Genomic DNA, 72,089 nt, shown 5'->3' on the forward strand with positions numbered 1-72,089 from the left:
TCTGTATGTAAAAAGACCTTTACACGTCCATATCACCTTAAAACACATTTATTAACACATAGTGGTGAAAAACCTTTCTTATGTTCAACATGTGGCAAGTCCTTTTCACAGTTAGCTAATCTAAAAATGCACTTAGTACTTCATTCTGGTGAAAAGCCTTTCTCTTGTCGACAATGTGGCAAGGCGTATGCATGGTTATATAGTTTAAAAGTACATTTACTAATTCATGAAAAAGAGTAGTTTATTAATATGCATGACAAGAATGTTCATTATCTCAAAAATAGTATACAGAAAATTTCAAGTGAGTTTTGTTTAAACAAAACTTGTTTTCAAAACACATAGTTTCAAAATTATATCTTTGCGTTTAGAATTTTTATGTAGACACCATTTTTTGCTTTCACAGTGTAATAAAAAAATTTGTCCACAGTCATCCAAATTACCTGAACAGGAATTCCAAAGACATTTCTATTTGATGAAAATTATCCCAGCAGGCTCTTTGTAACAAAAATATATTCTGCTTAAGATGATATAAAGGTACTTATGAAGTTATCATTGATAGAATTTATTATGTTTTTGAGAAGTCAACTCTGTTATTTTAAATGCTATTCACTAAACTAAGTGACTTGAAATTTATAAAGAAAAGCAGATAGTTTTTTGCTAAGAATTTCTATCTTGTTGATTTAAATGGCATAAAAATGATGAATAAAACAATTGCTCTCTTAAAAATTCAGGGTTTTGAGTGACAATAATTTTTTCAGAGATGCTTTCTTTGTATTTCACATTAAATAATGGTATAATTTTCACGGCTGTTCTACATTGAATTGATTGCATCTTTTTTTTAGAAGCACATACATTTACCTGAAATACTTCTTACTTGCTTTGACGAAAGTTCATTGTATGCTATACAACCAAAAAACATGTGACATGTGTAGATTTAAATGAAATGTCTTTATTGAAGAAAATAATTTACTTGCATTTGTATCTAAATACTGTATGCCCATAGATGCGAGACTCGACACTTCTGCACATGTCAGAAAAAGAATCTCCATTCTGATATTAGGGTAATCAGTTCGTCTTGTGGGATGAGTTGTTTATTATTACATGTCAGAAAATTAACTGTTTTTTTTTTAATGGACATTGTAGTTTTAAAAGTGGTAACTATTTTGCTTGTATAATAGTTGGAAAATTTTATGTATAAAGCAAGTGATTTTGCTTATTGGTTATCAATTCGTACATCATTTATTTCCTTCTCCCCTTCAGCATGAATTGACTATTCTTGGCAATTTGCTAGATCTGGTTCTATGAACTATGGGCATACAATAGCCTAAGTGCCACTCGAAATGTTGATTTCAAGTAGAAAGTTGATGAAATTGTTTCAACTCTCCTTTATATTATAATAAATTTAGTTTAATCCTTTATCCAAGTGTGAGCAAACAAAGTTTGCACCTGAAGGTATCTTCAGGACTGGGGTAAGGTGGTACAACACCAGGGAAACTCATTGCAAAGGTGGAGCAAACTACCAATACTCCTGTCTCAGTATCTCCTATAATGCAAAACACATCTTGCGGATATGTCTAACGTTATGCATTAAGGGAAGGGCCACTACCCAGACTAGTTTCATCCTTTATTGAGGTCTCTTCAGTGGGAGCCAGGCCCAAGTTGAGATACCAGGCAAAAGCATTCGCAGGTCATCTCTACTTATAGGAGTTGCCAAATGGTGTGCCACCCTTTTTTAATAAATTACTCTGGATTTAGAGAAAGATGTTGAAAGTTTACTTTTCACTTGGTTAGAGTATAATAAATTTAGTTTAATCCTTTATCCAAGTGTGAGCAAACAAAGTTTGCACCTGAAAGTATCTTCAGGACTGGGGTAAGGTGGTACAACACGAGGGCAACTCATTGCAAAGGTGGAGCAAGCTACCAACACTCCTGTCTCAGTATCTCCTATAATGCAAACACATCATCGAAGAAAATAATAATACTTTTGTATCTAAATACTGTATGCCCACAGATGCGAGACTTGACTCTTCTGCACATGTCAGAAAAAGAATCCATTCTGATATTAGGGTAATCAGTTCGTCTTGTGGGATGAGTTTATTATTACATGTCAGAAAATTAACTGTTTTTTTTTTAATGGACATTGTAGTTTTAAAAGTGGTAACTATTTTGCTTGTATAATAGTTGGAAAATTTTTATGTATAAAGCAAGTGATTTTGCTTCTTGGTTATCAATTCGTACATCATTTATTTCCTTCTCCCCTTCAGCATGAATTGACTATTCTTGGCAATTTGCTAGATCTGGTTCTATGAAACTATGGGCATATAATAGCCTAAGTGCCACTCAAAATGTTGATTTCAAGTAGAAAGTTGATGAAATTGTTTCAACTCTCCTTTACATTATATTAGTTTATGTTATAATTTTACCAATCAATAAGACTGTGTCTGCTGTATTTAATATGGTGTTCTATTAAACTCCACAAATATTCCATAGGGATCAGGTGAGAACCTGTAGGTCAAATTATCATTCTGGTATTCTTTCCATGCGAATATAGTAACATGACAATATATAATAATAATATATTATTATTATTATTACGGGCAACTCCAGTGAGTCCTTAGACTCATCGAGGGAGGCCCCAAATTATGTTCATAACTATACGACATTCATACAGTATCTATCATGTGTCACCTTAAATTCATTCACCATCACAGCATCCACCACGGACTCTGGCAGCCCATTCCACTCATTCACCACTCTAAAAGTAAAGAACCCAGCTCTAACACCCTTACTAATCACACTTTTGCCCAACTTCCATGGATGTCCCCTAGTACTCCCACAACTAGCCCTGTTCTCAAAAATATCTTCTGAATTAATTTTATAGAAACCCTTCAGTAATTTGAATGTCTCAATCATATCTCCTCTCCTCCGCCTATCAACCAATTTTTGCAACTCACAAATTCTCGGCCTGTTCTCATAAGGTTCATTCCACAGACCTGCTATCATCTTGGTCACTCGCCTCTGGATCCTCTCAACCTCCTCTCGATCAAGAAGAAACCTAGGTGACCAAATCTGGGCACAGTAGTCGAGATGGGGTCTTATCAAGGATTGATATAGAGGAACAATAACCTGCTTGTCTATGTTTGTCAACATATTCTTCAGCAACCAAGTGATATATAAATAATGTGTCCCCCTTTCTTAAACTGTATTAATATATGTACTATACACGGTACTTCCTAATGAGTCACATGATACTTCTAAAACACAAAGGAATTGCCTCACGCTGGAATTGGTCGAGCCAAAATCAGTGTGGCAAAGTCTTTGAAATCTCATTTCTCTTAAAGCATTAGGAATATTTATATTTGTTTGCTGCACCACCTAAGCTATTAGATTAAGTTAAACATGTCTTAATCAAGAAGTGATCTCAAAGGTGTACTGTAATTATTATTCATGATACCTCCAAGGAGTTCGAAGACTCATCATGGGAGGACACCTACAACTGTCTCAACCACTACACTGAACCTCTACTACGAATCATCTCCATCAATGCCATGTACTGCCCATCACCACCGACTACTATTTTTTGTCAGTAAATTGCATGTGTTCTGAAATGACGATTTGTCTGTATGTGGGATGAAAAACCCGAGTTGCCGGGAGGAAAAACCCTGCTACCTCCATATGTGATCAGCTAACCCACTTTCGATTGAAATCATCCAGATGAAGACTCCTCCCATCGTGACGAGAATCGAACTTAGGCCTATTCCAATTGAAAGGCATGATATGCCGTCGTTCTTCCAATTGCACCACTAATGACTACTGATTTGCAGTCGTGACCTATAACATAATCTATTTTTTCCCTATACAGTTTGCAATACAAAGAAACTCAATCCAAAACTTCAGTGTTAATCAGAGAAAATTATAGGTATCCTTATTAAGGACATTGAAGCAACATCAATATATTATTTCACAAACTGACAAAACTTGACTGCAATATTCACATTAATCTTCATATCATATCACATTTCTCCGACTAGACTTCAATACTTTCAAAAACATACACATTAGTTTAGCTTTATATAGGAGTTACCTCTCTATGCGTTGTAATATGAAGTTGCTACAGTCCTGTCTTAATTATAAGAAAGTCCTCAAATTCCCTTAACCACATTTATAACATCTTAATTTTCTTATACACGTTATATAGACAAAGAATTTTTAACGTTGCCGTACACACTGGTTCTTCATACTCGTTCAACTTCTGACTGCCGTTCTCTGATCGATCTCCCTTCCGATTCATTTAATCGGTGCTATGGCATGGATTTCTTTGGTCAAAGACAAGTCCACACATTCCCAGCATAACTAGTCCACTCCAGATATAACGATGGCATAAGGCGATTCTGCTTCTGTGAGGTCTTGCCTAGGTGCTGAGCCCTTTCCATGGATTGCCCGTAAGTCAGGCAGAGATGGGCTTTATTTTCCTCTTCTCTCTTGACTCCCAGCCAAGAGAGAAGAGGAAAATAAAGCCCTCTGGATTAACGATTAACATTTCTGACTAAGGGTGAAGCAAAGTGCTTTTCATGTTCCCTGCTGTCTGACATGGAAACAGTGAGTGGAAATGTTTGTGAGCTAATTGCTCTTGCTGGGCAGGCTTGGAGGTTAAATATCAGGGGGGGGGGATTAGTATGGCTTTGGGTCTTGTATTTGAAGCAGTCTATGGCATTGTAATTTGTAGCTAGTTGAACCAGTTCATTGGAGTGCAGATGCTTTTTTGAAGAACTTTGTTGCTGTATGTATAATAAATTTAGTTTAATCTTTTATCCAAGTGTGAGCAAACAAAGTTTTGCACCTGAAAGTATCTTCAGGACTGGGGGTAAGGTGGTACAACACCTGGAAAATCATTGCAAAGGTGGAGCAAGCTAACATCACTCCTATCTCAGTATCTCCCATAATGCAAAACACATCTCCTTGCAGATATGTATAATGTTATGCATTAAGGGAAGGGCCACTACCCAGACTAGTTTTGACCTTTATTGAGGTCTCTTCAGTGGGAAGGCTCAAGTGGAGATACCAGGCAGAAGCATTAGCAAGGTCATCTCTACCTACAGGAGTTGCCAAGAGACCTCAATAAAGGTCGAAACTAGTCTGGGTAGTGGCCCTTCCCTTAATGCATAACATTATACGTATCCACAAGGAGATGTGTTTTGCATTATGGGAGAAACTGAGATAGGAGTGATGTTAACTTGCTCCACCTTTGCAACAAGTTTTCCTGGTGTTGTACCACCTTACCCCAGTCCTGAAGAAGTCCTGAAGATACTTTCAGGTGTAAACTTTGTTTGCTCACACTTGGATAAAGGATTAAACTAAATTTATTATAGTCTAGCCAAGTGAAAAATAAACTTTCAACATCTTTGTTGCTATAGTTTGCAGAAAAGTGTATATGCAGGGGACATCTGTTTCTCGATGGAGCTGCACAGTTCTAATGAACCAATGGGCACTTAGGATCATACGAAGCAATTTATTCTGTACTCGTAATTTGAGAATGTTAGTATCAGCGATACGACTCCAGGCTGGAGAAGCATAAGTGAGTATTGGGTGGACCATTAGTTTGTAGATAAGCAGTTTGATTCTGGTGTTTGGTTTACTATTCCTGTTGAATTGAGTATAGAGTTGAGCGATGGCTTTTAATGCCTTTGCACAGAGACCCTTGATATGATAATTGAAATTTAATCATCTGTCTAGTAGTATGCCAAGGTATTTCACTTCTGGTTTCCAGAGGAAAAACAAGTTGAATTTGATTTTTGTGTTGAATAGGAGGATGTCCTCTTTGGGAAGCATCGGTCTTCTGGTGAATAGTATGGCTATGCTCTTCTGGAGGTTTACTAGTAGTCTCGATTTAGAGAACCACTTCTCAATCTGAAGTATATTTTCTTGTAGTTTTTTTATGGCTGTGTGTGGTTTTGCAGATCTGGTTAATACTGCTGTATCATCTGCTTAGAGGGCCAGGATGGATGACAATGGATTGTGTGGGATATCAGCCATGTATATGGAAAACAGAATCGAAGCTTGTAATGATCCTTGTGGGACTCCAGCCATCAGACGTTTCTGGGCCGATACTGTGCCTTTGATCTTGATTTGCATATGCCTGTCGGAAAGGTACGATTTGATTAGTTGTACCATTTGCAGTGGTATTCCAGCTGAGATCATTTTATGTAGCAGTCCAAAATGCCAGATTTTATCAAATGCACTGGCTATGTCAAGGAAGACAGCCCCTGTGCATTGGTGCCAGTTATCTTCAGTGGAGATATATTCTATTAATCTGTGTATCTGTTGGGTGGTGCTGTGGTAATGCCAGAATCCAAACTGTTCTTTAGGGAGAATGTTTAGGTTGTGTACAAAGGTTTGGAGTCTGGTGAGTGTTTCTGTGATCTTACCCAAGTTTGAGATGAGGCTGATGGGCCGATAATTTTGAGGTAAGCGTGGGCCTTTTCCTGGCTTATGGATTGGGATTATATCTGCCGCTTTCCAGCTTAAAGGGAAATGTTTGAAACGGAGGATGGAATTGATTATGTTGGTTAGATGTATAATGGCTATTTGAGGCAGCAACTTGATTACTTTGTTGGTGATGGCATCTGGACCAGGAGCCTTCTTGTTCTTTAATTTCTTGATTATGTCATCTATTTCTACTGGGGAAGTGGATGTAATTTATTTAGAGCAACTTTCAGAGGGTTTTAATGAACATCTGATGTGTCGATGGATCTTGTAGATGTTGAAGTCTAGATGTTCATATGAGGATTTGTACTGCTTGTCTAAGTTTTTGGCAATTGCTTCTGCTTTATCTGCATCAGAGTGGATAAGACCCAGATCTGACTGGAGGGAGTGGGATTTTGCTTTTGTTTTTGATGTTTCTTATCAGTTTCCATATGGAGTGATTGTCAGGAGTGAATAGAGGTCAATATTTTTTCCCACAGAGTTGACTTCTATGTGCTTTAAGGGCATCTCTCATCTCAGCGTTTAGTCTGTTCAGGATTCGTTTGTCTTGTGGTACACGGGTATTATGAAACCTTTTTCTTGCTTTCTTTTTCTCCTTGATTAAGTTCATGATGTCGTCTGGTAGGTGGTTGGGCATGACTCATGAGGGCTGTATTAATTTGTTGGGTAAGATCTTTAACGGCTGTTTTAATTTCTTTAGATTTTACAAGTTATACAGGATATATATCTTTTGGAAGTACTTTGGACAATTTATCCTATGATATGAATGTGTGTAGGGTATGGGGAAGTTTTTCTTGGTTTCCCAGCTGTAGCAGTGTAGGATCATGGTCAGATGAAAGGTCATTAATGTCATCAAACTCTGCTGGAGTCTCACATTTTGCAGTATGACTATGTCTAAGACATCAACAGTACCATTTGTGTTGTGATGGGTAGGTTTAGTGGGACCTTCCATGACTGCGTAGCTTGATTCTGTATAGTTGGGAACTACCAATAGAAACGGCCATTTCTATTGGTAGTTCGACTGTTCCAGGCAGGGTGTTTGGCATTCAAGTCCCCAGCAATGATGATAGGCTCTCCGATGCCCAGGATGGCATCCAAATCCGAACGCAATAAAGATTTTAATGGAGGATTTTATGCTGCATAGCTTTTTATTCTACCAGCCGAGCTTGTGAGAACCTCCACGCCTGTAACCTCAAGATTGGTGGTAGTTGGGATTTTTACAGTGTGGTGACTAATGTAGTTCTTTATAAAAATGGCCGTGCCTCCACCTCTGTAGCCTAACCTGTCAATTCTATATATGTCATATCCTCTGATTCTGGGGAAGTCAGCTGGTCTCACTTATCAAGATGATGTCTGGGTGATGTCTTTCGGTGAATTCCTGGATTTCCAACATTTTGTGTCTCAGGCATTTGCATTCCATGCGACTATCTTTATGGAATATGGGGTGATTTTGTGTCTATTCATTAGAGAGTACAGCTAAGATGGACTGGGATTCATGTAGATATCTTTTTGTGGAGTTTAATGAAGGATTTGCCTTTACAAAATCCTGTAGCATAATTGTAAGAGAAGCATTGATGGTAGCTGCTAGATTTGGGGTTGATGTTGGGTGGATCTGACCTTACATTGTGTTTGACGAGTGGGCCACATCAGTAGGATCTTGTCTGTTGTTGATGACAGGATGTTTTAAGGGTCTCAGGCTGCGATGATAGAACCCCTGTCACTCTTTTTGAAACATCGTGAGACTGTGAAGTTGTAGTTGATGATCGCGGACTGGTAGAGGAGATATTCTGGTTATTAAATTCTGTCTGTCTGTTTTTTGGATGTTTAATACATCCTCTGTAGTTGGCTGGGTGGCGGCCACCACCGTTGGCACACTTTGCAGGGGGTGGATTTTGGCTTGGTGCAGGTGTTTGTGGGGTGGCTCTGCCCACATTTTAGACATTTGAAATCCGCTCTACACAGTTTCTGAGCATGGCCCACTTGACAGCGGTGGCATTGTCCTGATGATGGCATTTTTCTTAAGGGCTCTAGGCTAATCATTAGGCCACAGACTGTTGTCAGGTTGTAAATATTTTTGAAGGCCTGGTGAATTTCTACCAAGACCAGTGGCATCGGAGTTTTATCTGCTCTGACTATTCTGCTACCTTTAACAGGTGGCTAGTCTTGGGAGCTGAGATCTTCAGCTATTTCGTCTGTGGATGTGTCCTCGGAAATACCTCTAAGAACCATCTTCAGGTTTTTCTCGGAGCACAGGGAGAAAGTATGGTATTTTCACCTTTTGAGTCCATTTCATTGGTTAGCCTTCTGTAGTCCATTACCGTGGTCGGGTGGATTTTAACGATGTCATCTGTGTTTTGGCCATTTTGTAGGATATCTGCTGTTCCTACATGGTCGTCCTAATAGTTGCCCACCTGTGCTTTTCACGAAGAATGATTGGGGCACCTTCTCTTTGGTAGAGGCAGTGGAGTCTGAATCGGGACCGTCTTCTTCCATTTCGTTATCTTTGGGTGGGTCTATGGTTGTTCTGGGCTTCTTGTGCGTGCGAACCTCCTCGAATTCCGAGGGAGTAGAGTTCGCGAGTGCAACTGCTCCTCCATTTTAGCGGTGTCATCCCCTGTGACGACTGCGGGGGGGGACGCATCATAAAGTTTTATTTTTCCTGGTCAGTTGTAGCTGAGTACTTCACCTAATCTGATGAATTAGTGATACACTTCCTTAAGTATCGTGTCATCTATTTGATTTTCCATGTTTATATGCATATGTTAACTTCAAATATCAGTGAGAGAGAGAGAGAGAGAGAGAGAGAGAGAAACACTCTTACTGTGCAGTTGCTTGTAAAATCCAGTTCAAATTCAGTCACTCTATCTTGACCACTATCACCTTCTTTCCGTAATCTAAATTCACTCGTCGGAATCAGACTCTCTGCGTAATGATCGCGATCTAGTGTAAGAATGTATATAATGTACCTGAGCCAGTAAGGACAAGCAATCCTAATGGGATAGCTGGAATAACGCATCAAGATAGGGGTGGGACAAAGGGACCTCTGCATTTCATGTATACTAATGCCAGGAGTATTTGGAACAAGAAGGAAGAATTTTTGGCCTTGATTGGCTCTTCCTGGCCACAGGTTATTGGCATTAGTGAAACATGGCTGATGGAAGATGATATAGTTAGTGGGATAGGATGTGTAGATTACAGTGTGTTTAGGAGACACAGAGAGAATAAAATGGGGGGGGGGAGTGTTATGGATAATAGCTGATAAACTGCAGCCAAGGAGAATTGAATTTGTATTGCAGGATAGTGAAAAGAGCTCATTTGAAGCTATTTGGTGTGAGATTGAGACTGACAGAACAAAATATACAGTTGGGTGCTGCTATAGACCAGGTGATGGAATAGATGGTGGAGATAGTATGCATAGGGAAATTGATGAAATGAGTGGAAGGAGGGTAATTATTATGGGGATTTCAACTATGGTAACATTGATTGGAAGGAGGAGAGGACACATGTGAAGAAAGAAATGGAATTTAGTCAATTATTAAGGGATAACTATCTGAGACAGCATGTAGTTGAAAACACTAGGGGTGTGAGAGTGCTTGACCTGGTAATAGCATCTGAGAATTTGACTGTAATGAATATGAATATGTTGCCACCTATTGGTGAGAGTGACTTGGGAGGTGGCTAAAGGTGTGGAATTCTCGATTAAGACAGGGCATATGTGGAATTATCGTGCTGGCATGTATGACAAGCTTAGGAGATTGCTTGGATCAGTGCCATGGCATGTAAAACTACAGGGGCATGGGAAGAGGTCAAGGAGCATTTACAGGAGGTTATGGCTGATTATATACCTAGGGTCCGAAGAGAAAAACAAGTAGGGGTTAAATGGATGAATAACACCATTAAGCTTGAGCTGCAAAAAAAAAACAAACAACTGTGGAGGGAATTTAAAGAAAGCGGTGACCTGCAGGTACACGAACGATATAAAGTGAAGGCCAGAAGGGTAACGAGTGTGGTAAAAAAAGCAAAAGCGGATTATGAAAGGAAACTAGCTATGCAAGCTATAGAGAATCCCAAACAGTTCTTTCAATATGCTGCAAGCAAAAAAATAACTGTACACAGCAAAATGATTTTAAGGAATGACAATGGTAAGGAGGTCACTGAATCAGTCGATATAGTGGAGTCACTGAGTGAGCACTTTGCAAAAGTATATCATCCAGGTGGTGACATTGAAAAAATGAAGGAACCATTAGTTTATACGGGAATTGTGATGTATGAAGTGGAGGTGAATAGTCTATTACAGAACCTTAATGTTAATCCATCTGTGGGATTGGATGATATACCGGCACGGGTCTTACATGTAGTGGCTAAAGAATTATCAGTGCCCTTGACCATGTTGTTTAATCTGAGTCTCGGGTCTGGTTTAGTCCCAAAGGTGTGGAAAGAGGGGAAACTAGTTCCACTGCATAAAGGAGGATCCAAGACTATTGTTGCAAATTACCGACGATCAGCATATCAGGAGTTATTGTGAAGGTCTTGTAGAAAGTAGTCAAGGGAAAAATACAGGAATGGATTGATGAAAATGAGATACTGTAAGAGGGACAGCATGGCTCTGTGAAGGGTAGATCATGCCTCAGTAACTCGGTCAAGTTTTATAACCCAGTGACTGCTGAACTGGGTAAGGGTAATGGGTGTACAGTGATACTGCTGGACTTGGCTAAGGCATTTGACAGGATACCACATGGAATTCTAATCCGTAAACTACAACATTCAGGAGTACAGTCCAAAAGACGGTCTATGACTAGTGGTATGCTGCAGGATTCTGTTCTTGGCCCATTGCTATTTAATTTGCTCATTAACGATGTAGGGAAGGATCTAAGAGGAACTGTTCATTTTTGCTGATGATGCAAAGTTGGGTAGGGCAATAGTGAATGTAGAAGATGTCAAAATCTTGCGGGACGACTTGGATAGATTGTATTTCTGGGCTAATGAGAATGGATGTGAATTTAATGTGACAAAATGTAAGGTTATACATTTTGGGGTGAAACGATTACCTGCAGTACACCACATTGGTGGAACTGTGCTCCAGGAGATTGATGAGGCGAGGGACTTGGGAGTGTTGGTGGATATGAAGATGAAGTTTAGGGAGCACATTGCAAAAGTAACTAAATCAGCTCATCAACTCACTTGGTTGTTGAAAAATACTTTGACGAGCAGAGACATGCAAATTATTGTACCTCTGTAACGAGCCTTGATAAGACCTCATCTCGACTACTGTGCCCAGATTTGGTCATCTAGGTTTCTTGTTGATGGGGAGGACATGGAGAGGATTCAGGGGCGAGTGACCAAGATGATAGCAGGTCTATGGAATGAACCTTATGAGAACAGATTGAAGAACCGTGGGTTGCAGAAATTAGTTGATAAGCAGAAAAGGGGGATATGATTGAGATATTCAAATTGCTAAAGGGTTTCTATAGGATTAATTCAGAGGATATTTCTGAGATCAGGACTGGTGGTAGGAGAACTGGTGGACACCTATTGAAGCTGGGCAAGAGTGTAGTTAGCAAGGGTGTTGGAGCTGGATTCTTTACTTTTAGAGTGGTAAACGAGTGGAATTAGCTGCCAGAGTCTGTTGTGGGTGATATGATGGTGAGTGAGTTCAAGGCAAGGTATGATAGATACTGTGAGAATGTCGTATAGTTGTGTGGACATGATGTTTAGGGTCTCCCTGGATGAGTCTAAGGACTCCCTGGAGTCGCCCGCAATAATAATAATAATAATAATAATAATAATAATAATAATAATAATAATAATAATGATATAATCACACTCTAATCAAAGCCCTCTTGGGGGGGGGGGGGGGGTTCTAACCCTTTTATATCATCTCTCCTATCGGCAATCACCGTATCTCACCCATTGTGTATAATTTTTCCCACGAGGGTCTCGTTTCGTATCGTTTGTTTTTTATCACCAGTCGCTTCTGCACGTGTGTTGTGGTCAACCTTTTTTTCCCTCGGCGTGCGCGCGCACTTTGAACATTTGTTCACAGCAGCTTAATGCAAGTCATACTACAACACATTGTATAGTATTATCAATTCTAACAAAATATTATTAATTTATATCACTGGCAATATAAAATCAAGTAAGTATTCCTTCCTTGAAATATTCACAATCTTTTTTCATTATAATAATGTAATCTATATTTTACCAGTTGCATACAGCACACACCTAGAAGCAAGCATGTTCCTTACAAGGTTTTCCCTGTTAATCAATGATAAAATTAGAATTCTTAGGAATCTCAAATTATCAAAGTTTAACAATAATAATATAATAACATGCGAATTTTCCCAGAAACAATACCAATTTGACACTATGCTGTTGCTTTTCAAGTGTATATTAGCATAAAGTAAGATGTGCACAATTGCCTTCACTTAACTATGTGCATTTATTGTTCAGCATACAAGATTTAAATTAGTTTGTATGATGATCTCCTTTACAAGTTGTGTATATTTCTGCTACTGATGTATACTTTTGGTTAATGTATATCCGTTGTGTTGTAGGCTCAAAACATTGTTCAGATGATATAATTTGAAAATATTACATTATTTTTAGTAACTAAGAAATCCACTTAAAGCCAGTAGTACACTCGGAGTTGAGTAGACGATTTGAGAATGCACACTGAGCATTATACAACCAATGAATGAGCATCTGCAATAATAGCTAATTCATAAGTAGCATAGAAATACAAGATATGACACAACATAAATTTAAAAAATGAATTTTATTAATTAGGAAAAGATTTTTGGAAAATTTTCTAGTTTTTTTCCCCGTTTTCTTTGGGGGGAAGGGCCCCTTGCCCCCCATCTGGGTGCACAACTGCTTAAAGCAAAAACATTTTGAACTTTGCATTTCACATTTTTAGTAGATTTCAGTGCCCGATGCACTGATAAGTACACCTTTAGTACTAAAGTAGAGAAAATATTTTAATATCAATTTTGCTTACATTGTCATTTCTTTGTTTTATTAACTGCTGCTGTAAAAACTGCAACTTAAATATGGTTTGTTTTCTGTTTTATAATGTGATGATTCACCATTATTGAAAATTTCAAAATTATGAAGAATTAATCAGGAATTTGGCATATTAATTCCAGATTATTAATTGAAGTCTGATAATTACATTTAGAATGTGTTATGTAGAAATGAATATCTGTGATCAAAAATTCATGTCCATAAATTATGAAATCAGAAATTTCTTCTTAGTCATTGAAATTATTATATTGATCACACCTATTTAGTTTCTCAATAAAATCATTTTTGTGATGTATATAACTAAATAGAAATGTTTATTAATTTATCATTAATTATTAACACTGTACAACACTTACTACAGAATCATCATCATCAAATTCCTGCCATATACCCTCAAGGATGGGTACAGGATATGATGGTACTACATGAAATATTTATATCATTACTAACTTCCGATCTACAATTTTCCTCCAAATCAGTCTGTTACTTGTAAAGACTTCAACATTATCAGATCGTATATTTCAATCATCTAAGGCACTTTGTACAGTATCAATCCACCTATGTCTTGGTCTTCCTCTGGGTCGTTTTCCTACCAACCTGGTAGAGAACACTTGTTTTGCTAATCTTTCATTGCCCATTCTATTTAAATGACCATATCATCTGATATTAGCTCTGCTAACACATTCCTGGATGCTGACAATGGCAAGTTCTTTTCTAATATCCTCGTTTTTAATATGATATTGCCATCTATACCATCTGTTCAGGACTTATATCTACGGTCTCTAGTCTTTGGTCAAGTGTTTTACTTCGGACCCAGCTCTCAGATCCATAAGTTAAACTGGTTTGAACACTGTGTTGTATATAGCTAATTTAGTGTTCTGACTAATTTCTCTCTTATTAATTATAAATTTATTTAATTGACTTCCTACCATGCCAGCTTTGTTGATTCTGTTGTCTTTTTCCATATTTAATTTAACAGCTTCACTAAAAATTGTGCCAAAGTGGCTGAAATGTTTTACTTGTTTCACAGGTTCTCTGTTCACAACACAGTTGACATTTTCACTGATTCTGCCTATTTTCATTGTCTTTGTTGGAGATGTTATTGTCAGCAAAGAGCTGACAATAACATCTCCAATTTTGATATCAGGTTTAATACCACTTTCCTTCATAATGTGATCCATATAGATAATGAATAACAGAGGGTATAATGTACATCCTTGTCTCACACCAGATTTAACATTAAACCATCTTCCTGTACTTCCTTCAATTCTAACTGCTGACTCACAACTCAAATAAAGACTAAGTATTGCTTGATATAATTCCCCATTGACACCATATAACTGTAGCATATTGAATAGCTTTTATCTCAGCACCTTGTCATATGCCTCTTAAAAATTGACAAAACTTAAATATAGATTTGTTATATTCCCATGCTTTCTCAACTATTTGTAGTAAAGTGAAGATCTGATCCTGAAAGCCTCTATTTGGCTTGAATCCAGCTTGTTCTTCACCAAGCTTTTCTTTCACAATTCTTCTCAACTGTTTCTCAAATATACTTGCATAAATCTTGCCAGGAACACTCAGTAAGGAAATACTTCTATAATTCTCACATTCAGTTTTATTTCCCTTTTTATATATGGGTACTATGAGAACTTGACTCTAATCATTGGGAATTCATCCCTTTGTCCAGGCTTTCTGAACTATGCTGTGCAGCCACTGTAGGACATTTATACCACCATACTTCAGCATTTCTGGTCACATATTATCTACTCCTGCTGCCTTTCCACATTTCAAGCTTTTGATGACTTTTTCTACTTACTGTATGGATATGTATTCCTGACTGTATGCCTGTTGAGTGTTTTTTACCAATATGCTATCACTGCTTGTTTCATTTAGCAATTTTTTGAAGTAATTACTCCATACTTCAAGGATATCTTTTTCTCCCATATTCATATGACCTTTATCATCTCTGACTCTTTTTACAACACTCTTACCTCCATTTCTATGCTTCTTCAACAATCTCCAGAATATCTTACCACCTTCTTGGTATTTATTTTCTACGTTCTTGCCAAAGTCCTCCCATGACATTAGATTTGCTATAGTGTTTAGCCTTTCTTGCATTTGTTTCTGTATTCTCTAAGAGCAGAAGCTGATTTATTTGCCCGGAACGTTTGATATGCTTTCTTCTTTTCCATTGCTGCCTCTTTAACTTCCTGTGTCCGCCATGGAGTTCTGATTTTTCTATCCTTGCAGACAACCTCGCCACATGCCTCTCTGGTCGAATGTTTTTTTTCAAGGCTTGTCACTGAATCTTCAAGGTTTGGTTGCTGTTCTCAAACTCTTTCATTTTTTCCTCAAATTTTTATTTTAGTCTACAGTTCACATCTGAGAGCTGCTCAACTTTTATTCGCTTTAAAACTTTCTTACATATTATTCTTTTTAATATGAAATTCAATTTTATCCTGCTCAAGACTAAACAGTGTTCACTTTCAAATTCTGTGTACACTCTGGTGTCCTGAACCATGGAGAAAATATCACTATCAACAATAACATAGTCAATGAGACTTTTCTTATTCCTTGCCTCTTCTTTCCATGTGAATTTGTGCACATTTGTATATTGGAATATGGTGTTAGTAATAACCAGTCCATGTCCTGAGCAGAAATCCAACAGGTATTTGCCATTATTATTAGCTTTGCTCTTTTCTCCAAATTTTCCCAAAATATTTTTGTATATCTGACAATCATTTCCTACTCTGCTATTTAGATCCCTAACAAGGACCAACATTTCCTTTTTCATTGTGTCAGATACTTTCTCTAAAGCATCAAAAAATTCCTCCACTTCTACCTTAGTAGAACCTTCTGTGGGACCATAGGCACAAATTGGTCTCCTTGTCCAGTTCCCCATTCTCATATTTGTCCACATCACTCTACTTGAGACTGCCTGCCATTCAAGAAGATTTGCCTTGTATTTAGTGTTGAATACTGTGGTTGATTTATTGCCTGAATATAGCATTTTGTATTTATTGCTCAGAAAGATCTCACCACTTTTTCTCTTTTTTGTTTCAGTCTCCCGTATTATGTCGATCTGGTAGTTATCTAATACCTTAGCTAACTCAATTTCTTTGCCATTCAGGCTTCTTATGTTGATAATACTGATCTTTATCTCTGGTGATGTTGAGTTGGGGCGTGTTTTCATATTTTTTCTGGTAGCCGACCTTTTGCTGTTCTCCCTGGTTCTCTGGCAAAAACACCGCAGGCCTTGTTTAACAGGGCGACACCCCAGCTGGAATGAAATTTTGTCATGTTGTACCATAATTTTATATTTTGGTTTAAGCCAATAAAAATACAATTTGGTCGGCATAATTCCGAATTGCCAGCCCATCCTCGTTCGTTCAGTATCCAGAATAAATATCCAACAGGGTGCACCACGAGATAGGTCAGGATTGGACGTTAGGTCAGAAGCCCTGGTTGGTGTCTGCATTACTTTAAAGGCTATGTGGAGATCTCCTCTCACTTATATATATAGCTTTGGCCCTTAAGCACCCTTTACTATAGAACACTGCACATAATTTCATTTCTTAAACTATACTAGACAGTACAATGACAACTCTCATTCTAACGATAAAAGTCCTGCGTTGAGTATAATTAATGTAGGTTGAGTGAAATGTATTGCAAATGACACAAGGTGAAACAAATGTACCATAGAGTATCTGTTTGTGGTACATTTGTTTAAAAAATGAGGGCAGTATTTAATGTCATTGCTAATGTCTTAATATTTTGAAGATGGAATTTTCTAAATTTGTCTTGAAAGATATTGGTTTTTCATAAGAAGGTAAAATGTTGGGTTAATAATATATGGGATGATTTTTAGTTTCTGTTGGTTAGTGGCTTCTATGGAGGTAGGAAATAATGGCAAAAAAGCAAATTAATCAGTTTGTCATATTATTATGGTGTGATAAATACTGACAAAAACTGTATTGCAGATGATAACCAGAGTTCTTTCACCATGTCAATTAAGTTGGTAAAACAGTTTCACTTCTTTTAAGGTACAAAATAGACAGCATTTTTTTTTTTTTTTTTTTGTCTGTCTGTCCGTTGGTTCTTTTGATGTTTTAATTCATGAATTTTATTGAAATCTTCTATGCAGAATCCTTACTAAAATATATTATCTGATTAGAAAAATCCAGACAACTCTTTATTGAGTGGATATATGGCTATGTATATCAAAACTATGGTTCATACAGGTATAAAAGGAAGCATGCAATTTTCATTGACAGATGTTAACAGTAAAATGGGCCATATTGAAGAGTTCATTGAACTTTCAGTGTGCTACACACTATCATAGGCCATATATATTCACAGTCCTGGACAGCCAAGCACTGATGTGCATGGTGCAAAGAAATCACCTGTCCTTAGTTGAAACACTTGATACCAAGTTCTGAAATGGCTTTGCAAGTAACGGAAGCACCCTGGCTGTTTGTTTAGAATTGAAGAATATTGCTCTCCATGTTCGCACAAGGGCAATGTCATGTTGAGTGGAGTGGGATAAATCTTTTTACCATTGGACTCTGGATGGAAACATTCTCTGGAGTGATGAATCATGGTTCAATATCTAGCATTCCGATGAATAAGTTTGATTTGGCAGATACCACCTGCCCAGATGTATTGTGCCTGCTGTGAAGTTCAGTGAGGGGTGGACATCATGGACTGGAGCTATTTTTCATGGTTTGGGGTGGACACTATTTCTATTATTGGGGAATATTAATGCTGTGACCTATAATTGGCATTCTAGACAATTCTGTGCTTTCAACTTTATGGCAACAGTTTGGTGAAGGCCTTTTCTTGTATCTAGATAACAATGTGCCATCCTTAAAGCAAGGTCTGTGGAAGAATGGTTTGATGAGGTGAGTATTTTGATACTTAACCTGCCTTCTAACACCAATGGGATAATTGAATTGCCACTTGCAACTAAGGAACAATTGCAAGGTTATCTTCCCACAGCCAGACAAAGTTGTTAAGACTGACCAAGGCAGAAGTTATTGTGGATCTATATAATCAGTTTGGTAAGGCAAGGTAAGTCTGAAAGTGTAAATCTTTCAAGTAAACTTGATGTGAATAAAGTAGTTGAAGCTTCAGATAGGTTGCTTGAAATAGAGAAATAGGTAAACGAGGAAATATTCTGCATAGAGGGCAATTATGGAATTGTTAAAAGTCTTGTTTCAGTAATCTATTACATTTCAAGTTATAATAAGATAAATAGAGTGGTGGATAAGGGTGATGTTTCTGAATTTTGTGCAGAATACAGATAGACTACAGTATGTAGTTTTAGTCTAACCAAGTGAAAAATAAACTTTCAACATCAGTATGTAGTTTGGTTTGTAAGCGTTATGGCAAATGTGGATAATAGGTAGGATTAGGTGGCTGGTTTCAAAGATTGCTGTGTAACAGATATCAAAGGGTGCAGAAGAATTCTCTCAGGAGAATTAGTAGTGGAGTTCTACAGGATTTTGTCCTGGGACTATGTTCATTTTTCAAGAGGATATTCAAATTTTGCAGTATGTCTTCGAACTTCAACTCTGCCACGAATGTGCCATGATTCTTAACTTCCTCCACCACCTGTGATATGAGTGCTTCAGTATGATTTGAATAGACTGGCTATGTGAGGGTAGAGAATGCAAAGTTGGGTCAAACTATTCAAAATGATGCTGATGCACTGGTACTTCAGAATAATTTGAATAGACTGGCAATGTGGGCAGTTAGGAAGTCCAAATTGTATTATAGAAGATGGAGGGAATGGAGAATCATGGAATATTGATAGAGTTGAAGTTCATATCATATACTGCAAACGCGATAGCCAAAAAGAAATATGCATTCTGCTCTCGTTGCAAGAAAAATAAAAGCAATGCCTCACTCTTATGCACAACACTTATACAGTTTCCAATAATTATTTCTTGTCCATATCCTTTTCCCTCCCTGAGCTTAGTAAAAAAATATCAGGATATAAGATGAGCATTGACAAGTGAAAGTGAGGTTGTCATTCCACTACAGCAATTTTTGATTAGACCCTTGGGCGAATGCTGGTCTTGAAATTCACGCTTGCTCTTGTTATCATTGAGGGAGTGAGAGGTGTGATTGAAGTCTGATTAGCAGAATCATGAATTACTGACCATTTAAAACTATATATTTAGAAATTTATGTACATTTAATCATACAAATACAATATTATTTGTAAAATAAATGTTTTATCTTTTTTCAATTTAGCTACTTGAATACAAATTCTACCCTGCAGTTATTCTTTATGAACTAGTGAGTAACATCGTCATAAAAAGTTGGTTGTAACTTAATTTTCCCAAGCAACATGCACACTTGTCAAGGCTGGCTGAAGCTCACTGGCTAGAGCTATGTTGACTGCATATGGCCTGTGTTTTGCAGTGCTGCTGCAAGGATCTTGAAGTTCCTACAACCAAGCAAGCTAAGGCTTTGGCTAGACGAACAAGCATCTGCCTTCGATACACAGCACAAAGCTCAATTATTGCTGCACAAGCTTAAGACGTCTTCTGTCTACAAAAATAAAAGCCTAAATGGAATGCTTATAGATGCATGCATTTATTAACAAATAAATATTACTTTTTTCTCAGTTGATGAGCTTGCATATCAAGCATGGAGAATTTGCCCCTGATTAGACTACAATTTCTGCCCTTGTTCCTTTGGGAGTGAGGGCAGAGAGTCCGCAGGTTGCTTAAAAAAAGTATCCGTTTCTGAATACTTGCTAGAGATAACAGATTGTGGGGTAACAAAAGTTTTGATTTCTTTACTCATTTACATCTGTTGGCAATCGGAATGTAAAATATTGAACTGCTACTCCTGTGGGATTATTATAAAAAAAAAAAGTAATATGACATTAAAGTGTCTGTATACCCTTGCAATTTTCATGATTAGATCAACAAAGCAGACGTTTAAAATTGGTTATTTCAGATACTCACTAGAACTTTTCTGCCTTCTTCGAACCCCCAAACCAGTTACTGAATTCAGTCATTGTCACAAACAGCTAAAGTCATTTCTGTTAAGAAACTCGAGCTATTAATTCTTGCAACTTGAATAGATATCATGAACTCCCAAGAGTATAAAATAAACAGTAGTTATGATTGGGAACATGAGATGGCCGCAGTGGTCTGTTATATTATCTATTTCTTCTCGTCTAGCATGCCACAGAAATGAAATCAACCAGGATAAGTAAGTAGTACCAGTGCTTTTTTCTGATGATACGCAGTACCGGCACCTTTTTTAAGTTTTTAAAAATTTGCGACTTATTGACAGCAAAATGTATTATAAATATTTCGGTAGATGGTACTGTGTCCACGAATTGAATTTTCAGTTTTGTTTACTCATAAGTTGATGCCCTGCTTTCCTGTTTCATAGGTTGGTACACAAACGGAAACAGGAAGTTGTGTTCATTTCCGATTGCTTCCGATATCAGTTTATCAGTTCTATATTCACTCTGCAACAGGCAGGTGTTCATATGAGTTTTGAATTAATCTTAAGTTAAATCAGTGCAATCATTGTTCAAAATGAGTAAAATAAGTAGTCACTTTATGCCAATGAATAAAAAACGGAAGGCTGAAGAAGCACAAATTGTTGAATCTACTTGTGATCCTGTAAAACAGAGAGCTAGCAATCTTCTGGATTCCATAAAAGTCTGAAAGAAGCTGTTGGATAGCATCTGCTGGAAGGAGATGATGCTGATTTATCTGAATGTGCTAAGATTTTAAATTCCAAGTATTGGCCAGAAAATCTTGGGAAGCATCTGTCATTTGGTGAAGCTGAAATTAAAAAGTTAGCATACACATTTCGCTTAAATAAAAGAGAAGCAGTTCGTGGTTTCTGTGAATATCTTCAAGAAAATAAAGTCCCAGACATACTATCTCTAAATCACATTTTGGGCACATATTCAATATCTTCCAGTGAACGTGAAAGGGGTTTCTGTTAGATGAATCTTATAGTAACTTCATCTAGGTCATCTCTGCTTGTACAGACAACTTTTGCACTGATGGTCATCAAGATAGTAGGACCTCTTCTCACTCATTTCAATCCTAGCAAATATGTGGACTCATGGTCGCTCCGAGGTCATCATTCTGCAGTTGATACCAAAAGCAAGAAGTGGTCCAGAGTCGACAAGGATACAGCGGCAGATATGTTAAAAGTGTGGAAGTTGCTGTAATAACATCTTTGTGGTGAGTATTGTCACCTTTTTTTCCAGAAAAAAAGCACTGAGTAGAGCTGCCGAATTATGGAAGTAAAAAACAACAACAAAAAAAAGTTAGGATCAAATGAATGTTTGTTATTAGGGTAGGGAAAAGATCAAATTAATTAAATACACATCAAATTAAACTATAAATGTAATTTCATTGCTCGAGACCATGAGTGTTCTGCATGTTTACGCTTCAAAGCTGAAGTTCGTGAAACATAAACCGACCCCAATCTGGCATAGGTATTAAGTCATCAATGATGGCATGTTTAGCTCTAGAATTCTAACCAAAAATTAATTCATATTTTAGAAATAAGCGTGAGGATTTTTGTAGCACGGTCATAAAACAAAGTGAAATAAAAGTGAAAGAAAGTTCCTATCTGGAATTGTAATTTGTTCATCTTTGCAGAATGTTGCCATTTAAACAGAACTGAATGATTTTTTTTTTTTTTTTGTAGAATAATGCTTCATTTTTAATCAGTTTTTGCAAGCGCCATCTAATTTAAGAATAACCTGGGTTAGCGAAACTATTAATAATTTGATTCGTAAGTTGAGTGAATTGGGTGAATTTATCTATTTTTGGAACCAAGAATGTCTCTTCTTTCTTATTTTAAATACGAAGCACTTAAAGAATGGATACAAAGTGACCTGATTAATTTAAACCAGTACAGTTAGCAAACGAATACACAAAAAATGATGTTTAGAGCATGATGATGCGGTGATTAAGAATATATAGTAAAAAGTGATTGATGAGTAAAAAATGTAAATTTCTACTGTTTCTCAATTTTGTTAATAAAAATGGGAGAAACAGATCGTGTTTTTACTTACTGAAAATATGATATGCAAATAAACTGTGAGCAGGTTCTATTTTTGTAATGTATACCTCAATCGTTATTCTAGATTTCTTGATAAAATCTCAAACCAGCTCATTCAGTTCCAGTTATAAAGTGAGCCTCTTTTACTGTTAATCATAATGGTGTGGCTAACAGGTTGAAGAATTAATTTTATGGTAATCGTTATCAGGTATCCCAACTTTATTAAAAATCTAATATCAGGGAGTTTTTACTTTCAGCTAATAACCCAATTTGAGGATATAATCACGGCTGAATTATTCATTTCGTGTTATTTCTTCAAAAGCAATGGGAAATAGTAATTTTTCCATTCGCCAAGTCATGGATGCCACAAAAGAAAGAAGATATTTTGTCTTTTAATATTTTATAAAAATGAAAATTATGTCCCTCATCCGAAGAAATACATGGTTTTAACCTCAAAACTCAGAAAGAATCGACCAATAAACACACACTTTTCGCACAAAATACTGGCTATGTCATTATGAAGACTTGGTTCCAATCAATTTCCAAGAAATTGAAAATAAGGACTACATGACAGAGCCGTGGTAAAAGGTTGGAATAAAATAGGAATGAATGAATGAACAAGAATAAGAGTGGACTAATAGTGTTGTCTTTTTTTCTATATCATTCTTTTGACTTTTGTGGTTTTTATATTTTTGTTTAATTATTATGTTTTGCTTATTATCTTTTCCGATTCAGTACTCTAGCTCAAATCAGATTTTTCCTCCTTTGAAATGCACGTATTTCTAGGAGTGTGTTTATAAAACTGTGAATGTTGATGTTCTCCAAATAATTTTTACGTTTAAACATTGTAACAGATCTATTTTGATAACAAAGAATAAAATATGTAAGCTAACAATGACATAAAAATTGCAAAATTCAGGGCTGTGGTTTGAAAAATTAGACTTTAATTTGTTCAATTTTGTTTTATTTTCAAATAGTTTAGGAGTTTTGTCCAGAGGCGTGAGATATCCGTTATTGTTCATCCTTCAAGGAGCTAAAACAAAGGTCAGCTCCAGACAACTGCAATTTTGCCATCATATTTCACACAAGAGCTTAACGCACTCAGAATATAAAGAACTTCCAAGGTATCCGCCACATAGAACATTTGGCCAGTAGCTTAGATAGGCTACTGAACGCCATTGGCAAATTCTTAGCTAATCCCCTTTTTTCATCAGGATTTCATCAATTTTTAGAACCTTGAAAATATCATCGAGGTGCCCTTTGGATGTCAGTGCCCTTGCCAAATGCTTCAATCCATTAGAATTACTATGCCTCTTCATTTGACGATTTGACATCTTGACTTGTACAGACAAGTAAGTCAAGTTTGAGCCTGAACATAGTTCAGGTCTGAGGCAACTCGTGGTAAAGAGACCTGAACTATGTTCAGGTGCAAACTTGACTTACTTGTCTGTTTGCTTACTTGGGAAAAAGGATTAAAACCAAGTTTAAAAAATTACTTGGTATCTTTAACATATAGTAACCCAAGGTACAAAACTTTCTACATCTTTCTCTCATCCTGAGATTTTCATTTAATAAGGTCAAAGCACTTTGTGTCAACTTGTTTTGGTAAAATTTATAAGCTCTGCATTACTTCATTACCTTGGCGTTTTTGGGTCTGGTTCCCACTGACGAGATCTCAATTAAGGTCGAAACCAGTCTGGGTAGTGGCCTTGCTTTTAATGCATTGCATCATACATCTCTGCAAGGGGATGTGCTTTGCATTAGGGGAAATACTAAGGAAAGTGATCAGAGCTTACTTCACCTTTAGGATGAGTTGCCTCAGACCTGAACTATGTTCAGGTGCAAACTTGACTTGTCTGTTTGCTTACTTGGGAAAAAGGATTAAAACCAAGTTTATAAAAATACTTGGTATCTTTAACACACACACACACACACACACACATATATATATCTATCTTTAACACACACACATATATATATATCTATCTTTAACACACACACATATATATATATATATATATCTTTAACACACACACACACACACACATATATATATATCTTTAACACACCCACATACACACACACACACACACACATATATATTTCAAAAATAATAATATACTGACTAAAAATACCGAGAAAGGAAGGAAAAAAACTTTAAGTTTTTTTCCTTCCTTTCTCGAAGGAAACGAAGTCTGAACGTCGACTTCTTCAGGTGTGTAAATAATTATAAAAATCTGGAACAAATAATAAGTTACTAAATTTAACATGTGAACCACAGTAGTAGGTTTTTTATTACGTAAATATTTCGTGCTAGGTATCTTAAGACATCATCAGTACAGTATGGCAATACTAGGAATGACAAAAGAAAGGGCGCATACATACAAAGGAATCCAAATTGCGTGCAGTGGTGCGATGCAGCCTAAACTTAAATTGAAGTGAATTAAATTACAATTAATGACAGTTAAGTTATTATATTACACAATTTTGTATGACTATTTCCCATACTTTAGGGATGGCAAGAACATCATTGCGGTTTAGATTTGGTCTGTGGAGTAGGGCTTCAGCACTTTCTTTATATAAATATTCATATTTATATGAAGATTTGTGTAGAAGTTTTGTCTTTTTCTGGATCTTATGGTTTGGGTTTTTAACTCCGTGTTGAGCGAGGCCTGATTTATGCGGTTTGATGAGGCGGATATGGTCTTGATGTTCCGAAATGCATTTAAAAACTGATCTGCCTGACTGTCCAAAATAAGAGAGTTTACAGGAGCATGGACCCTCGTGTACACTAGGTAGTAGCATAGGTAAAAGTTTTTTTGTCTTTAGGCGAGGGTAACAAGTTTTGGATCTGGTTGATGGGTTTGTAGGTGGCAGTAAGATTGTATTTCTTCATAATTTTTGAGAGCCGTTCGGAGATGCCTTTGATATAAGGTATGGGAATTCTGTGGGGCTGTTCTTGTCTAGGTTGAAGTGCAGAAAAATTGCTGATGATTTTTTGAGTTGTTTTGAGATTAGAACCATTTAGAGTGGCTGTGTTTTTGATTATTTCCAATTCTTGTTTTAGAGAATCCTCAGAGGAGCATAATCTGTGTGCTCTGGTTACTAATGATTTAATGATGCCAAATTTTTGAGAGGGACGATGAGCTGAAGTATTGTGAATGTAGCTCCTGAAAATGTCGGTTTGCGATAGACAGAGGTGGAGATGGAACAGTCTTCTTTTCTTTGGATGTGCAAATCCAGAAAGTGGATGCCTTGTGGGGATTCTCTTTCTAATGTAAATCTGATGTGAGGATGAAGGAGGTTGATTTTTTCTAAAAACTCAAGTAGCTCTTGTTAAGAATGACTCCAGACTGTGAAGATATCATCGACATATCGAAGCCAGAGTTTTGGTTTGGGTTTGAATGCAAGGATTTTTTCTTTCCATGTGAAGTAACCAGAAGTGATAACAAATTTGAAAAGTTCAACAATGTCTGATGGAAATTTTTGATTTAATAGGTGTACAGTTTCTTTATGGGGGATATTGGTGAAGAGAGAGATGATGTCGAAGCTAATTAGCATGTCTGTTGTCAGCAGTTGAATGTCTTTTATTTTGGTGTGAAAATCTATGGAGTTTTTTGATTAAAGAGGTTGAATGGCCTATGTGGGGACGGAGAATGTTTGATAAAAATTTTGATAACTTGTAAGCCGGGCTGCTAATTGAATCAACGACGGGTCTGAATGGGACGTTTTTGTGCAGCTTGGGTAAACCATATATTCTCGGAGGTCTAGCATGGTATGTTTTGAGTTTTTTTGAAGTTTCTTCATCTAACAACGTTGTTTCATTGAGTAACTTGTTCAGATTCTTCAGCTGTCTTTTTAGTGGGATCATAGTCCATTTTTGCATAAGTATTTCAGTCTCGGAGTAGTAGATTCATTTTTCGGTCATATGAAACAGTATCAAGAACCGCTGTAGTATTTCCTTTGTTGGCTCTGGTGATGATTATGTTTTAAGGAGGTAAGAGCGTTCAATTCTGATGGTGGAATGTTTAAAACTGAAGGTTTGACATTAAAAATTATTTTTGCTATTTCAAAACGAAGTGTTTGTTGACTTTAATACTGGGGAGGTGCTTGCTGTTTCTTTCAATGTTGTGTGTGAAATCTAGATATGGGAGATATTTAGGTGGAATGGCAAACTTATGGCCTCATGCTAGAACATTTAATTCGTCTTGTGTTAGTGGGAGGTTAGATAAGTTTACCACCCATTTTTCAGTCAGTAATTTATTGATATTTTTCTTAGATCGATTTAACAGGTTCATGTGTTTTTTCTGTAGGTTAATATTACTTTTATCAAAAGCTTTGATTCCTGAGTTTTTTGAGACACTAATAATCACTTGTAGCAATTCTTGATTTAGCGTGTTTGACAAATCTGCTTCTAGTTATATAATTTTTAAATTATTTGTTGTCAATTTATGTTTGGAATCTCGTAACTGATTCAGAAGTAGTGAATGGCTTGCTTTTTGATAGATTTTATGGGCGCTTGGTGATTTAATAACTTCCTTTAGCTTAGTGAACATTGAATAAGTTTATCGCATCTGCACATTTTTAAAAAAGAGATACAGGCATGTTGCTTATCCTGTTTCAGTTGAAGTTTGCCTAGTAAGTCCATCTTCTGTGCTGTCATTTTCCCGTGTATGAATAAGACTTGATTATATAGAGAAACCTGTGTTAAATCATGTTCACGTGTGTTAAATTTAGTCGTGAATTCTCTACAGGTTTCTCTATATAATCAAATAATAAGTTAAATAACATGGACTTCTTATATAAACAAATTGGAAATAGCAAAAGTCAAATTTGAAACTGGCATCTGCGTAGTAGGTCTAGCGTGAGGCAAAAGTGAGTCACTGACTCGAGAGCGCCAGAATTGAATCTCTGAGCTGTGATAGTCTGGCAGGTTGTAGCTTAAATTGTTGTTCATGTGACATTGATCCAGGACTATTTCTTTTGATTCGAGGATGCGTCTCTCAAGTTCGTCACTGCAGTTACGGATAGTAGACGTAAGATTCCAGTCTATCTGATGTCGGTGTTCTTCTAGATTGGAGTTAGTGGAGAAAGGAACATGACTGGAAAGGGTGCTTGTATGGGTTCTCTTATAAGAGATATTGTGTTTATGTTCTTCCTGGCATAGTGAAACAGACTTATCGGTTTGTCCATAATAAGGTTTACGACACTCGCAGACGATTTTGTACTCCAAGAATTGTTGGTTGTGTTTTTGTTTGGGTTGACTCAGGAAAAAAAAATGAAGTTTTGGTAGGGAGGTAAAGTGAGTTTTGATGTTAATAAATTTTGCCAGTTTTGGTGATAGAGAGCTAATAAACAGCAATTGAATATGAGTTATAGGATTGGAGTTATCTTCTGGCCGAGGTTGAAGACGTGAATGTGGACGTTTAGTTATGCTTCTAGATGAATAGCCGTTGTTCAAAAAAGTGCTTTTGTGGTAGTTGAGTTCAATTTGAAGATCTTCTTCTGAAGTAAGAAAGAGATCTTGCTCGATGGGCTAGAGTAGAAATAATACCAAGCTTCTGTGGAGGGAAATGATGAGAAGAGGCATGTAAGTATCTGTCTGTGTGAGTAGATTTATGAAAAATCAAAAAATTTGAGACAGTCAGGAAACCTAGTGATCTTTCGATCCAAAAAGGCAAGTACGCCGTTTATCTCGATTTCTGATGTGAATTTGATATCCTGATGACAATTATTCAAATGATCTAGGAAGATTTGAAACTCCTCTAGACCAGCACTTCCCAAACTGTGGGCCGCGGCCCCCTTGGGGGCCGTAGGTTTTGTTGAGGGGGGGCTGTGAAATAATGAAAACAAATTTAAAATGTTTTAAGACTAAGTAGATTTTTTTTATTTTAAAAGAAACGTATTTAACTTTTATTATTTCTTTTTTGTTATTTTTTATATTTTAATGGAAAAATTCACACGTTGTTGGTTCACAAACTTTGCTTCCTGCGTATTTCAGCGCTTAATGAATATTAGTAAATATTGCTTATTCATATGTTTCATTTCAAAGCAGTGGTTAATTGTATTTACTTCGAGTGCTCTCCAGGGAAGCTCCAAATCTTCCTGTCCCTTTCATCACGCGTTCACGTTCATAAGTATAGTTCGCCCACCGTTTCCAGGTCCCTGCTTCGCGTCTTTCCAAGAATAGTCGATTCATGCTGAAGGGGAGAAAAAAATGAAGGACGTCCAAATTGGTCGCCAACACGCGAAATCACGTGCTTTATAGGTAAAATTTTCCAACTGTTATACAAGCAACATAGTTAACTACAATAATCATAAAAGAGAAGTTAATTTTCCGGCCGGTAATAATAAACAACTCATCCCACTATACTGAGTGATTACCCTATTATCGGAATGGATTCTTCTTTTTCTGAGATGCGCAGAAGTGTCGAGGGACCTCAAATCGGTGGGCGAACTATATCAGTCATCCGAGCTAGTTTTCTGTTACCAATAAAAGTTTCGCATATACTTCACACATGAAAAAAAGCTTAAACAAGTTCATGTGGGTAGATAGTAACTCACTTGCAGTGGTAAACAACAGGCCCTCCCTAACAGCTACTATACTGCAGAGGCAATAAAAACAAGTATTTTTATTATGCCAGTGAATAAGGTATGAGGAGTCTGTGTAATATATTTCTCAACAAATAGTGCAATTGAAGACAATTGGGATAAAAACACACTAATTAATGAATCACATGTCCCCCTCATACAGAAACTATGCTGTATAGACTGAAACAAAACCATATGTTGCATGGCACAGTATCTAACTAAAAACTATTGTTATTAATTAGATGTGTGTGTGTGAGTTCGATTTCCCAAGGCAGCAATAAAATTCAACCGAACGTGTTAAAATTCGTAAAAGTGTTAAAACTAAGTAATATATATGTATAACGAATGTTATGGCAGTTTCCCATATGGAATTCGGTTGAAGAGAGTTAGCATTTCAACTCAATTGTCAGCTATGCTTTTATCTTTCGGTTGCGTGATCTTTTGTTAATACCACACCAATCATATGCACGTTTTAATAACCTGCCATTGCTGTTTGTTTCACGTTAGGCTTAATTACCGTAAAGGGAGAAAAGTCACAAAAGATAAAAATGTTTCTGGTCCGGGGATTCCCTTATTCAGGTAATATTCGCTAATTTCATGTTATCAGTCTGTGGTGTGCCAGTATCGGTAAGTGGTGATATTATTTGATCTATTCTACGTTAAAAACTTTAACCCTGAGATGGATAAGTGGCTGATAAAAAAAATAAAAAATCCCGCGAACAATCAGAAGCAGAAACAAATTCAAAAAAAAAAAAAAAAAAGACAGTATTTCATATTTTACCAGAACAGCCCGCATCGTCTTCAGAACCAAACCGTAAGAGGCAAAAAATGTAATATATGCATTTGATTTTTGCAATATTCGCTGTGTATGTTTTGTATTGAATATAAATGCAATAAATACTATAATAATATATCTCTCTATTCCGATTTTTTTAGGGGGGGGTGTGAAATAGTTTAATTTTTGCAAAGGGGACCCTGACATCCTGAAGTTTGGGAAGCACTGCTCTAGACCATGTTCCAGATGAGGAAGATATCATGCTCATATATATATATATATATAGAAAGTTTTTTTTTACCTTGGGTATATGTTATGTTAAAGATACCAAGCAATTTTATAAGCTAGATTTTTAATCCTTTTTTCCAAGTAAGCAAACAGACAAGTAAGTCAAGTTTGCAGCTGCACGTAGTGCAACACTAGGCAATTCAATATAAAGGTGGAGTAAGTTCTGATCACTTTTCTTAGAATTTTCCCTAATGCAAAGCATATTTCCTTGTCGAGAAGTATGATGCTATGCATTAAGGTGATGGTCATTACCAGACCAATATATATATAACACACACACATTATATATATATGTAATATATTTATTTATTTATTTATCGTATGGTTTGTACACATGGTTAAAAGACTATAAGATATAATACAGATGAGTATAGATAAGATACACATGATTAAAAAAAAAAAAAAAGTCTACATTCATGCAAATACAAATAAAGAAATTTATGACAAGCATCAAACAGAAGAATAGTCATATTTTAACATTTAGGTTTTTGATCCAGTTGATCGCCTCTGGGGATAGGTCAAAGATATTCTTAAAGTCACCTGGATATGCTGTCAGCTCGCATTCCTGTACAATATGGTAAATGGTTTGGGTCTTAGCTCCACAGGGACAGTGGGGATTTGGTATCTTACCTCACTTTGAAAGTAAGTCCCCACATACACCATGGCCTGTATGAATCCTGTTAACCGTCGTCCATATATTCCTGGGCAGGTCAAATCCAGATGGTTTTTGGAAGATGTTTATGTGATTGCGAACTTCAGGTGATACTGCTTGGGACCACAGTCCACCTACTCACCATACTGTCATTCTGGCTAAGAAGATTACGGGCGATTTTTATTGCAGGTCTTCTGGATTTTAGTCTATTGGATAAAGCATCTCGAATAAATTCATGTATTGGAAGATTTTGGTTATTTAAAATTCTTTTATATTCACGAAGCAAGGCTTCCTGTTGTCGCAGTTCCGGAGGAGCAATATGGCTCAAAGTGGGGAACCATTGTAAGGGTGTACTCCTAATGCAACCTGTTATTAAACGCAGAGTAGAGTTAAGTTGAGTATCTAGTTTATTGACATGGTAACTATTGAACCAGATAGGAGCACCATACTCTGCTGCACTGTAAACTAGACCCATTGCAGTGCACCACAAAGTTGTGGCACTTGAGCCCCATATAGTACCACAAAGCTTCTGAACTATGTTATTTCTAGTGCGAACTTTAGCAGCGATATTAATCATATGCTGTTTATATGTTAGAGTTCTATCTGGAGTTATTCCCAGATATTTAGGTGTCGGATTAAACAAAATTAATGTTCCATCAGCATATATCTCTGTTTTTTTTTTGTTTAATTTACAAGACTTGTTCAGGTGAAAGCAAGAACATTCGGTGTTACCAGAATTTGGTGTTAATCTCCATTTTTTATAGAACTGCCATAAAGCCGACAGATCATTTGTCAATATTTCTTCGGTTCTTTTGATAGACTTGTCACTGATTGCCAAAGCTAGATCATCTGCATAAGCAAACTTCCTGCTGGCCTGTTTCAGGAATATCTGCGATGTAAAGGCTAAAAAGCAGTGGCGCGAGCACTGAACCCTAAGGTAATCCATTCTTAAGCACTCTGTTTATTTACCGATGCTTCCTCCGGTGACTACCCTGAAATATCGATCACACAGTAAGTTGTTTAGGAGATGACCCAATATTTTACATGGGATGACCTTAAGAAATTTATATATGAGTCCCTCCCTCCAAACAGTATAATAAACTGCTGTTAAGTCAATAAAGACTGCTGTAGTCTTCAGGCATCTTTGAAATCCCACTTCAATGTAGGTTGTTAAGCTGAGAACTTAATCTGTGCAGCTGCGATCTCTTCTGAATCCTGCTTGTTCGAAAACGTTCCAAAATTTTATCACTGATCCTGTTCAATATTAGTCTCTCTAACAATTTGTAGATTGCACTTAAAAGGTCTATTGGGTGATAGTTTTTAGTTCTGTCTGCTGGCGTACCTGGTTTTAACACAGCACTGATTTTTGTCCTTTTAAATTCTTTAGGAATGCGGCCACTTTCAAGTATATCATTAAAGAACTTAGCCAGCGACGATCTTGCGTAAGGTCCACAGTGCATCAGGAATTCATTATGAACACTGTCAAATCCAGGAGCCTTTCCCATTTTGATATTTTGAAGTGCCGAGGATATTTCCTCATGGAAAAAAGGCAAAGAGAATTGTTGATTCTTTTGAGTTACAGACTTCATAGCCTTTAGTTTGTGTTTTACCTCTTTATTATGTTCTTTATCTATCGGAGCTCTAGAAAGTGAAACAATATGAGCAGCTATCTGATTCGGATCGACAAGGAGATTTCTTTGGTACAGAGGGGCTTGGACCAAGCTTTTTAAGTAGTGACCTGGCTTTTCTACTAGAGTGTTTGAAATCTATGTTTTCAGTTTATTTATTATTATTATTATTGTTCCGGGAAACTCCAAGGAGTCGACAGACTCATCGAGGGAGGCCCTAACATCATGTCAAGAACAACTATTCAACATTCACACAGTATCTATCATACCTTGCCTTGAACTCATTCACGGTCGTAGCACCCACAACAGACTCTGGAAGCTTATTCCACTCATTTACCACTCTCCAAGTAAAGAACCTAGCTTTAACACCCTTGTCCACCATGCTCTTGCCCAGCTTCCATGCATGGCCCATAGTCCTCCCACCACCAGTCATATTTTCAAAAATATCTTCTGGATCAATCTTATAAAAACCCTTCAGTAATTTGAATGTCTCAATCATATCACCCCTCCTTCGCCTATCATCCAATTTCTGCAACCCACAAATCTTCAACCTATTCTCATAAGGTTCATTCCACAGACCTGCTATCATCTTGGTCACTCGTCTCTGGACCTTCTCCACTTCCTCCCCATCACGAAGAAACCCTGGTGCCCATAGCTGGGCACAGAAGTCCAGATGGGGTCTTATCAAGGCTCGATACAGAGGAACAACAACTTGTTCATCTCTGCATGTTAAAGTATTTTTCAGAAGCCAAGTGATTTGGTGAGCTGTTTTAGCTACTTTTGCAATGTGCCCCCTAAACTTCAACTCCCTATCCACCAACACTCCCAAATCCCTGGCCTCATCAATCTCCTGGAGTATGATTCCACCAATGCGATATACTGCTGCTATTCTTTTCTCCCCAAAGTGCATAACCTTACATTTTGCCACATTAAATTGACATCCATTTTTCCTAGCCCAGTCCTCCAAACTATCTAAATCATCCTGTAAAATTTTGACATCTTGTGCACTCACAATTGCTCTACCCAACTTTTCATCATCAGCAAACAAGTGAACACTTCCTCTCAGATCCTTTCCAATATCATTGATGAACAAATTGAAAAGCAGTGGTCCAAGAACAGAGCCCTGTGGCTCTCCACTAGTCACAAGACGTCTTTTAGACTCCACTCCTGAATAAACCACTCTTTGATATCTCTCCTTCAACCACCCTCTTATCCATCTTACCAATCCTATATCTATACCCATCTGCTCCAGTTTACTGATTAGGGTTCCATGTGGTATCCTATCAAAGGCCTTGGCAAGGTCCAGTAGTATCACTGTAAACCCATTACTCCTATCCAGTTCAGCCGTCACTGTGTTATAAAACGTGAGCAAGTTACTGAGGCATGATCTACCCTTCACAAAACCATGTTGTCCCCCATACAATATCATATTTTCATCTATCCAATCCTGTATTCTTTTCTTGACTAATTTCTCTAAGATCTTGACAATGATTTCTGATATGCTAATCGGTCGGTAATTTACAACAGCAGTCTTGGAACCACCTTTATGCAGTGGAACTATTTTCCCCTCTTTCCACCCGCTCGGGACTAACCCAGACCCGAGACTCAAATTAAACAAAATGGTCAAGGGTACTGACAATTCTTTAGCTGCTTCTCGTACAACACGAGCTGGTATACCATCCAATCCCACAGATGTATTGACATTGAGGTTATGCAATAGACTACTCACCTCCACTTCATTAACCACAATTCCCGTATAATCTACTGGTTTATTCGTTTCTGCAATGTTACCACCTGGATGATATACTTTTGCAAAGTGCTCACTCAGTAACTCAACTATCTCAACTGATTCAGTTGCCTCCCTACCATCGGCATTCTTTAAAATCAATCTGCCATGTACATTTTTCCTTTTACTTGCTACATATCTAAAAAACTGTTTAGGATTCTCTTTAGCCTGCATGGCCAATGTTCTTTCGTAATCCTTTTTTGCTTTTCTTACCACACTCGTTACCCTTCTGGCCTGCGCTTTATACCGTTCATGTGCCTGCCGGTCACCCTTCTATTCCCTCTCTAATTGTTTCTTTTTTTGCAACTCAAGCTTAATGGTGTTATTCATCCATTTAACCCCTACTTGATTTATTATTCGGACTCTAGGTATACAGTCAGCCATTGCTTCATGCAAGCACTTCTTAACTACCTCCCATGCACTATCAACTTCTAGTCCTTGCAGTTGTACATGCCATGGCACTGAACCAATCAAACTCCTAAGCTTGTCATACTTTCCAGCCCGATAATTCCACATGTACCCTGTCTTAATTGAAAATTCTACACCTTTAGCCACCTCCCAAGTTAAGACCCTATGATCACTCTCACCGATTGGTGGCAATGTGGTCATTTGTTACAGCCAAATCCTCAGATGTAATTACTAGGTCAAGCACTCTCTGACCCCTAGTATTTTCCATTACATGCTGTCTCAGATAGTTATCCCTTAATAACTGCATAAAATCCAGTTCCTTCCTTCTGTGTGTCCTCTCATCACTCCAATCAATGCGACCATAGTTGAAATCTCCCATAATAATCACCCTCCTTCCACCCATTTCTTCTATTTGCTTGTGCGCATACTGTCACCACCATCTTTTCCATCACCTGGTCTATAGCAGCACCCAATTGTATATTTAGTTCTGCTAGCCACAATCTCACACCAAATGACCTCAAATGTGCTATTTTCTCTATCCTGCAATTCAACTTCTATTCTCCTTGGCTGGAGCTCATCAGCTATCATCAACAATACTCCTCCCCTGATTTTATTCTCTCTGTCATTCCTGAACATACTATACCCATCACATTCAATCCCACTAGTTATATCATCTACAGTCAGTCATGTTTCACTAATACCTATAACCTGTGGTCTGGAAGCGCCAACCATGGCCAAAAACTCTTCCTTCTTGTTCCTAATACTCCTAGTATTAGTGTACATGAATTTAAGACCCCCATTAGCCCCAACCCTACCTTGATGCCTTATATTAACTATCCCACTCAGATTTGTTGTCCTAATTTGCTCTGGCATATTATATTCATTCTTACATTCAACTGCCTCCATAAGGACTGTATCTCTACTCCCCCGCCCCTAACAAATCTAGTTTCCCTGAATTTGCACATCCACTACATTCAGCAACACTTTCTCAAGTCTTCTTACACCGTAACCATTCAAATGCAAGCCATCCATCTTATATAGATCCTTTCGCCCATCAAACTCACTCCACACATCCACAAATTCCACACCGCTCGTCATACATAACCCACACATAAAGTCATTCGCAATTATAGCCCTCCTTTTAAACATTTCACTGTCATACCGTGGCAAAAGACTAATCATTCTAACACTCTCACTCTTTTCTTTTGCTACCTCAAACAATTCATTCAAGTCTTCTATCATTTCCATTTTATCTCCTTTCAAATCATTCGTACCTGCCACAACAATCATTTCTTTCACCCTTTCCTTTTGCTCTCTAATAGACGCAGTTACGTCCTTTATGGTCGCACCAGGTTGGTACGATTTTGTCAAATCCTCTACTAACACACCTCGTACTAACGAGTCTCCATACAGCACTCTATCCTTCATTTTGTTCATGTTCACATTCATACGTCTATTTTTCCTGTCATACCTTTTATTATTGGTTGGTTCATTCAGTCTACTTTTGTTCATGCACTCTAGCTGCTGTTTTGCTCTTTCTATCGCACTATTCAACAACGCGATCTCATTCAATGCATCTATCTCATCTTTTTTGTTCTCTGAGAAACCATTTATACTATCATTCACACTCTACATTCACACTCTCACAATTTTCATGTACAACCTTGCCGTTTCTTGTCATATCTTTATTTCCTTCATTCTGAAGGTTGACAAAAATATCACACTCACGATCCGAAATACACTTCAATTCCTCATTCTCCCTACATTTTCTACACACATTCAGTCCTTTATTATCATCTAACCACACTCCGATCGCACTCCGCAAAGCGTACATTTCACAGCTAGTACACTGACTCATTTCTTTTATGCTACCGTTCTTTGATAACGATGGCGAACCTTCATTACTGGCCGCCATTTTCTTTCGCACAGGTGCCATACTTATTTACAACGTGTTTTGTTATAACAGACCAAAAATAGACGCACTAAAATACGCAAGGCAAACAAAACAAAACTACACAATATTAAGTAATTTGTATCGATAACTGAAAATGATACTTATCTTATCTGGAGCTTGCACGAACACTACACATTACGAATTCATCTAGCGGCGACTTCCCGACATAGATTTTGTTATAAATCACTTTAGTACACTAACCACGCTAATAAAGCTCCAATAATATACCAAATTTACACACTTAAGTCCATTAAATTGAATCCAAAACACCAATAAATCAACAAAAAACACAAATCTCTCAGGAGCTCTCCGAATCCACTTTTCCCTATGAGCAGCGTTGAGACTATGGAGCAGTTCTCCTATCTCAGAATCCTTACTTTCAAGGAATTCCCGATACAGGGATTCGCTTTCATTTGTCTATCCAGGCACATATTCTTTTCGGTAGCCTCGAGGAATGTGTATTTTTGCCAACGCTATAACTACTCCAGTGAACCGTGTATGGTTTTTGTAAGGTGGGGGAATTCTTCTAAGGCATTCATCTAGATCTGCAGTGAAGTTTTCCCAGTCGGCTTTTTGGAAATTCCATCTTGGTCTAGGAAATGATGTTATCACTGGAATTTGGGCTCCTAATTCCATAAAGATGGGACGGTGCTGGCTATTTGGTAAAACCTCAAGAATATGTCTGAAGGTCTGTAGAGGCTGATTTTCACTATCAGTGGAGACGAATGTCAAATCTGGGTTGTATTCCTTATTCCAGGCTCTTGATTTAAAGGTGCCTTTTTCCTAGACATCAAAAACCAAGTGAAGATGGTATTTATCTGCCCATTCAGCTACTATTTCCCCGTTTTGATCATTCCGATCGTAAGAAGTATGATGACTGTTGAATCCCCAGAGTACACCGTTGGGTGGGAGTATGTCAACAGAACATCATTTGGCCAAACAGTTGCAGGTGGTTTATATACATCCACAATCGTAATGTCCACTATTTTAACAGTGATCTTATGGATTTCATCATCAGTCGAAGAAGATATCAGCACAGCATTCTCAGTACCATTTCAGACATATGTTATGTTGCCGTGGCTATGACTGAGTAATCCCGAGAATGTCGTAGCCAGGGATTATTGCTCTAGGCTTAACTTGTCTTCAATTTCGATATGTGATTCTTGAATGAGAAGTAGATCGATGTTTTTTACTCATAGAAGTTTAGAAAGACATTGACATTTTGATGAGCTAATACCCTCAACATTTAACTGGAAGATACGGATATTATGTCCAATATTCCTTATCAGCTGGTTCGAAGAAGAACCATTGTGAAAGTTTTGAGTTTCCATGTGTCAGTATGGTCAGGAGATTGCACAATGGTCTGGTCGCCAGTCGCTCTAGCTCTTTAGCATGACCCAGGGTGCACCACAAGGAGGCGAGCTAGAATTGCACCCCTATGCAATATTTATATATATATAACACATAAAATTTTTCTTGGTATCCTTAACATACATATATAAATATATATAACGCTAACACATTATATTGAGTATAACTGTTTTTGAGAAGACACTGCTGAAAGATTTTCGCGAGCTCTGTTGTGTATTTGTTTTTTTCTGATTGTAAGTATTTCATAATTTGTAGTTTTATTTTGCTTGTTAGTAGCTTCTCATTCCATGTTATTAAATAATGAATACGCAGATCTGATAGGAAGTCCATTCGCGTTATGAAATGCTTTGTGCACTTACTATATATATATATTACCCATTATTGTAGGAAGGATCCCATAACCCATTATTGTGCGAAGCGAATCTGTTCTGGATCTAGTTTCCATTTCCTCCAAAAAAAGTAACAATGACGTAATTTAGATACATAGCATACCGACTATTTTTCCTGCTGTTATCCTGTCTTGCCTATTATTTCAGGAATAGGCAATTGCACGTATCCCGTTGATAGAGTACAGAGCTGTATTTTTTTTCTTTTCTTTCTTTAATTGTGTGGGTAGAGAAATGGAAGGGGAGAATGTATGGTTTTAACTTTTGGAGCAATGTACATACAATTTCAAACCCCTGCAGCTAACGTTTGTGGTCTGATTATATTGAACTGCTGCTTCATGCCATTTAAGCTCTCTATTAAGGTCTTATTTGATATTGTCTGTCCATTTCATTTTGGACCTAGCCCTTTTTCCTCACACATTCTGAATCATTTATTATAATCTTGTTGACCACGTGACTGTGCCTCTGACAATGTGGTGGAACCATCTTATCATTTCCCTTAGCACAGAACAGTGCTGAGAGGTGATTTGACCACCTCTCCAAACATATCAAACAATGAAAAGACAGTTTATAACACCTGGCATAAGACACATGCACACATTGCAAATGTGTGCTATTGTCATAAACTGTCTTTTCATTGTTTGTGCATGTGCAAGTGGCTTAGTACTTAGAATGGTTCAGCAGCCAAGAAATATTCAGTAAACAATAGTCTTTTGGATAAAGTTAGCTTGTCAGTGAAGCCAATGTTCAACAAAAATTGGAAGGTTAGAAGAACTGTGCTTCAGATGGGCTACTACCGGTCAGTCAGCAACATAATAGAGTAGCAGTCTGCAAAAGGTTTTTTACAGAATTCCACTTCATTGAAAGTAAAAACAAACAGTTTTCACAGAAAACTGGCATGGCATACTTAGGAAAAAAAGATTGCCCTCTGTAGAAGTCCTGTTCTAATTGTTTAGTGCTGATGATTTATATGAACAGGAAATATCAGTAGCAGTTCATAGCTCACTCAAAGATGGATTTTTGAATGTGTGTGACCTTGCCATACTTCCTTGGGCTGTTCAGTTACTAAATTTAAACCTAATAGATCCACTTGTAACCTAGTTCATGTATGTGAAAATGCCATCATCATCCATTGGATAATGAAACTTTTTGGAAACCATTAGTCCTTTCCTGAGGTTTGATTTAAACAATAAGTAAAAAGTACTGTTGGTTATTCTAAAATGAGGTTCCCAGGTTACTTAATGTTTATCCTGTCTTTAATGTCTGTATGCTGTAGGTTTACAATCACAATTTTAGAATATTATTTGTAGTTTCCATTTTAAAAGAAGACTACATTCATTCATTCAGCTACCTAATTGTGTTGGTAGCTCTGCTAATTCAGAGTGAAATTATTGTGTGAAATAACTGTTTCTTGAATAGTATCTCTGATGCAAAAATGATATTCAGAGTGTAGAAAAATGCCTATTTCTATTTACTATTATTATTTTACTATTTTACACCTCCAAGGAGTTGACTCATCACAGGAGGACATTCTACTCCAATCATGTAACCATATCCCCCCACTACACACACAACTATCAATGCCATCTATTGCTCACTATAAGTAGTGTGTTCTGAATGCCGAGTTGTCTGTTTGTAGAAAAAAAAAACCTGCTAACTCCATATTGGCTAACTCACCTTCAAATGAAAAAGCCCATATAAAAATTCCTCTTCTAATGACAAGAATCGAACTTAGGCGTTTACCATTTGAAGGGCAGTATACCATCATTCTTCCTGTTGTACTTTGGAGGCTTAATTTATGCCATTTTCTAGACACAGATGGGAACATTTAATAATAATTAAGAGGCATCAAACACGTTTGTTACAGTAATAAATTATGCCTAATACCATATCTCACTTTTGGAGCCCAATGCCTGATATCTATAGGCATGATTATAATTTTACTTTTATATATTATTATAAAAATTAGTTCATCACATCCCATAAATAATTTTTGAAACAATAAACATATATATATATATATATATATTTACAAAACGAAATCCAAAATTTTTCTCCCTGGTGTTTAGTTGGGAATTTATTATTTCCTAAAATTATTAAAGTTTTTATATTTAATTAAAATAAAAAAATCAGAGAAGGTCAAATACTCATTAGTTAAGTATTCGACCTTCTCTGAGTTAGGTCACTTATGATAATTGACGTATATTCCTTCTTATTATGGGTTAAGAGTACGATTTATTTAAATCACTATAGTACATTTGCTGCATTTCCACGGTTTCCTACATTTTTTTCTCTGTGTGTTCTCTAAATGCAGATTGGCTAGCTACACATGTAACTCTGTGGTTATATGTCTTGCCTTTTTTTTTTTTTTTGTCCACCACATAATTTCTTTTTTTGTCTTTGTAGTTGTTACCTTCGACAGACACTTTCCTTGATCATTCAGTTTTATTTTTCTTTATATTTTGGATTGTGACTAGGATTGGTTAGTGTTTGGAAGCTATCACTTTTCTCCATTAATATTTGTATATCTAAAAGTTATTGATTCCCAGAATTTTATTACATTACTCTTTTCATTGTAATATTATCAGTGGCATATTTAGATATTTCCTGTCCATAGTCCTGCAGAAAGTGCTGCCCCTCATGTTTAATGAACATGTTGATTTACATGCATAACCTATTTATACCATAAATTCGTAATATAAATATATATAATAAATATATATATAAATATATATTTAGGGGACATATTGCAAAGGTGGTGAAGGTAACACAGAGGATTGCTGCTATTATGAGAAGGACACTGACCTGCAGAGATAAGAGGGTTATCATTCCATTGTATAAGTCTCTGATCAGACCACACTTGGACTATTGTTCTCAGATTTGGTCCCCAGGATTTGAAGGGGATAAATTAACTGTGGAAAGGATACAAAGATGGATGACAAAGATGGTTTCAGGACTGTACAAGGATAGTTATGAGGATCGGCTGAGAGAATGTGGACTGCAGAGTTTGGTGGATAGAAGAAGGAGAGGTGATATGATTGAGACTTTTAAACTGTTGAGAGGTGGTTACAGGGTTGTCACTGGGGAGGTCTTTCGCTTGGTTGAACAGCGGGAAGGAGTGATGACAAGAGGCCATCCCTGGAAGTTACGAAAGGAAACTGTGAGCAAGAGGGTAAGGAGTGGTTTCTTTGTGTGGAGGGTGGTTGAGCCGTGGAATGCATTGCCTGATGGAGGGGTGGGAGCGAGAACGGTCAGTGAGTTTAAAGAGTGGTATGATAGACTTTGTGTTTCTCAGGGGGGGGACCTCCCCTCGATGAGTCTTTTGACTCCTTGGAGGCCTGAATAATAATAATACATATTATATATATATATTGTGACTCACCCAAAATTATCCTATAATATTTTACATCTTGCTGAAGGTATTTATCATGTCCTCGTAGTCCAGTGCCCTTGTAATATCGCTCTCAATTTGTAGAACTGACAAGTTGTTGAGCCTTTCTTCTGAACATGGAACCTTGCATGTTTAAACATATGTCAAGATGGTTGCAAGATTATGATGTTCTGTTGATGGAGTGGTATGCTCATTCGTGATTTAAACCTAGTACAACATTCATAGACTTGAGTTGGAGAATCATGTTTTCTCTGGCTAAGCACATAGTATATCTGTTATCTAACTAATAGACTGAGTTCAAATCCCACTGTGAGCATGTGTTGAGTCGTCCTACTTTGCTAACTGTTCCATTTATGTGGTTTGTTAGTCTTATCTCTTAAATTTCTGGTTTTTAAGTGGTTATATTATACTGCGCCACCCTATATTCAGATTAGTCTAAATAATATAGAGGAATCAATCATCAACTATACTTATATTATCACTTTATCTTCTGGCCGAGGTTATTACTAGTATTTAAGGCTTCCACAAAGGTCCGATTAATTTTATGAGCAGTGCAATGAAAAAAAATCAGGCAAACACCAAGTTTAACTCAACAAAGAAAAGATTTAATGTGGAAAAGTACAGTATATACAGTTAAGTATAACTATCTGAAAAAGTTTATCTAATTAAAATATTATAAGAATTCATATTCAGACATTAATATCTTCTCAATTAGGTTTGAGGATCTTGATTAATGTTAACAATTGTTAATTCATAAAAGCACTAGTATTTCTCTGACATATTTCTCTCTATCCAACTGGATGAATCATATCATAAATATATTAGCTCAGTTTAAAGTATTCAGAATAATCACAATCTATAAATTATCAAACATTCATTTATCAGTTCTTTATGTTCAGTCAATCAAGTTGAAAACAGTTCTTAAAAGTTCGACCTTCCAAATGTTACAATAATTAATCTTATGACAGGCTACACTATAATTTTTCTTAGTCAGCTAACACTCAATAGAACAACATGAAACTTATTATTTCGAGGGGAATGTACTTTAGTACATCTAACATCCGGCCATTAATCGACATAACACCACAGCTAAGGTCCAAATATATCCGGCGGAGTTAACAGTTATAGCTTCACAGGTTACAGAAAGGACAACTCTTACCGGGTTACTGCTTCTACACATCAAATTCGCAAAGGCACATTTGAAATTCTTGTTGACTTTTACTTTGTCAACACAATTCTAAAGAAATCTTCCACTATAATAACTGAATTATAGACACAGAAATATACAACTCTTGATGCACTTGTTTTTAGTTATCTCCTAATTCCTTATTTTTTTCTGTGTATTAACTTCGGTTCTGCACTATTCTTCCACTAAACATTTGGAAAATATTGTAATATCAGAACTCCCATAGAAGTAATTCGAAATGCCTATTAATTCCCGGTCCTTTCGTAGTCGATTTACGGCATATATCAACTCCCCCTTCTGTTACAACCGGTCTCTATGCTGTCTCTAAAGCTTCTCCTCTCTCTACTTTCGTTTTCCAATCAAATCTATTCCTTCTTCCTGCCAAAATCCGGTCCTAACCAGTTCAGCTTATATCCACTGGCTTCTCTGTTTATACACAGTAGCTCACGTTCTCAGCACGAGCTAACTAAAATAAACTCCGTTTCTCCTTCAGCAGCCAATCAAATCCAATCAGAAGAAATACATAAAATCACTCTTACCTACAGAAATAAAAAAGATATATCAGAATTCATATAATATGCATTTAAATTTACATACACACAGTTTCTTATAATAAATTTTACAGAATAAACTAAATAAATGAATGACATATTTATATAGTCTTTTCATTATTATTACATATTCTAAGATTAAATAATTAATTAATAACAAACAAAACTCAGCATTTATATGAATAATATATTCATATAAATGCTGTGGTGGAGGTGGGTGGTAGATGGCATTGATGGGGATGATTTGTAGTAGAGGTTTGTTGTAGTGGTTGAGACAGTTGTATCAGTTGAGACAGCTGTGGTGTCCTCCCGCGATGACTCTTCGGACTCCTTGGAGGTGTCAGGAATAATAATAATAATATTGCAAGCAAGAGACCAACAACAAATAATATTTACAAGACTTGCTTATGACATGGTGGATTATGTTAAATGTGAATGAAGTATTAAAACATATAAAATATCTTCATTCACAATTTAACACATGGGTATTTATAACTTTCTTTAGGTGATAGATGGCCACTGCTTACTGGAAGTCTGAAATTGCTAAAAATGTTTTTTTTTTTTTTTTGTCTCTAAAACAGTATTCAAATTATCTTTTATTATACCCCAAAACAAAAGGTCACAAGATCCATAGCATCATCACTGCTGAGTATGGGTAACAAACTTACTACTTGTACAGAGGAAACCCAGTTTCCTGTCTAGCCTCAGTATTTCCTCCCTGTCGCACTGCCAGGCAAATGACATTAGGATTTTCCACTATATGATTGGTAATCCTCCAGCTTCATTATTACCAGGTTTAATCTTGTGAACTATCTAGAAGTTACCTACAAAACCATTTTACTGTAGAACTCTTAAATGGGGGATGTTTTTGGTTCCTACTGTGTATTTGGTATGCTCTCGAAGGTTGTTGCCCATACTGCATTGTGAGGAAGAGATAGAAACTGAGCCTTTGCACTGAAGATGAAACTTGTCAGTAAGCCACTTCAAGCCTTAAATAAAAGGTGGTGGTAGTGTATTACTGGGTGATGAGACATCTTCCGGCTAGAGGTCTATGTGGCATTTCCTTCAACTAGGGAAGGTAGTTCATATATAGTAGTAGTACTCATTTGCAGCTTTACTATCTTTTGTATTGGGATTTACATAAAGTAAGAAATTACCCACGAAAGCAGTTGGATGAGTTAGTTTTTATGGATTAAAATTTGCGTAGTTTCACAAGTTTTACATTTTTTTTATAATACCTCGATAGCACAATTGGAAGAACAAAAGACCATTTTGTGCACTTCAATCAGAAAAGATCTGAGTTCGATTCTTATGATGAGAGGAATCTTTATGACTTTTTCAGCCATGAAAGCACAATTTCCAGATTAAAAATACTTTAGTGAAGATGAGTGGTACATGGTGTTCATGGTAGTAGTTTCGTGTGTAGTTGGAGAATTAATTGGTGGTGGAGATAGCAAGATGTAGTGAATTAGAGATAGAGAGCTCTCATAATGAGTCATTGGAGTTGTCACATTGTAGTAATAATAATAAAATATAAACTGGTAATCTGTACTCTATTGTAGGTTAAAGAAAAACCTATGTCATACTAATGTAATCATTTGGGGATCATCTTTAAATGATGTCACAATCCACAAAACAGAATCAACAATTTGCTTAATCCGACAAGGGTGTAAATGATTTCAATTTCTTTTAAGACTCAGGACTTCTATCACCAAAGGTCAGTTCTGCATGTCAGAAAAAAGATACACTCACTTTAATAATTAGAAAGGATATTTTGAAGTGCAAGAAATAAATCGGCTATGTTTGTATCACATAAAAAAAAATATAAAAAAAAAAAATCAGCTAACGCCTTTTTATTCCCATATACGGGAGTAGGCGAGGCCATTTAGCCCTATCTAACTTTTGGAGATTGAGTGGGCAGTTCAATCTCCACTGGTACCCAATCAGAGACAGATGGCCCAAGGCTATCACTAATTAAGCGGTACGCAGTGAAGAGAGACGGCTCAAATGTGCCGCCATCTCTTGGTCCCTAACCCTAACACAATATATTTAATGTCTGAAATAATGTGGGTTCTACAGTCGATTTTCTTGAATTTAAGGACGAAAAACCCGAGTTTCCGGGAGGAAAAACCTGATTGCCCGTGCCAGAGATCGACTAACTCGGGAACCGGTCGAAAAAAAGGCTTAGAAAAATTTCCTCTAGTCGCTGACTAGACACGAAACCAAGTCTTCCTTTGTGCAGCCAAGCGCGGTGGTGTGCAGATGCCACATCCACTGAGCTACACAGACTCCCGAAAAAATATATTTAGAGGAGCTATTTGTAATATATACTGTATTATAGTAAAATTCTAAGGAAATTGGTCTGTTTATCATTGCATTGCTTTTTTTTTAGTCCACTCAGTCCAAAGTGGATCATCATTTGAGAATTGCAACTTTTCTTAATTTCTGTTCTCAGTACTATTTGAAATGTATGTGTGTATAAAATTGTAGCTTTTCTTTAATTTTTCAGGTAAGAAGAGGAGAAAATGCAACATTGTCATTGTGAAGAATAGCAAATTAAGATATATAGTAATAGCAGGGTAGTATAAAGTAATTTGCTTTTGTAATATATGTTGTAAACATGGTGAAGAAAATATCAAGCAAAGTAAATATAGGTATTAACTCACAAACCACTGAAATTTCTATTGGTAGCGCTTCCCAGGAACTTAATTTGCAGAAAGAAGAAGGAAAAAAACATTCTCATGAAGTAAAAAAGGTGAGAGAGGACGAAGAGAAACATTTTGCATCATCTCTTGGAAATAATCAGACTTCTGCTTTTTTCAAAGAATCCATGAAAGAAAATTTTAAAAAACCATTATCTGAAGATAAGCCAAAGGAAAGCAAATTTCATAAAGAAAAGCTTTTTCAATGTAAACTATGTGATAGAACAATTTCTGGATTGGCTAATCTAAAAAGACATAAAGAAGCTCATACCCGTGAGCGACCTGTTTGTTGTGAAATATGTGGCAAAAATTTCAATGCAAAAGGTTTAAAACGGCATAAATTAGTTCATACTGGTGAGAAACCCTTTATTTGTCCAGTTTGTGGTAAGCCCTTTTCACAATCTAGTCATCTTAAATCACATTTATCAGTTCATAGTCAAGCAAAATCTTTTTCTTGCTCAGAGTGTGGCAAGACTTTTTCAGATAAAAGGTATCTAAAAAGACATAGTGCAGTTCATAATAATGAGAAATCCTATCATTGTTCAATATGTGGTAGTTCCTACACACGATCATATGATCTTAAAGCACATTTATTAATTCATAATGGGGAGCAACCTTTCTCTTGCTCTGTATGTAAAAAGACCTTTACACGTCGATATGACCTTAAAACACATTTATTAACACATAGTGGTGAAAAACCTTTCTCTTGTTTAACATGTGGCAAGTCCTTTTCAAAGTCAGCTGCTCTAAAAATGCACTCAGTACTTCATTCTGGGGAAAAGCCTTTCTCTTGTCCACAATGTAACAAGGCCTATGCATGGCCAAGTAGTTTAAAAGTACATTTACTAGTTCATGATAAAGAGTAGTTTATGAAAGTTTATGAATATGCCTAACAAGAATGTGTATTATCTCAAAAATAGTATACAGGAAAATTTCAAGCAAGTTTTGTTTAAACAAAACTTGTTTTCTAAACTTTTCACAGTAGTGTCAAATGAACTTCATTGCATTTAGAATTTTTATGTAGATGCCATTTTTTGCTTATACAGTTTAATAAAAAAACAAATTTCTGTCTGCAGTCATCCAAATTACTTGAACAGGAATTCCAAAGAGATTTCTATTGAGGAAAATTATCTCACCGGGCTCTGTAAAAAAAAAATGTATTCTGCTTAAGATGATATAAAGGTACTTATGAAATTGTCATTGATAGAATATGTTATGTTTTTGAGAAGTCAACCCTTGTTTTAAATGCTATTGACTATGTACTCTTAAAATTTATAAAGGAAAGCAAATAATTTTTTGCTAAGTATTTCTATCTTGTTGATTTAAATGGCATGAAAATATTGAATAAAATAATTACTGTCTTAAAAATTCGTGGTTTTGGTATCATGAGCAACACTAATTTTTTCACAGATGCTTTCTTTGTATTACACATTAAATAATTGTGTAATTTTAATAGCTGTTCTAGATTGAATTGATTGCATCTTTTTTAGAAGTTCATATATTTACCAGAAATACTTATTACCTTCTTTGACCAAAGTTCATTGTATGCTATACTACCAAAAGTCATGTGACGTGCAGATTTAAATGAAATGTCTTTATTCAAGAAAATCATTTTCTTGCCTTTGTCCCTATGTATGCCCACAGAAGTGAGACTCTTTGACACTTCTGCACATTTCAGAAAAAGAATCCATTCCAATGTTAAGGTAATCAGTTCATCTTGTGGGATGAGTTGTATATTATTACACATCAGAAAATTAACTTTTTTTTAATGGACATTGTAGTTTTAAAAGTGGTAACTATTTTGCTTGTATAACAGTTGGAAAATTGTACGTATAAAGCATGTGATTTTGCATATTTTTGATCAAATCGTACATTTATTCTTTCTCCCTTTCAGCATGAATTGACTATTCTTGGCGAATTGCCAGACCTGGTTCTATGAACTGTGGGCTTACAATATCCTACATGCCACTCGAAATGTTGATTTCAAGTAGAAAGTTGATGAAATTGTTTTAACTCTCCTTTACATTATATTAGTTTTTTTGTTATATTTTTATCAATCAGTAATACTGTCTGCTGTGTCTTAATTTGGTATTCTATTAAACTCCATAAATGTTCCATAGGGTTCAGCTGAGGCACTGCAGGTCAAATTATCTTTCTGGTATTCTTTCCAAACCATGTATTTACTGTTTTATGACACTATGCTGTTGGTTTTCAAGTGTACATTAGATAAGATGTGCACAATTGCCTACACGTGAATTTATTGTTTAGGACAAGATTGCAATTAGTTTGTATGATGACCTTGTTTACAATTTGCATATAGCCCAGTTGTGTACATTTTCCTGCAACTGATGTACTTTTGGTTAATGTATATCTGTTTTGTTAGAGGTCAAAACATTGTTCAAATGATATAATTCGAAATATTACATTATTTTCAGTCACTAAGAAGAAATTTGAGTAGATGATTTGCAAATACACACTGTGCATCGCATACAACCTATGAATGAGCATCTGCAATGATAACTAATTCATAAGTAGTACAGAAATAGAAGACATGACACAACATAAATAAAAAAAAATGGATTTTATTAATTATGAAAAGATTTCTGGAAACTTTTTCTAGTGTTTTTTTACTTTTTCTTTGGGGCGCATCCCCCCCCCCTTGGGTGCACCACTGCTTAAAGCGAAAACATTTAGAACTTTGCATTTCACATTTTTAGTAGATTTCAGTGCCCAATGCACTGATAAGTACACCTTTAGTACTAAAGTTAGAGAAAATATTTTAATATCAATTTTGCTTACATTGTCTTTTCTTTGTTTTAGAAACTCCTGTTGTAAAAACTGCAACTTAAATATGGTTTACTTTCTGTGTTATAATGTGATGAATCACCATAATTGAAATTTTCAAAATTATGAAGAATTAATCAGGAATATGGTGTGTTAATTGCAGATTATTAAGTGAAGTGTGTTATGTGGAAATAAATTTCTGTGATTCATGTCCTTAAATTATGAAATCAGAAATTTCTTCTTAGTTATTGAAATGATTATATGGATCACAACTATTTAATTTCTCAATAAAATTATTTTTGTAATGTATATAAATTAAATAGATATGTTTATTAATTTTTCATTAATTATTAACACTGTACAACACTTACTGCAGATCACTGAATATAATTTCATAACTTAAACTATACTAGACAGTACAAGGACAACTCACATTCTTAATATAGGTTCAGTGAAATGGATTGCAAACAGCGGCAGCCCGTCAAGTTTTAAGTGGAGGTGCTGCATATGCAAAATAACTAAAAAAAAAATTCTTTTTTTTCCTTATCACTAACCAATTTATTAATAAATCAATTACAGATTTATCATCATCAAATTCCTGCCATGTAACCTCAAGAGGTGTACAGGATATGATAGTACTACATGAAAAATTTACATCATTACTAACTTCCTATTTACAATTTTTCTCTAAATCACTCTGTTACCTGTCAAAACTCCAACATTATCAGATCTTATATTTCTATCATCTAAGGCACTTTGTATGGTATCAATCCACGTATACCTTGCTCTTCCTCTGGGTCGTTTTCCTGCCAACCTGGCAGAGAACACTTGTTTTGCTTATCTTTCATCGCCCATTCTATTTAAATGACCATACCACCCGATATTAGCTCTGCTAACACATTCCTGGATGCTGACAATAGCAAGTTCTTTCCTAATATCTTCGTTTTTAATATGATATTGCCATTGATGCCATCTGTTCACGCCTCTAATTTTTCTTAGGACTCTCATATATGCGGTCTCTACTCTTTGGTCAAGTGTTTTACTTCTGACCCAGCTCACAGATCTATAAGTTAAAATTGGTTTGAACACTGTCTTGTATACAACTAATTTGGTTCTTATACCATATGAATTTATTCAATTGATTTCCTACTATACCAGCTTTGTTGATTCTATTGTCTATTTCCATATTTAATTTAATATCTTAACTAAAAAATTGTGCCTAAGTAGCTGAAATGTTTTACTTGTTCCATAGGTTCTCCGTTCACAATGCAGTATATTTTCAACGATTCTGCCTATTTTCATTGTCTTTGTCATTTTATTGCTTACCTTCATACCATATCTATTACAACAGTTATTTAATTTAGTCAGCGAATCTTGTAGACAGTAGAGTGGATTTATTCAGAAGTATAACATCATCCGCATAAAGAATAGATCTGACATTAACATCTCCAATTTTGATATGTTTAATACCACTTTCTTTCATAATGTGATCCATAGAGATAATGAATAACAGATGGGATAATGTACATCCTTATCTCACCAGAATTAACATTAAATCATCTTGTACTTCAATTCTAACTGCTGACTTACAACTCAAATAAAGACTAAGTATTGCTTGATATAATTCCCCATTGACACCATATAACTGTAGCATATTGAATAACTTCTCTCTTGGCACCTTGTCATATGCCTTTTCCAGATCAAAAAAACTTAAATATAGATCTTTGTTATATTCCCATGCTTTCTCAACTATTTGTCGTAAAGTGAAGATCTGATCCTGACAGCCTCTATTTAGCCTGATTCCAGCTTGTTCTTCACCAAGCTTTTCTTCCACAATTCTTCTCAACAGTTTCTCAAGTATACTTGCATAAATCTTGCCTGGAACACTCGGTAAAGAAATATCTCTGTAATTCTCACATTCAGTTTTATTTCCCTTTTTATATATGGGTACTATGAGAGATCTTTACTCCAATCATCGGGAATTCATCCCTCTGTCCAGGTCTTCTGAACTATGCAGTGCAGCCACTGTAAGGCTTTTATACCACCATACTTCAGCATTTCTAGTCGAATATCATCTACTCCTGCTGCCTTTCCACATTTCAAGCCTTTGATGGCTTTTTCTACTTCATGTATGGATATGTATTCCTGACTGTATGCCTGTTGAGTGTTTTTTACCACTGTACTATCACTGCTTGTTTCATTTAGCAATTTTTTTAAGTAATTACTCCATACTTCAAGGATATGTTTTTCTGTCATTTTCATGTCACCTTTATCATCTCTAACTCCTTTTACAGTACTTTTCTTCCATTTTTAAGCTTGTTCACCAACCTCCAGAATATCTTACCACCTTGGTATTTATTTTCTATGTTCTTGCCAAAGTCCTTCCATGACTTTTGTTTAGCTAGTTTACACAGTGTTTAGCTTTCTTACATTTGTCTCTATTCTCTGAGCACAAGCTGACTTATTTGCCAGGAACTTTTGATATGCTTTCTTTTCCTTCACTGCCTCTTAACTTCCTGTGTCCACCATGGAGTTCTTATTTTCTATCCTTGCAGACAACCTCACTACATGCCTCTCTGGCTGAATCAATCAGTGTTTTCTTCAAGGCTTGCCACTGAATCTATAAGGTTTGCTTGCTGTGCTCAAACTCATTTTTTCTTCAATAATCTTTGTATATTTTAGCCTACAGTTGACCTGAGAGCTGCTCAACTTTTATTCTCTTTAAATTTTTCTTACATGTTATTCTTTTCAATATGAAATTCTATTTTATCCTGCTCAAGACTAAATAGTGATCACTTTCAATTTCAAATCCTCTGTACACTGGTGTCCTGCACCAGGGAGAAAACATCACTGGCAACAATAACATAGTTAATGAGACTTCTTATTCCTTGCCTCTTCTCTCCATGTGAATTTGTGCACATTTTTATGTTGGAATATGGTGTTTGTAATAACCAGTTGCTGAGCAGAAACCCAACAGGTATTTGCTGTTATTATTAGCTTTACTCTTTTCTCCAAATTTTCCCAAAATATTTTGGTTATGTCTGACAATCATTTCCTACTCTGATATTTTGATCCCTAACAAGGACCAACTTTTCCTTTTTCATTGTGTCAGTTGCTTTTTCTAAAGCATCAAAAAATTCTTCCACTTCTACCTTAGTAGAACCTTCTGTGGGACCATAGGCACACATAAGTCTCATTGTCCTGTTCCCCATTCTCATAATTGCACACATCACTCTACTTGACACTGCCTGCCATTCAAGAAGATTACTCTCATATTTAGTGTTGAATACTATGACTACTCCTTGTTTTCCTTGATTGTCATTGCCTGAATATATCATTTTGTATTTATTGCTCAGATAGATCTCACCAGTTTTAGTCTTTTTCAGTACATAATAAGGGGTGTTTCAGTCACCCTTATAATGTCCATCTGGTACTTATCTAATTCCTCAGCTAGCTCAATTTCTTTGCCATTGAGGCTTCTTATGTTAATAGTACCGAGCTTTAACTCTGGTGATGTTGAGTTGGGGGTGTATTTTCAGATTTGTTCCAGTAGCTGACTTTTCACTGTTCGCCCTGGTTCCCTGGTGAAAACAACGGGGGCCTTGTTGAACCGGGTGATGCCCGCCGGCATAAAATTTTGTCATGTTGCACCATCATTTTTTATATTAGTTTAAGCCAATAAGAATACAATTTGGTCGGCTAAATCCCAAATTGCCAGCCCATCCTCGTTCGTTCAGTATCCAAGTAGATACCCAACAGGGTGCACCACGAGAAGGTGAGGATTGGACATTAGGTCAGAAGCCCTGGTCGGTTCTCTGCATTCCTTTAAAGACTATGTGGAGGTTTCCTCTCAGTTATTCAGCTTTGACCCTTTATTTATTAATAAATTGGTTACTAATAAGGAAAAAAAGTGATTTTTTTTTTCACTTTTGTATTTTGTATAGGCCATTTAAAACTTCACGGGCTGCCACTGATAGCAAATGACACAAAGTACCATAGAGCATCTGTTTTTGTGTGTGTGTGGGGGGGGGGGGAGTATTCAATATCTTAATATTTTGTAGATGGAATTTTCTAAATTTGTGTTGAAAGATATTGGTTTTTCATAAGAAGGTAAAAAAAAATGTTGCCTGTAAGAGGGAAGAGTGATTTTTAGTTAACTAGCAAGTTTATATGTGAGATTTTCATTGCTGGACAAAGAGGAGTTTGGGATGGAGGGTTCATAATATATGCGATCATTTTTAGTTTCTGCTGGTTAGTAGTGGCTTCTATGGAGGTAGGAAGTAATGAAAAAAAAGCAAGTTAATCGGTTTGTCATATGAGTTTTTTTGATAGCTTGTCATATTATCAGTTAATTTGATAGCACAGTTTCACTTTTTTTAAGGTACAAAATGTAAAGCATTTTTTGGTCTGTCTGTCAGTTTCTGATGTTTTAATTCTTGAATTTCTCACCGGATTTATTTTACTTAAATCTATTTGGAATCCTTACTAAAATATATTATCTGATTAGAAATATCCAGACAACTCTTTATAGAGAGGATATGGCTATATACATCACGACCATGATTCCCACAGATATAAAAGGAAACTCGCAATCTTAATTGACAGATGTTAACAGTAAAATGGACCATATTGAGGAGCTCATTGAACTTTCAGTGTGATACGTACTGAAAGTTCAATGAGCAATATATTCACAGACCTGGATGGCCGAGCACTGGAATGCATGCTGCAAAAAAATCGCCTACCCTTAGTTGAAACACTTTGTACCAAGTTCTGAAATGACTATGTTCATTTTTCAAGAGGAAATTCAAATTTTGCAGTGTCTTCGAACTTCAACTCTGCCACTAATGTGCCATAATTCTTAACTTTCTCCACCACCTTTGAAACGAGTGCTTAAGTACGATTTGAATAGACTGGCTATGTGAGGGTAGAGAATGCAAAGTTGGGCCAAATTATTCAAAATCATAATCATGTACTGGTGCTTCAGAATAATTTGAATAGACTGGCAATGTGGGCACTTTGGAAGCCCGAAATTTATTGCTGTGTACCGTTTTGATGGTGTATTCATATCATACTAAACTAATGTGTTTTGTGGATTTGGTGAATTTTTCTATTTTTGGAACCAAGAATGTCTTCTTTCTTACTTGAAGTATGAAGCACTTAAAGCAGGGTTTCTCAAACTTTTTCTATGACAGAATACTTCACAAATCCTGAAATTTTTACGGAACACCTTGGTTATTTTGTAATGTATTAATTAATAATTGGTAATTTAGCTGATTTTTATTAATTAATAATTAACTATCATTAAATTAATTTGTGCTGATTTTCAATGATATATCCTATTCTGATCACCAAAAATTTATATTATAAGTACTTACGAGTGAATGCAGACTTTCTCGTGTGTGCTGGTAGTTTTCCCCTCTTGTACATCCTGGAGATCTTTGTAGGCTTCAGTGGATGATTCACTATCTGTTCCGTCACAAACACCTTCAATAAGATATTTCTTAATACCAAAATTAAACAAAGTGCCTTGTCTCTTATTCATATTAGAATTTAAATCTGTAATCTTATTACTTTAAAAAAATCACGGCACTCCGGTTTCAGAACAAGCACTTACAGACTGCAATATGAACTTGCGAAGAAACTATTCAGCATTACTAGATTTGAAAACCAGATACAGACTACCCTGATCTTCAATTTCAGTGGAAAAATTTTCTTTATATTTCCTTGCTGATTGGTCACTAACATTTGCAACACAGATGTTATTTCTTTCAGTTTTGAGAACAGCATACGCCGCCCATTGTTGTCATCGGCTTGCAGGCAATTTTTATGATCGGTCATAAACAGCGGTATTCTCTTTCCCGATAGTTGAAAGATTTCAATGTGTGAAAATTAACGATAATTCACGAATATTTCCATATTTAAAAATATGCCGCTTGGTCACTGACATTTGCTACACAGATGTCATTTCCTTCAGTTTTGAGAACAGCGGATATGCCACTCGTTATAATCCACTTGCAGGCAATTTTTATGACCGGTCATAAACAGCGGTATTCCCTTTCCTAAATGTTGAAAGGTTTCGATGTGTGAATATTAACCATACACGGATGTTATTAGGCGTTCTGGGTCTGAACTTTGATATATATATATATTCACGAACATTATTCTCAGAATATTTCTACTATAAAATATATAAATAAAATATTTATTCATGAAAAATGCATAGAAAACTAAAATGACAAATTCTGAAACTTCTCGCGGAACACCTATTCACTTTCCGTGGAACACAGTTTGCGAAATCCTCACTTAAAGAATGGGTACAAAGTGACCTGATTAATTTAAACCACTACAGTTAGCAAACGAATACGCAAAAATGCTATTTAGAGCATTTTATATTTCCGATGATGGGGTGATTAAGAATATATCATAAAAAGTGATTGACGAGTAAAAAAAGAAAATTTACTGTTTCTCAATTTTGTTAATGGAGAAACATCATTTTTTTGTTTAATGATAATATGATATGCAAATAAACTTTGCGAGCAGGTTCTATTTTTGTAATGTATACCTCAATCATTTTGCTAGATTTCTTCACAAAATCTCAAACCAGATCATTCAGTTCCAGTTATAAAGGAGCCCCTTTTACTGTGTTAATCGTAATGTTGTGGCTCACAGATTCAAGAATTAACCTTAGGGTAATCATTAGCAGGTATCTCAACTTTATTAAAAAATTAAAAAAAGGGAGTTTTTTCTTTCAGCTAATAACCCAATTTGAGAATATAATCAGGGCTGAATTATTCATTTTGTATTATTTCTTCAAAAGCAATAGAAAATAATATTTTCAATTTGTTTCGGCATTTTGTTTAGAAGCATTGGATATCTGTTATCGTTCATCCTTCAAGGAGCTATACAACAAAGGTCAGCTCCAGACCACTGCACCACTTTTGACATATTTCATGCTAGAGCTTAACGCACTCAGATATTAGGAATTTCCCAGGTATCTACCACATAGAACATTTGGCCAGTAGCTTAGATAGGCTACTGAACACCTTATGCAAATCCATAACTAATCACCTTTTTTCACTGTGACAATTTATATAACCGTGAAAACATCATCACTGGTGCCCTTCGGATGTCGATGCCCTTGCCAACTGCTCCAATCCTGCAGAGTTAACTCTGCTCTGCATTTGACCATCTGAATGGGGAAAAAAACATAGTCATTCAGGGGCGGCTCGTACATAGGCACTACGGAACTGCAGCAGCCCCAATTTTTCTCGATAAACAAACATTTATTTATATTTGCTACAATAAAGTGCCAAGAGGCTAAATTCAGTTAAGGGGATAAGTTCTTCGCCATGAAACTCTTAAATTTGGATCTTTGAGTTTCTTATTCAGCTTTGAAATAATGAGGGCTTTATTATCCCCTTAACTTAATTTACATCGCCGAAAAAAATAGCCTGTTGTCTCTTTATGGTAGTAATAATATATGGGTACACCTTTCTGGCAATTCGTATGTTGTTCGCCCACCATTTGTAGATCCCTCCTTAGCATTTTACCAAGAATAGTCGATTCATGCTGAAGGGGAGAAAGAAATGAAGGATGTACAAATTGGTCGCCAACATGCGAAATCACGTGCTTTCTTGTCTGTCGATGTACTAGCTTGATTTTTGTTGTTGCTTTTTTGCATTATTTTTTTATTATTAATGTGTATGATGGATCCAGTACAGTCAACAAGTTCTGTTGTTAAACGTTTCAGTAGCTCTTGCAAAAGAATATTGAATAATGTGCTGACATTCTGCGAAAAAGAATCGTCAGAAGGCCGTCTTCTTGTTCCACTTTCTCAAGTCATAAAACGTGCAAGTGCAATTGCGGGCGTATTCGGGGTCGACTGTTAAAAGAATTCGTAGGGAATCCAAAGGTGAAGGTAAGCCAAAATTTAAATCTCCTAAAAAAAAAAAAAAGCGCCAGAGAAAGAAAACCATCGAAACCGTAGCTTTGAATGATTTCGATGTAGACGTTATAAGAAGAACCATTCACGAATTTTATGTGGTCGAGAAAAGAGTGCCAACTGTTCCGAAATTCATCCTGTGCTTAAAGAAAAAATTCATTTTCTTTGGAAAAGAGAAACTTTAAGGAAAATACTTCATGAAATCGGATTTTGTTTTAAAAAGTCCCAGAATAAAAGGAAACTTATCATGGAGCGAAGTGACATTGTTTTATCTAGAACGCAGTATTTGAGAGAAAAGACCGATTGTGTATCTAGATGAAACTTGGATTGATAGTAATTTAACATATGGAAAATGTTGGCAATCTAAAGAAGAATGTGGAGTGCTACAAACCGGAAATGCCTCGCTGTGCATAATAATTTTGTGTGCGGGTGGAGAAATGGTTTTTTTTACCGAATTCAAACTTAGTATACAAAGCCAATTCAACTATTGGAGATTACCATGAGCAAATGAATTCTACGATCTTCGAAAAGTGGGCAGAAGAAAAACTGATATTCCAAACCTTCCTAAAAATGCTGTTGTTATAATTGATAACGCTTCATCTCACTCTATTCGATTAAACAAAGTTCCAAATTGGTCTAATGAGAAACAAGTTCTTATGGATTGGCTCTCTGCAAATAACATTTCTCATTCCCCAGATATGCGAAAAATTGAATTGCTTAATTTGGTCAAAAGAAACTCGCCCACAACTAAACTATTTAAATTCGACACGATGCTCAAAGAGTATGGATTTCTAGCTTTGAGGCTACCACCGTATCATTGCGATATTAATGCTATTGAGTACGTTTGAGCAGAAGTGAAAAGTTTCATTCGCAATGTAACTTGGGATATTGACATGTCGAAACTTTTTAAGCTATCAGAACAGGCGATTGAAAGTTCAAAACTGGGGAAAATGTTGGTTTCATGTCACCTCATTGGAAAATATGTATTGGGACAAAGACGGAATTATCGAAGAATTATGCGAACCTTTGGTGATCAGTTTAAGTGAAAGTGATAGCGATTCGGACACCGATTCAGATGACTCTGAAACATAAAAGAATTTGACAATGGTATTTTTTCCAACATTTTTTTTTTTTTTTTGCATGGGTTTGTTAAAAGAGTCACAACAAGTCATAAATAATTAATCAGTTTAGGACATTAAAGTGTCTCAGTTCTCTCAACTGTAAGTTTAGAATATCTAAGTTCATTTGAAATAATTTCTGTTTTTCTGTATAATTATTTTTATTTTATAGAAACCTTTCTTAAAAATAAACTTAGTTATATTTTTGTTTTATGCTATACCTTTTTTAATTTTGTTAACACTCTACGTACATTTTTCCAACTGTTATACAAGCAAAATAGTGACACTTTAAAAACAGCAATGTTCGTAAAAGAAAAGCTAAATTTTCCGACCTGTAATAATAAACAAACTCATCCCAGAAGACAGACTGATTACCCTATTATCGGAATGGATTCTCCTTTTTCTGACATGCGCAGAAGTGTTGAGGGACCTCTAATCGGTGGGCGAACTTTAGTAAAGTATCGTTCGGTTCACTTAAACCTTGGTATTATCCAGGTCTAACCTACTCACTGATGAGACTTCAATAAAGGTCGAAACTGGTCTGGGTAGTGACCTTCCATCATAATGTGAAACAGTAATACATCTCCTAGGAGCTGCGTTTTACATTATGAGAAAATATTAAGGACAGTGAACGAAACCTGCTCCACATTTGCTCCGATTTGCTCTAGTGTTGTACTACCAGGTGTTGACTTACGCTTGGACTCGCGGGAAGTTTTTCGGCATGAAACTCATAGATTTCGATCTTCGAGTTTCTTATTCGGCTCTGAAATAATGAGGGATTTATTATCCCCTTAACTTAATTTATTTATATTTGCTTCTAATATTTAATTTTATCATCAACAATCTTATACAATTATCTGATTTTGTATCAAATATAAAAAAAAATTATTTTGTAGCACTCAGGAGGGTGAAAGACGCTAGCAGCAGTGCCATATTGCTATGCGCGCAAGTATATGCAACTCATACTGAGATGCGCGCTATTAGCGTAATGCGGCACTGTCCGTCGTGCAGTTCCACTTGTTTACAGGGTCGCCCTTAGGAATTTTGCCGCCCCTTCTCCCTTATTTTTCGTATAATTTACACCAACTTTTCCGCCCCAAAAAAACTTGTCGCCCCGTGCAAATGCACATCTTGCACCGTCGGTAGAGCAGGCCCTGGTTGTTTATATGCAGGTTGCACCAGTTATGGAGTGTTCGTAGTACTTATCGTGTTTACTCCGTCTCTTTAAATATTTCGACATTACAATTGAAGACATAACATTTGTTATAGTTTTTATTTTATAACATTATTGTGGTTATGATAATGGATTTTATTTTTAGGTAATTTTGAATTATACTAAACTTCATAATTTTATCGATAATAAACAATATTTTTTTCATGAAACAAAAAGAAGAATACAGTATATTTTTTTTAAAGTAATTTTGAATTATGCCAAACTGTATAATTTTATCGATATAAATAATATATTTCATGTTTAATTTTTTTTAAAATTTTTACCCATAATTTTGATATTTTATTCAAACACTTATACACTGTACTTACAGTGTGTATGTATATTTCGAAAGTTGCACCCCCCCCCCCCACGATTTTAAGCCACGGGCCCACTGGTGTTATTCCTTATTTCACAGACTTCAATGATTAGGCCATCAATCGATGTTCTTACCATCGTGGTCTGTGTTGTAATTATTTGATTTATGTGTAGAAGCTTCCCTTTCTCAGACACTGGGAATATGCAGCTCTTGACATGCGTCCTATTAAAATGATCCCCTGACTGATTTTTTACACATCTCATTGTCAAGGTTTACTTGCCACTTTTTCAAGCATTTTTTTGGTTTTGTCTTCCTTGGGTACATGAATCTTCTCTTACTTGTTATAAATGAATAGATTCCGAAGTTCTTTATTATGTATTCGATCATCCAATGCTGTATTTTTATTGTAAGTTGGCGCAAAAATTTTTTACCATATTCTTCAAACGTTACCAAACCACTTATTTATCTTATGTTGATGTTGGATCTTTGAAATAGATTCCGTAGTTTCTCATTATATCTTCGATCATTAAGTCCAGTATTTTGATTGTAAGATGATAAAAAAAAATTTCCATTACTTTCCTTTCAAATGTGATAAGTTTCTCATTATCTTCCTTTGTTGTTCATCATGTTTCCCAGTATCATTCGTAGATAACTTAAAGTTTTTCTCTGGATTTTATTAAATAGCAATAAACGTTTGAGGGTGTTTATGTGTAATAGAGAGACATATCAAGGAAGTGTATAATTTTACAAATTACCATTTGTTACATCTCACTGACAAGCCTTTCGCATCCTGTTATGAAAATAAATCTTAAGCAAAACAATGCACCATGTCATAAGGGTGATGCTGTAACTGGGTGGTCTGTCGACATGAACGTCACTACACATCATTGCTCCACAAAACCTTGATCTCAACTCTATCGAACATCTGTGCCAGGGCCGAGTCTAGGCTTAGGAACAGGTGGCACCGACCTAGGGGTGAAATGGCTTTGGGGCGCAAACATCGTAAAAAGGTAATAGTATTAGTCGAAGTAACAGTACAGCGTACTAATAGTACAAAAAGTTGCCACTTTTTTGGCAATAAATATGACCTGCTTTTAGCAATAAAGAATTTTATGCTGCCTGTCTTGTCTTACAATGCATTGATAAAACTGGCCTACCAGATAAGACGCCACATACCCTCGAGCAGGATCTGTTCCCAATGAAGTGTTATACACTTGTTGCAATACTGCGGGATAAACTTGCTCACACCCTCCTTATACAGCTTCCATGGGATGATCTCTTGTTCTTTCCCTATTTTCACTTTTGCAAGGAAAGAAAACAAAAGTTCATGTGTATTTTAATAAATGGTATTTTAAAAATATATTTAACATAATGATGTTCAATGCAAGCATTTGAAAATTGCGTGAAAATAATTTCTGCAATAATGTCGGTAAAATAGAAGAAAATAAATTGTATCGTTCGTTTGCACTGATTGAAAAATAAACGACAGCAAATTTGTTACCACTACTAAATAAATTCATTGCAAAGGCTGATATGTGGTCATTTCAGGTTTTATTTTTTTATTTACTTTTTTATGTGTGTCTCACCCATGAAACGTTATTTATAAACCTATAGTACATCTCTACTGTGGGTGGACCACGATATCTTTTTCATGATTTAAATTTTTATGACTTCATATCATTTGCCTTAGTATGTATCTCATAATGCAAAGCAACCCCCTTTTCAGGAGTGTGTGTAATGCAATGCATAATGGGAAGGGCCACCACCCAGACTGGTTTTGCCCTTTATTGAGGTCTCTTCAGTGGGAGCCAGACCCGGGAGAGATACCAAGGTTGAAGTAATGTAGAAGTCATATATATCCTTGGTATCTCTCTCTCCCAGGTCTGGCATCCCCTTGAGAAGAGACCTCAATAAAGGTCAAAACTGGTCTGGGTAGTGCCCTTCCCATTATGCATTGCATTATACATACATGCCTGAAAGGGGTGTGTTTTGCATTATGCGATACATACTAAGGCGAGAGATATGAAGTCAATAAAGGAAAACCAATGGAGTCGAGTGACTTTGGACTAAAGGCAATTGTTGATCCACTTCAGCTATTGTGTTGTTTTGAATTACTGAGCGAGCACTTTGCAAGAGTATATCATCCAGGTTGTGACATTGCAGGAACGAATGAACCAATAGCTTATACAAAAATTGTGGTGAATGAAGTGGAGGTGAATAGTCTATTAGCAAACCTTAATGTCAATACATCTGTGGGATTGGATGGTATACCAGCTCGTGTCATATGTGATGCAGCTAAAAAATTGTCAGTGCCCTTGACCATTTTGTTTATTTTGAGTCTCGGGTCTGGGTTAGTCCTGAGAGGGTGGAAAGAGAGTAAAATAGTTCCACTGCATAAAGGAGGTTCCAAGACTGCTGTTGTAAATTACCGACCGATCACCACGTCAGGAATCGTTTTCAAGGTCTTGGAGAAAATCGTCAAGAGAAAAAATACAGGATTGGGTAGATGAAAATGGGATACTGTATGGGAGACAGCATGGTTTTGTGAAGGGTAGATCATACCTCAGTAATTTGCTCACGTTTTATAACAGAGTGACGGCTGAACTGGCTAAGGGTAATGGGTTTACAGTGATTCTACTGGACCTTGCTACTGCCTTTGAGGATACAACATGGAATTCTAATCAGTAAACTGCAGCATATAGGGGTGGATATAAGGTTGGTGAGATGGATAGGAGGGTGATTGATGGAGAGATATCAGATAGTGGTTTATTCATCAGTAGAGTCCAAAAGACAGCCTGCAACTAGTGGTGTACCACAAGGTTCTGTTCTTGGACCACTAGTTTCCAATTTGTTCATTAACGATATTGGAAAGGATCTAAGAGGAAGTGTTTACTTCTTTGCTGATGATGCAAAGTCGGGTAGAACAATAGTAAGTGCACAGGATGTCAAAATTTTGCAAGATGATTTGAATAGTTTGGAGGACTTGGCCAAGGAGAATGGGTGTCAATTGAATGTGGTAAAGTGTAAGGTTATGTATTTCGGGGTGAAAAGATTAGCAGCAATATATCACATTGGTGGAACCGTACTCCAGGAGATTGACAAGGGCAGGGATGTGGGAGTTTTGGTGGAGAGGGAGTTGAAGTTTTGGGGGAACATTGCAAAAGTGGCTAAATCAGCTCATCAAATCAGTTGTTTGCTGAAAAATACTTTAACAAGCAGATACAAACAGGTTATTGTTCCTCTGTATCAAGCCTTGATAAGACCCCATCTAGACTACTATGCCCAGATATGGGTGCCAAGGTTTCTTCTTGATGGGCAGAATCCAGAGTCGAATGATCCAAGATGATAGCAGTTCTATGAAATGAACCTTATGAGAACAGGTTGAAGAATTGTAGGTTGCAGAAATTGGTTGATAGGGGAAAAGGGGTGATATGATTGAGACATTGAAATTACTGAAGGGTTTCTATAAGATTAATTCAGAAGATATATTGGAGAATAGGACTGGTGGTGGGAGGACTAGGGGCCATCCATGGAAGCTGGACAAGAGTGTGGTTAGCAAGGGTGTTAAAGCTAGGTTTTTTAATTGGAGGGTAGTGAATGAGTGGAATACGCTGCAAGAGTGTTGTGGGTACCATGAACGTGAATGAGTTCAAAGCGAGGTATGATAGATACTCTGTCAATGTCGAATAGTTGTTCTTGACATGATGTTATTGCCTCCTTTGATGAGTCTGTCGACTCCTTGGAGTTGCCCGTAATAATAATAATGATAACAGCTTGAGCCTAGAAACCTAAAGGAAAGAGTATATAAATTTAAGATGTTTGGAAATTGGTAACATAGAAATTAATAAGCATGCTACTGAGCTAATATTCATTTGAAATAAGAATAAATAATTATTTATTTGTGTTGGAAAAAATATCTAATATATAATAAATGTGTTGAAATATATATATATATATATATATCCCTATAGTGAAAAAAATGCCGGGCTGAGAGGACAACATACCATTAGAACTAACGGAAATGAGTCAAACAAGGGGGTTGACACTTTTCATTTCTTGCATTTACACGCGGGGTGCTTAAGGGTCAAAGCTGTATAACTGAGGAGACCTCCACATAGCCTTTAAAGGAATGCGGAGAACCGACCAGGGCTTCTGACCTAATGTCCAATCCTCACCTTCTTGTGGTGCACCCTGTTGGGTATCTACTTTGATACTGAACGAACGAGGATGGGCTGGCAATTTGGGATTTAGCCGACCAAATTGTATTCTTATTGGTTAAACCAAAATAAAAAATGATGGTACAACATAACAAAATTTCATGCCAGCTGGGGCGTCGCCCGGTTAAACAAGGCCCCCGTTGTTTTCGCCAGGGAACCAGGGCGAATAGCGAAAAGTCAGCTACTGGAACAAATCTGAAAACAAACCCTAACTCAACATCACCAGAGTTAAAGATCGGTACTATCAACGTAAGAAGCCTGAATGGCAAAGAAATGGAGCTAGCTGAGGAATTAGATAAGTACCAGATCGACATAATAGGGGTGACTGAAACAAAAAAGACCAAAACTGGTGAGATCTTTCTGAGCAATAAATACAAAATGTTATATTCAGGCAATGACAATCAAGGAAAAGAAGGAGTAGCCATAGTATTCAACACAAAATATGAGGCTAATCTTCTTGAATGGCAGTCAGTCTCAAGCAGAGTAATGTGGGTAAATATGAGAACGGGGAACTGGACAATGAGACTTATTTGTGCCTATTGTCCCACAGAAGGTTCTACTAAGGTAGAAGTGGAGGAATTTTTTGAGGCTTTAGAAAAAGCAACTGACACAATGAAAAAGGAAAAGTTGGTCCTTGTTGGGGATCTAAATAGCAGAGTAGGAAATGATTGTGAGGCATACAAAAATATTTTGGGAAAATTTGGAGAAAAGAGCAAAGCTAATAATAATGGCAAATATCTGTTGGATTTCTGCTCAGGACATGGACTGGTTATTACTAACACCATGTTCCAACATAAAAATGTGCACAAATTCACATGGAGAGAAGAGGCTAGGAATAAGAAAAGTCTCATTGACTATGTTATTGTTGATAGTGATGTTTTCTCCCTGGTGCAGGACACCAGGGTGTACAGAGGATTTGAAATTGGAAGTGATCACTATTTAGTCTTGAGCAGGATAAAATTGAATTTCATATTGAAAAGAATAACATATAAGAAAGTTTTAAAAATCGAATAAAAGTTGAGCAGCTCTCAGATGTGAACTGTAGACTAAAATACAGAAAGATTATTGAAAAGAAAATGAAAGAGTTTGAGAACAGGAATCAAACCTTGGAGATTCAGTGGCAAACTCTGAAGAAAACATTGATTGATTCTGCCAGAAAGGCATGTGGTGAGGTTGTGTGCAAGAATAAAAAAATCAGAACTCCCTGGTGGACACAGGAAGTTAAAGAGGTAGTGAAGGAAAAGAAGAAAGCATATCAAAAGTTCCTGGCAAATAAGTCAGCTTTAAACTCTTACAGAATACAGAGACAAATGTAAGAAAGCTACACAGTGTGTAAAACTAGCTAGACAAAAGTCATGGGAGGACTTTGGCAAGAATATAGAAAATAAATATCAAGAAGGCCGCAAAATTTTCTGGAGGTTGTTGAAGAAGCTTAGGAATGGAGGAAAGAGTGCTGTAAAAGGAGTTAGAGATGATAAAGGTGACATGAAAACAGCAGAAAAAGATATCCTTGAAGTATGGAGTAATGACTTTGAAAAACTGCTAAATGAAACAAGCAGTGATGACAGCACAGTGATAAAAAACACTGACCAGGCATGCAGTCAGGAATACATATCCATACTTGAGTAGAAAAAGCCATCAAAGGCTTGAAATGTGGAAAGGCAGCAGGAGTAGATGATATTCGACCAGAAATGCTGAAGTATGGTGGTCTAAAAGTCTTACAGTGGCTGCACTGCATAGTTCAGAAAGCCTGGACAGAGGGACGAATTCCCGATGATTGGAGTAGAGCTCTCATAGTACCCATATATAAAAAGGGAAATAAAACTGAATGTGAGAATTACAGAGGTATTTCCCTACTGAGTGTTCCTGGCAAGATCTATGCAAGTATATTTGAGAAACGGTTGAGAAGAATTGTGGAAGAAAAGCTTGGTGAAGAACAAGCTGGATTCAGGCCAAATAGAGGCTGTCAGGATCAGATCTTCACTTTACGACAAATAGTCGAGAAAGCATGGGAATACAACAAAGATCTGTATTTAAGTTTTGTCGATTTGGAAAAGGCATATGACAAGGTGCCAAGAGAGAAGTTATTCAATACGCTGCAGTTATATTGTGTCAATGGGGCATTATATCAAGCAATACTTAGTCTTTATTTGAGTTGTAAGTCAGCAGTTAGAATTGAAGGAAGTACAGGAAGATGGTTTAATGTTAAATCTGGTGTGAGACAAGGATGTACATTATCCCCTCTGTTATTCATTATCTATATGGATCACATTATGAAGGAATGTGGTATTAAATCTGATATCAAAATTGGAGATGTTAATGTCAGCTCTTTGCTTTATGTAGATGATGTTATACTTCTAAATAAATCTGCTACAAGTCTGCAAGATTCTCTGACTAAATTGAATAGCTGTTGTAATAGATATGGTATGAAGGTCAGCAATAAAAAGACAAAGACAATGAAAATAGGCAGAATCATTGAAAATGTCAACTGTGTTGTGAATGGAGAACCTGTGGAACAAGTAAAACATTTCAACTACTTAGGCACGATTTTTACTGAAGATGGTAAATTAAATATAGAAATAGACAACAGAATCAGCAAAGCTGGTATGGTGGGAAGTGAATTGAATAAATTCATATGGAATAAGAAAGAAATTAGTCGGAACACTAAATTAGCTGTATACAAGACAGTGTTCAAACCAGTTTTAACTTATGGATCTGAGAGCTGGGTCAGAAGTAAAACACTTGACCAAAGACTAGAGACCGCAGATATGAGAGTCCTGAGAAAGATTAGAGGCGTGAACAGATGGCATCAATGGCAATGTCATGTTAAAAACGAGGATATTAGGAAAGAACTTGACATTGTCAGCATCCAGGAATGCGTTAGCAGAGTTAATCTCAGGTGGTGTGGTCACTTAAATAGAAAGGGAGAGGAAAGATTAGCAAAACAAGTGTTCTCTGCCAGGTTGGCAGGAAAACGATCCAGAGGAAGACCAAGATATAGGTGGATTGATACGGTACAAAGTGCCTTAGACGATAGAAATATAAGGTCTGATAATGTTGGAGTCTTCACAAGTAACAGACTGATTTGGAGGAAAATTGTAGATAGGAAGTTAGTAATGATGTAATTTTTTCATGTAGTACTGTCATATCCTGTACACCCCTTGAGGGTATATGGCAGGAATTTTATGATGATGATGCATTTACACACATTTGATGAAAAATTGTTGTCTCTCCTGTAAAACCATAGTTCAGCTTGTTTAGAAATGTTGCATGATGAAAATCACGTGAATTTCACGTACTCACCTTTGGCAAATCCTACACTATGAACATCAGTGCAAGTGTTAAATCAGAAGAGTAAGAAACAAAAAAAAATATTGTCTTTTTCACATTATTTAATTTCTGTATGTTAGATTCAGAAATTCAATACTGAAAGTAATATTTCAGTCAAATAAAAGGTAACATAGAAATTAACAAAGTATACTACAGAACTAATATTCATTTCAAATAATAAGAAATAACTATTTATTTGTGGTGGCAATCAGACCGGATTTAGACTTGCTGAGGCCCTAAGCTATACAAAACCCAGAGGCCCCCCCCTACTGTTTTAAATTACATCAGCTGGACTTAGAAAAATTTAAAATATATACGCCTTTTTGATATATGAAAATATTGTCTTTTAATTTTTATTAAAAAAATAATAAAGTATGCGTTTACAAAATCACAGAAATAATTATATAATTAAAGGGTTTTAAAAACGACAAATAAGGCTAAAAAAAAAAAGAAGACAAAATATCTCAATCACTTTTACATGTGCCAAAATTATTTTAATGTTATATTTTGTATATTTAAAATTATTTAGAAATTATCATCGTGATATGTCTGAGTTCATTTGGGTGATTTTTCTACGAATATTTTTTTTTATCAATTTTTATATATATATTTTTTTTTTATTTGAGCCCCCGGCAGATTGCGAGGCCATAAGCTGTAGCTTTTTTAGCTTATACGTAAATCCGGCACTGGTGGCAATAAGAAAATGCGAACGGAGAATTCCAAACGCAAACAGAGGATGTCACACAAAGCTACGACAAAATTGCGAGCGGAAATGAGACAACTTGAAAAATGAAAAAATGAAACACAAATGAAAAATCTACAGTGGAGGAAAAATAAATTCACACACAGTTTATTTCCAGTAGTTAATTATTTCAAAAAATGTGAACACGACAGAAAGAAAAAAAAAATGTTTGTGTGTGTGTTGTAGGGTTTTGTGTATCCCGTAAAGTAAAAAAAAAAAAAAAAAAAAAAAAAACTCATTTAACTTGTCAGAATTCCATACTCTAACCATCACCCAGTATTCCAAAAACAGGAAGTCACACATACCCACAACAAAAATGCGTTTCCACTTCAACTCTGTGATTCCATTTTGGACAGACACCGTTGGAAAAACATAGAATGAGGCATAGTGCGAATGAAATTAACGAAACGCACTGTAAACTATAAGGAAAAAAGAGTCAACTGCATTTTCGACCTTGTGTTTGTGTGATTGTATTGTGAATATATGGTCAAAAATCAACAATTTGGAATATCTGTTGTTTTCAGAACTTAGTTAGTTCCAAGTTGTCCCATTCTGGAAAGAAAGTAAGTTTATCTTTTTTGTTTTTTAACTTAAACATAGCAAGTGATATTTGTAATTTCAATGACCAGTGCTCGTATATAAGCGCGATTCTAATTGTAATACTGAATAGTTTTTCATTAGAATAATCATAGAGTGTATACATTGGAGAGTATCACCATGGGATACATTAGCGACTTTTCATGTCTAAGTTACTAATATATGGTTAAAAGCTGCTTGGGTAACGGGAAAAAAAGTGTGTGGTTGAGGGGACACCAGTGATAGCCTATAATTAATTATTCAGAAAATGTCTAAATGCTACCGCCATCTCTTGATTCTAAACTAAGAATTCCGATACTCATCTTGACCATTCAGAAAAGGTCTAAATGCTGCCGCTATCTCTTCACTCTAAACTAAAATTCCCATACCTAATAACAGGAATGAAATACTCCAAACCTATATTGAAAATTGGTACTGCCAACTATAGACATTAAAAGACAAAACGTGATGTCAATGACAGATGTGTGTGTCACCCTGGGAAATTCCAAGATATCTTATCTCTAACATCATCAACAAACCCATAATCGAAAAAACACACTATGTGATGTCACAGAAACATATGTTCCCCAGAAAATTCCAAACTCATAACGAATCGATTCCTTATCTCCAACCAACACCCACTAGTTCATATGCGAACCAAACACACAACAAGATGTCACTGACAGATGGGGGCCCCAGCAAAATTCCAATCATTCCATACTCTATCTTATCTTATCTCTGAACATCACCCACAGTCCCATGCGCAAACCGTTCACTTATCTACATCTCACAACAACACACATCCATGACACTGATGTCGCTTCCCCCATTCACCCTACCACAATTTGTTTTAAAATGTCGCACCAATCACGGCACGAATTCTTATCCACTAATCATCACCCACGAAGCCATACGCGAACGAAACAAACAACGTAACGTTACACACACACACACACACACACTCCCCAGAAATATTCCAAACATCCCAATCGCATGACGTCACACATACACAATGACGTTATTAAACAATTACGTCACGATTACTTATCTTATCTTATCTTGATCTTGATCTTGTTTAAAGTGACCGGTATACTACTAACGTATATCAAACCCAAGGTAAAAATCTTTCTATATATAAATATATATATATAAATGATCATCACTGTACTATGAGTGGTTTTCAAAGTGTTTACAAAGGTCTTAGCTCATAGGCTTTGTATAACTCTGGACCCAGCACAACCAAAAGAACAGGCCGGCTTTCGAAGTGGCTTTAGTACAATGGACCATATTGAAGTTGTACAACAGATTATTGAATGGTGTAATTTATATCAGTTACCATTATGCCTTAGTTTTATTGATTATGAGAAAACCTTTGATTCAGTAAAAACTTCTGAAATACTTAAAGCATGACGAAACCAATAATTGGAGGAGCTATACATCTGGACCATCAAATCAGCATACACCAATGTCACCGCAGCAATTCATTCCAATGGAAGCATCTCTACTGTGGAAATACTGAGAGGTATAAAACAGGGTGACACAATATCGACGAAATTATTCACAGCATGCCTAGAAGAAATATTCAAACTCCTTGATTAGGAAAGGAAAGGTCTGAAGATAAATGAAAGACATTTAAGCCATTTACACTTTGCAGATGACATAGTTATATTTACTTAAACTGCACATGAATTATTATATTATTATTATTATACATGGGTATCTCCATGGAGTCAGAAGACTCACAAGAGACCCAAGCTATCAAAACAATATCTGTCATACCTCTTCTTGAACTCATTTACAGACAAAGCACTCACAACTGAGTTAGGCAACGCATTTCATTCATTTACCACTCTCCAAGCAAAAAATCTACTTCTCACACCCTTGTTAACCACACTTTTCCTTAATTTCCAGGGATGACCTCTTGTTCTTCCATCACAATCACACAGCTGAAACTTTTCCCTTGCATCAAACTTATAAAAACCTTTAAGTAATTTAAATGTTTCTATCATGTCTCCTCTTCTCTGCCTATCAACAAACCTCTGTAATCCACAAGCTCTCAATCTATCAATGTAGGGAACATTTTTTACACCACTTACCAACTTCGTCCCTCTCCTCAGAGCCCTGTCCACCAATTCCTCATCTCCAAGGAATCCAGGCGACCAGACTTGAGCAGAGTAATCGAAATGTGGAAGTATCCACGCCTTATTAAGAGGAATAATAACCTCTTTATCTCTGGATGTTAGGGTGTTCTTCAATAACCAAGTAATCCTATGTGCAATCTTGGACACCTTAGCAATGTGTCCTCTGAACTTCAACTCCCATTCCACTAATACCCCCAAGTTTTCCTAGCGTCATCAATCTCTTGGAGTACGATTCCATCAATGTAGTACACAGCTGGAAATCTTTTAACCCCAAAATGCAAAATTTTACACTTTTCCGGATTGAACTGACATCCATTACCCTTCGCCCATTTTGCCAGCTTATTTAAATCATCCTGCAAACTCTCAATATCAGCTTGATTTCTTATTGCGCTTCCCAACTTTGCATCGTCAGCAAACAACTGAACATCTCCCTTCAAGTCATTTCCTATATCATTTATGTACAAATTAAACAATAAAGGCCCAAGCATAGGGTCCTGAGGCACACCACTGGTCACCTACTTCATCGTAGACACTGCTCCTCCATACACTACTTTCTGGTATCTCTCCATAAGCCAATCTCTTATTAACACCATTTTAGTAACCATCCGCATTATTTCTAATTTGCGCAACAGTATTCCATGGGGTATCCTGTCAAAAGCCTTTGCAAAATCCAGAAGTATAACTGTGTAGCCATTCCCCTTGTCCAACTCAGATGCCACTCTATTATAAAAAGTTAATAAATTGCTAAGGCAGGACCGACCTTTAACAAAACCATGTTGGCCTTTATAGAGTATCATATTCTGATCCATCCAATCCTGAATTCTGACCTTAACCAACAATTCCTGTACTTTTACCACCACCCCCGAGATGGTAATTGGTCTGTAATTTACAACCGAAGTCTTGGAGCTTCCTTTATGCAATGGAACTATTTTGCCTTCCTTCCACTCCCTAGGGACCACACCAGAGTTCAAACTAAAGTTAAATAATCAAGTAAGAGGAGTTGACAATTCCCTTACACATTCGCGTAACACCTGAGATGATATTCCATCTAAACCAAGAGCAGTGTTTGCATTTAAATTCTGCAATATTCTAAGCACCGCTGTTTCATTAACTTGAATTCTAACGTCAGTTATTGCTACAGGTACAGAGATATCCTCACTTGGGTGATAGACTTTTGAAAAGTGATCACTCAGTAACTCTACTATTACATCTGATTTGGTCACCTCGAATTACAGACTCGCATCCAAGAGCTCCGAGTTGCTAGTAAAACAGCTGGACTAAAACTAAACCTACTGATGACCCAAGTTATGTTCAATAGTTATGTCCAACCAGAAATAATAAAAATCAATAATAATGAAATTAAACATGTAAACCATTACATATACTTAGGACAACAGATATCAATTGAACAAAATAGCATGCACGAAATTAAAAGACATACGATGCTTGGGTGGAAAGCACTTGTAAAATTATAT

At 36.3% G+C, this 72,089-nt stretch overlaps 2 protein-coding genes across 2 annotated transcripts in view; both read left to right on the forward strand.

Moving 5' to 3' along the window:
- The window catches only part of LOC150098535 (uncharacterized), an 11,340-nt gene extending 10,614 nt beyond the window's left edge, over window positions 1-726 (forward strand). Inside the window, exon 2 of the mRNA XM_090405519.1 lies at window positions 1-726. This exon is cut by the window's left edge and continues 822 nt beyond it. Coding sequence (XP_090261645.1) covers window positions 1-240 — 240 coding nt within the window. The 3' untranslated portion in view covers window positions 241-726.
- Window positions 727-12,500: 11,774 nt separating this feature from the next.
- Window positions 12,501-48,030, forward strand: LOC150098536 (uncharacterized). The gene is made up of 2 exons (XM_090405419.1): window positions 12,501-12,619; window positions 46,043-48,030. The coding sequence occupies exon 2, from the start codon at window positions 46,154-46,156 to the stop codon at window positions 47,099-47,101; it is 948 nt and encodes a 315-aa protein (XP_090261545.1). The 5' UTR covers window positions 12,501-12,619; window positions 46,043-46,153; the 3' UTR covers window positions 47,102-48,030.
- The last annotated feature ends 24,059 nt before the right edge of the window (window positions 48,031-72,089 follow it).

This window comes from Typopeltis vanoorti, chromosome 15 (genome assembly GCF_054136105.1).
Source record: "Typopeltis vanoorti isolate ZY-2024b chromosome 15, IOZ_Tvanoo_1.0, whole genome shotgun sequence".
NCBI classification, from domain to species: Eukaryota; Metazoa; Arthropoda; class Arachnida; order Uropygi; family Thelyphonidae; genus Typopeltis; species Typopeltis vanoorti.

Excerpts from the sequence above, each read along its gene's own strand:
- LOC150098536 (XM_090405419.1), top strand. The coding sequence starts at position 46,154 with ATGGTGAAGAAAATATCAAGCAAAGTAAATATAGGTATTAACTCACAA.